This window comes from Dipteris shenzhenensis, chromosome 24 (genome assembly GCF_047967505.1).
Source record: "Dipteris shenzhenensis isolate YYH24624 ecotype China chromosome 24, Dip_SZ_1.0, whole genome shotgun sequence".
Classification (NCBI taxonomy): domain Eukaryota; kingdom Viridiplantae; phylum Streptophyta; class Polypodiopsida; order Gleicheniales; family Dipteridaceae; genus Dipteris; species Dipteris shenzhenensis.
In genome coordinates, this window is record NC_141619.1 from 45,683,768 (window position 1) to 45,755,856 (window position 72,089).

The window sequence follows — 72,089 nt, forward strand, 5'->3', positions numbered from 1 at the left end:
AAGAAAGTGAATGTTTCATATGCAGATTGGACCCCTAAGAGTGAAGACCTAGAACACCACTTGATACATGAGAATTTCATGAGCCTCTAAATCTCCAAGAATGATGGATCCTATTGGTTTAGGTAAATTCTCCTCTGCGATAATCAACGAGGATCTTCACAATGACTCTATTGATGGTTATATTCACATGCACTGGTTGGGTTTCTACCTGGCATGCCCCGTGCTACATTCCTGGAATCTTGGGTTTGAAATAATTGGGTGAGAAAAGAGCTCTTGGTTACCAATGTTAGATCTCTAAGGAAGGGCTATTTCGTTTTGCTTTTTGAAAGGTAGATATGGTTGCCAAGGTCCTGCATTAGGGTCTATGGAGTATCCGAAATTAACCCTTATACCTTGGGAGGTGGATAGTCCAGATAACCAATGATCTGCTAAGCTGTCAGTCTAGATGGAGCTACCAAATCTACCCTTGTTGTCTCTCTACAAAACCAAGCTACCTCTCTCTATACTGGTCTAAGATAGGTGGTAAGTGTAGAGAAGGAACAATTCATAAACCCAAGTCGGAAACCCCACGTGTGCAATTGGATCTCATTGAGGAACTTCCTGTCACTTTTCCTTGGAGTTTCTCCTTAAAATACTCCAACATATCCCTCTCAAGAAAAGACTTCAAGAGGAACGAGAAATTTTTCATTGCCTTATTCTATCCCTGCTCCATGAAATTTTAAAGGGTAATAGCTCGAAAGACTTCAAAACTTATCGTATTTCTTATGGTAAGGCTTTGTACAAATGTTTGTGACATTCGTATCTAACACTGCATGTTCCAATTTGATTGATCCTCCATGAATGTGTTCTTTAATCTTATGGCAATGCATTTCAATATGTTAATAAATGGATGAAAATTTGGATGCTTTTAAATAGCACTCCCTATTTATCTAAGTAATTGTGGCTTATTTTTGTTTAATTGTATATTTTCCAAACTACATCGTAGCTGTATTGCATCACAAACTCTCAATATTCATGCCTTACTCTATTTCACAAGATGACAACAAGTTGTCAAAAAGTTTTACCTTGTTTTGCAATTGTTCATGATGCATATCGTGTACCAATGTTTAATACATAGATTTAAATCATTCATATTAAGAATGCTCCTACCTTCCTAAAACCCTCTGCATTCTACTCCCAAATAGCTGACAAGAGAGTGCAGATTGCATCATGGCCGATGTTGAATAGCGTTGAATCCTTAGTACCCCCCATCACTAAGCTGCATCATGTGACTAAGATGTACCACTCTATGATGCTAGCAACTGTCTCATATATTGTCCAATACAACAAAAGCTCTCGATGCCACGGAGTCGAAGGAGAGAATTCTGGGATATCTGGTGGTTGACTTGCTCCCCATCAATCAAATAAGCCACTGAGACTATCTTAATGAAGAAAGCATCTGTGCAACCAAGCCACCATGATGCAACAAATCCTTTGCACCTTGTGGTATCATCTCTAAGTCTCCAATCGCACATGAAAAGTCCCACTCTCGTCATCTGCACTAATAGGGCCCAATGGGTAGGCCACCATGGGCCATCAACCAAAAAAAGTAGGAGACCTTCCTTGGCCAAGGGTTGGTTTGAAGACAAGACCAGAATCTAGTAATGACTTCAAAGGGAACTTGCTGCTCCAAGTAGTGATGCTTTGTGAGGGGCTTTTAGGCGCATCACCCATCTGTTGTTGCTGATATACGGGTGTTTTTCACCTTTGTGATCTTGTCTAAGCTCTTGGTTCTAGGTGGATAGAACTACTCACTAGGGCTCCCCACGATCTCTCAATCCAGTTGGCCCTCCTAGAGCCATAGATGCTATTGAAGGAACTCAGCCGTGAAGGGTCCTGTATCAGGCTTCATCATTCTGTGAATATATGTCCTTGGGCTCTAATTCTGGTATGAAAGGTCTCCCTCAAAACATTGGAGAAGATTGAATACTCAAATCATTATTTTGCATTCCCTTGACACAATTACTGGAAACTTGGGCCATCTTGCAAGGGACATAGTTTTGAGTTGGAGAGGATCTCACTCCAAAATGATCGGATGCACACAAGAACCATGCAAGAAACCTTGACAGATCCAAGCCTGGTTCAAGTAATAAGGTGCAATCTAATCATGACCTATGAGATCATGCATTACAAAATCTTTGGACTCAAAAGAAGGCCTTGTAAGAGAGCTTTTCTTATGGGGACATGGGAGGAATACGTAAATAAATCTTCATATCATACTACCTGGTGGACACTAGGATATAACATGATTTTCCATTCTTTTAGTCTAACGTAAGCTTTTTCTAGTCTCTTCACCTTCCTTGTCACGTTTTTAAACTATAATCAAACTTTCCAACCAGATATTAAAGGGGTGTGATTTTTTGGTGAGCTTTTTGTCATGAGCTTTTTTACAATTTTCATGAATATTGCGAGCTTTTCATTCACCTGAGAGAGAGAGAGAAGGGGGGGGGGTCATGGAGTGGGGTGGGTTGAAAGTTTGGGTTGTGGTTGCAGTTAAGAGGAGAGAGGGGGGGGAGGGGAGATAAAGGAAAGGGGGAGGGACGAGCACATGGGTAAGGTGGCATGGAGAAGGGAGGGGAGGGGAGTTGGAACATATATTCATTATCATAGTGGAGAACGTAGAGGGGGAACTTATAAGGTATGCAAAGAGGAGTGCAAGGAGGAGAGAGAGGATGAGGAATGTGAAAGTTATGTTCATCTACTAAATGTAAAGGGGAAGGGAGAGCATGTGGGAAATTTGTTTATTTTCAAAGTGTATAATTTGACAAATTCAAAACAGGCCCCAAACAGGCCAAAATGACAAAAACACCATTTTTCCAATTTTTATCAGAATATGGTCATGTTGGTACTCCAAACGACCGGAATTCGACGAGGAATCCAAATATGAGGTCAAAAGTTTCAAATTATACACTTTTAAAATGTACATATCTCCCATAGTTCCTCCCTTCTACTTTGAATATGGACATATCTTCCATAATTTTTTGCCTCCTACTGCCACTCATATCCTCCCCCCCCTTGTGTATAGTATACACTCTTCCACCCCTTCCACATGCTATGAAAATGAACATATCCTATATTCTCTCCCCCTCTTTCTAACCTCCCCATCTTTCTTATAACAAAAACATGTATGGATTTCTAAAAAAAGCTCGCAAAAACAAAGGAAATGGTAAAAAAGCTCACATTAAAAAGCTCGCCAAAAGATTTCCCCCATATTAAAGCTCTTTTTAATTTTATATTTAATAAAAAGAGAGTGGGCATTGCCCAACAAATGCTATTAAAATTGAAACCCACACCTTATTCAAAATCCTTTAGCAATCAAAAAGAAGCTTTCAGATGCCACTTCCCCGAATTTCCCTTCCACTACCAACCCTTTTTCTTAAAACCAAATCCTCATTCAATTAGCATCTCGCTCCCATCTCCCACACTTTCCCCTTCCATCTTCTCAAATGAGCCCAAATTTATTCAAATTTGTTTGTCTTAGCTCCAGATATGTATATCATAAAATTAATTCATGGTGTAATATAGCATCTTTTGACAAACTGGCCCATAACCCATGGTTGATACTTTGAATTGGTAACATCCTCAATCGCCTTTTATTTCTCATTCTCCAACTCAACATCCAAACTCACACTGCCAATCACACTAATAATGATTGAATGAGACATGAGTATTTTAGCTAGACCCAATATAATCACACTACAATAGGGACATCAAACCAAACAAAACCAAATATCTAGCACCATCACTATTGGAGTCACACAAGATACCAAGTAAGAAATATGGCAATAAATTGAATTTCATAACACCAAGCACCTCAATGCCATCAACCTATCACATCCAATGCAATCTCAAAGTGCCTTGCTCCAAGTCTCCTACAAATAAGACATTAAATACAATACTTAAAACAAGTACCATCATAGCAAATGCTTTTTTGTCGTATGAGCTACCCAAGGAGAAGTACAACCTTGTTGCATCTTCTTCCTAATATTACAATGCAATGAAGGGAAATTCTCTTACACTAGAATGGGTGGAAGGGCAACAACAGTATCAATATGCACAAAGCAAAGGAAAGGAATTTTCAAATAGAAGCAAGGATCAATTCTTGTTTTTGAACTCCTTACTTTTGAAATTCTACCATTGATCTTGGCACCTCTCATTAGAGTAATCAACACTTGGGATCTAATGTTGATGTGTGCATACATTAGCGTGTGGTAGAGTGGTATACAAACATAAACGCTATAAATTTTTTGAATAGTAGATGTACATAAGGCCCGTCCTTCTGGCGTGCTCATCCTCCCTCATGCTCTCTATCACATGATATTAGTGCCCTTATTCACTTGTAACCTTGTGAGATCAAAGAAGTAAGGTGATTATAAGGAAGAGAGGAGTGGAGATTTATTAACCATTATTAGCCGCAAAAGTTTATAGAAAGCTGAAATTGTAGGATTAAATTGACCTTATCCTCCCTAGTGGCTGCATGAGTGATGTCAATAGTCGTCGTAACGAGGTGTCTAGGAGCTCCTTCAAGATACTACACACTCCCAACATCAACCTAGACTTAAAGAAAACATATCGTGATTGTACACACAAAAGCATAGCTTCTTCAAGGTTTCTTCCAATATAAATTATCATTTCTCTTTCCAAGAAACTTCCTCAAATCCAAATACATCGACAAAACATTCTATAAGCCTTTGTGTAATAATACATTCAGATGGCAAGTCTAAACAGCTCTCCCTTTTGAGAGAAGTGACCAATTTATCAGGAATCCCACATGGAATGATGTGAGAAAAATAATCAAGATCAGGATCGATATTCAAGGCCAAGCCATGTGATGAAATGCCTCCACTCGATATCTTTACCCCAATAGCTCCCAACTTTCTGTTTTCCACCCACACTCCAGTCTCTTTTGCCATCCGGCCCTTTGCCTCAATACCATAAAGTGCTGCTAGCTTAATCATGGTGTCTTCTAAGCCCTCAACATATTTCCTTGCTCCTAGCTTGGATTCTCGAAGTGATATAATGGGATAGAGAACAGCTTGATGTGGACCATGGAAAGTAACGTCACCTCCTCTATCAGTATAATGAACTTCAGCTCCAATGCTCTGAAGTGTTGAAGGAGAAGAAATTATATTTTGTGAAGTTCGGCGCTTTCCGAGGGTGAAAGTGGGTGGATGCTGCAGGGAGATTATAGTGTCAGAGATGATGCCCAGACGACGCTGCTCAACAAGCTCATTCTGGAGTTGAAGGGCATCCGCATATCTTACCAAGCCCATTTTCCATACCTCTAGTTTTCTTCTTAGTGCCATATTAATAGGCTCCAATTATAGAGTTTCCCCGTCTCAAGATTCATTGGAAGAGCAGCCTGCCCAGCAGAAACAGACGTAACTCCACTATCAGATTTGACTCATTGAAATTGCAAATTATCAAGAAAGCTAACCTCAGAACAGAGATATCCGTGGATTGAAGAATGCACATGCTGAAAACATAAAAACGATCAACCATTTTTCCATTTCATGATAGGGTAAGGCTACTTGTAAGGAAGCATGTGGCTCAGAACTAAGGAAGCATGCAGCTCAGAACTATATTCTTATCAAGGCTACATATCAGGAAGTATGCAGCTCAGAAGTACATTCTCAATTTCTCTGCCACAGCTGCAGTAGGGTATTTCTATGGCGCAGACTTGCATCAAGGGGGTCGTTCAAAGAATGTAAACCAAAGAAAACAAGTTTCATACATCTTGCATAAATAACGTCACGTGGTTACTAAGAATGTGGAACCCCAAGAAAAGTTTCATACGTGTTGCATAAATAACATCGCATGGTGCAACACACAGGCCAGGCCGAATGGTCTGCCACCTACAGACCAGTCTACAACTTGTTTGAAATAATGACAAAGTTAAGGGCCTACAGACTCAGGCAGCCTACCAGTCTGCCACGTACAGGCTGCCTTCTGCTGACCTGTTCAGTGTCTGCCAGTGCCCATAAATAGCCCTGGCCATCCTGCAAAACAGGCTGCAGTTCCTGCACTGCTTCAGCATCCTTGCACCCTGTTCCAGCAGATGGACACTGCCAACTGTCTGTACTGCAGGCCGTACAGCAAGCACCTCCCTCAGGTAGACCTCTGTCCTACCCAGGTCTACTGAATTTGCACCATCCTCATATGGGGGGGTGGGCATAGTTTTGGTGGGTTATGCCCCATGGAAAGTTGTGCTGCCAGGTTGGGATCTCTTGAATGTTGGCGGGTTGGATGGATTCTTGATTAATGCAGTGACAATTGGGTGCACCTGCCATTCAATTTTTCCCGCATGTCGAGAGGATGGTGCATGTGTCCACATACTGCCACGTTTTCCATGCCAGCTAGCAGGCTGCCATGCATACATCATCATCTGCAAAGGGGCTGCCACTTTAGCTGCTTCTGATGTGTTGTCAGACTACCACCTCAGCTTGCTGCCACATGTCATGGCTGCCATATCAGTTGGCTAATTGTACTTTCGGTTCTCTGCTAAATCTAGTAAGTGTAATTCTTGCTCATCTTTGCAATCTGGGTATTGTTGAAAAATGTCTAAATGCAGGTTTTCCAAAATAGTCAGTTTTTGTTATGTTTTTAACACAAAGGCTGGAACAAAGCTTCGTCACTTGTTTGACAAACATATACAAAAAAAAGTTAGATGTATTGATCCAATTAGAGAACATCTGCACTATTTTCAAATTTCCTCGCCTTATAGATCCCCTTATGCTCAATTGCCCTTTTTCCTTGCTGTGATCCAGTCCTCTCATGAGTTTGATACTGGGCAGAAAGCACGGGTGTTGTCATTAGTAGGCTGCAAGTTAATAGTCCAGAATGTTGGAGGTGTGCCCCATGAGTAATGAGTCCTTTCACGCCTGGACTTATGACTTGTAAGGGTGTCCTGGCCTTTTGGAGCCTTGCAAGTTGCTACCTAGGATACAGTTGATAGGATACAGAATGTGTTAGAGTTAGATGCCTAAATGCTTGAACCTCTGGAGCCTCACTGTGTAAAGACCCTGAGCATACGTTCAAGAATAGGGTGACAATGAATGTCCAGGAGATAGGATGCTAAGTGTGATGAGGGAAGCTCCCTCTCCCTCTCCAGAGCTATCGCACCCTCAACTTCCCTACCATACACTCAAAAGCATTGGAAAGGGGTATCGATTGAACAAACTCCATACTCAAAGTAACATGTGTGATACAAACGATGAACGCAAGACTAATTCAACATCTGGTGGCTTGGATGCCTCAGCCTACAATGCTGCGTGTTAAATGTCGGCCCACACGGGTTGCACGGAAACCTGTAAAAGAAGGCATTCTAAGACTCAATGGCTCATATCAGGGTACTACGGATGCTTTTGCCAAGTTCTCTTCCATTATCAGGGTCATCTTCATATTCAAGAGTTGACACGTCCCAGCACTCCTGAAACCCCTGATCTGCAAAATAACCACACACAACATCAGAACTGAGCAGGCTGCTCACCACCCAACCGTGACATCTACGGGATGTGATCCCGAATCAGAAGATGTCCCCTCCGAGCCACGAGCTGAGCTACTGGCACGAACTCCCAATCAGATCCAAACGAGCCTGGTGTCCCATACCACCAGGTGGCGCTGTGAAGCCCTGGATCTGCCACTGGGCCTTGGGCTACGCTAAGATGCAGGCGCGCGTCCGCGACACAATCCAGGATCAGACCTAGCACCTGGGAACGAGACTTGCTCCCAACTGCACACTGAGAACTGAACCCCCTGGGCCTCTTTTATAGACTCGGGCCCCGGCGCCAAAAATAGCGAAGACCTATAAATAGTTCGTACCCTTGCCACTCAACCCGAGAATCAAGCCTGCCTAGCTAAAAGCCTCCCCAGGCTAACCTGAGCTAGTTCTGTGTAACTAGTACACGTCAGATACCAATCCGTGCACATGACATACTCCCCCTCCTCTAAGAACTCACTCCTGAGTTTGCTAGGAAATCCGGAAATGTTCTTTGGAGGTTTTGTAATGTCTCCCATGTTGCATCCTCCTCAACACGATCCTTCCACTTAATCTTGTATTCCGTGATAGTACGATTTCGAATCTGTCTTTCACGAAATTCAAGAATAGATTCAGGTTCGTGAGGAATAAAAGTCAAATCTGTAACTTCTATAATCTCATGAGGAGAAACAAGTTGATCATCTGCACCCAATACTTCTTTCAGTCTACTGACATGAAAGACTGGATGTACTTTAACATCAGGAGGCAATTCTAGTCGATATGCAACCGGTCCAATTCTTTTAATGACCTTGAATGGGCCACAGTATGGGGGATAATTTCGGAACCAAACCAGTACTTAGGCTCTTGGATTCCTTAGGAATTCTCAAATATACCATCGTTCCTTCAGAGAACTCTCTGGGTGAACGATGTCTATTAGCATAAAATCTGTCCCGATCTTGGGCACTTCTAATAGACTCCTTGGCAAACTGCAACATTTCCTGCATGTCTTGCAAGAAGTTCTTAGCAGCATCATTTTGAATCCCTTTTAATCCAACCATAACTGGTGACTTAGGTTGAAACCCGTACATAAGCATAAAAGGACTGTAACCTGTACTAGAATGCTTTGCACTGTTGTAAGCAAATTCAATCATGGGTAGATAATCTTCCCATGAAGACTGTCTCTTAGATACATATGCCCGAAGCATGTCTTCAACCAACTGGTTGACCTTCTCTGTACTGCCATCGGATTTTGCATGATCCGAGGAACTCATACTTAGAGTAGTTTCCAACTTCTCAAATACAAGTGTCCAAAAGTTACTTGTAAACTTTGAGTGCCTGTCACTGACTATGTCAGATGGCAAACCATACAGCTTGAACAAGTGGTCCACAAACTCGTGAGCCAACTGAACAGCTGAAATAGTTGTTCTTGTAGGTAAGAATCTAGCCATTTTTGTCAAACGGTCGACTATGACCCAAATAGAGTCATGACCCTTGCGCGTTCGGGGCAAACCAGTAATAAAATCCATGGAAATACTTTCCCATTTATTACCTGGAATCTGTAAAGGCTGTAATAAGCCCGCGCTTCTAAGGCGTTCAGCCTTAGTAACCTGACAAACCCGGCAACCTACTACATAGTTCTCTATAAATGCACGCATCTTAGGCCAATAAAAGGTATGCTTCACAAGAGACAGAGTCCTATGTATACCTGGATGTCCCGCACTAGGAGCATCATGACACTCCCAGAGAATCTTGGATTTAAGGTCCAGAACATCAGGCACACAAATCTTTTCATTCCGGAACAGCAAGCCGTTCCTAATCATCCACTGACCTCCCGCCGCCTGTATCCTAGGTGGCACAATCCCTGAGTCCTGGTCAACCATGGAGCTCCCATCCTGGACTCTCTGCCAATAAGAACTGAAATGACTATCAGTTGCGTATAGCCCTCTCAAGGATTGAAATAGGTCTGAGGATATTTCCGTAAATGACAAAGCATTTACAAACTTAACTCGACTTAAGGCATCCGCCACACTATTCAACGAACCCTTACGATAACGTATTTCGAAATCAAAATCCTGCATTAGCTCTGCCCATCTAGCTTTCCTTCCTCTCAATTCTGATCCATCACACACATACTTAATTGACTGGTGATCAGTCAATACAAGGAACTTTGACCCATACAAGTAGTGTCTCCAAACCTTGAGAGCATACACTACAGCATAAAGTTCCTTCTCAAGTGTGGGCCAACGATACTGGGTGTCGTCTAGCTTCTTACTCTCAAAAGCTACAGGTCTGCCCTCTTGGAATAAAGCTGCCCCAATCGCATAATCACTTGCATCGGCCTCTAAAACATAAGGCCAGGTAGGATCGGGTAATGCAAGAACGGGTGCTTCCTTGATAGAAAACTTCAAGGTTTCAAAAGCCTTGTTCATTGCATCATTCCAAGGGATCGGCTCAGTAGACCTGCGTCCACGACCTTTCAATATGTTGGTCAAGGGTGCCGTGATATGTGAATAATCACGCACTGACTTCCGAAGAAATACCGTAAATCCTAGGAAAGAACGAAGTTGTTTCACAGTCTGAGGGATAGGCCATTCTAAAACCTTCTGGATACGATCCAGATCAATGCTAATACCTTCAGAAGAAATCTTGTGTCCTAAGTAAATGATCTCCTTCATAAAGAAGTCACATTTACTCATCTTGGCATAAAGCTTATGCTGTCTTAGAACAAGTAAGACAACCCGAAGGTGTCCTATATGATCCGCAAGCGTTTTACTATATACCAAGATATCATCTAAGAACACTACAACAAATTTGCCTAGATAATCTCTGAACAAATCGTTCATCATATGCTGAAAAGTAGCAGGAGCATTGGTCAAACCAAAAGGTAATACGAGGAACTCGTAATGACCATACCTAGTCCGGAATGCGGTCCTATCTATGTGTTTAGCATAGATACGGATTTGGTGATAACCCGTACGCAAATCAATCTTAGTGAAATACTTCGCTCCGGCCAAACGGTCTATCAAATCATCAGAACGAGGTAAAGGATAGCGGTTCTTAATTGTAACTTTATTTAGTCGTTTATAATCTATACACATTCTCCAGGAAGAATCTTTCTTCTTTCTTAAGAGGACAGGTGCACCCCAAGGTGATTTACTTGGGCGGATATAGCCCATATTCAGGTAATCCTGAAGCTGGATAGCTAACTCATCCTCCTCTACCTGGCTCATCCTATAAGGTAGTACACTGATAGGTTGAGCCCCTGGGACTAAGTCTATGCGATGATCTACTGCCCGTTCTGGAGGTAAACCTTCCGGCAGTTGAGCTGGGAATACGTCCTTAAAATTATCTAACAACATTCTCAATTCACGGTATTCAAACACACTTAATTCATTCTTGTTAATTACCGAAACAACAAATGAAGAAAGTGGAATCAAAACACACTGATAGACATCATAATGAGAATTGTTTAATATATTCCGAAGCTGCATCGCAGATACAATAGGCCCCTGAGAAGGGGGAATCTTATCACACTGAATACAAAATTGGGTGTCCTTATCTACAAAAGAAAGCGTATGCTCCGTCCATCCGATCTGAATATTGTGGGTTTTAAACCACTCTATCCCGATCAGCAAGTCTACATGCTCTAGATGCATAACATAACATGTGAGAGCTCCTGTGTAGGCTTGAATCCGGATGGGAAGCGCTTCAACCTTGCGATCCCAAAACTGCTTCCCAGCTGGAAGCTGCACCTCGTAGGTGTGGTCGCTAGGTACTGTGGACAGCCCCATCTTCTGCACAAATTTGTAATTAACAAAATTGTGAGAGCTGCCCGGATCAAAGAGAATGTGAACCTGTTGGTCCCTAACTTCTCCATAAACTCAGAAAAGATCATGGGAACCAAACAACGAAGTATTAAAGGTACAATTACAAGAAAGGGGGCAGGTAATGACATTTACTGAAATACCTGTCATCGTGACTTGGTTGGCTCCCTTGGCTGCGGTACGTGGACCCGCCTGGAGCTTCGGTCCTAGCACCAATTTTTGGTTCTTCCGCTTAGGACACTCATTCTTCGTGTGGCCCCGCTCCTCGCAATAAAAACATCGGCCTTCTTTCTTGAGCCTGAGAGTGCGAAGGAAACGGGCCTTACCATTCTTCGCAGGAGTTAAGCTTTTCCTGGAGGCGTTGTCCGTAGACTTCGTCTCCCCAATACCAGTCGCATGCTGAAAGAACTTGCGTTTGTTCTTTCCACTCGTTTCGGTAACTGTGGTTGCCTTGGTACCGGCCATGGTATCATCATATATGCGCGCATATGTCATGGCCTCCTGCAATGTTGTGCACTTGTTATTCTTAATCTGTAACTTATAGGAGTCTGGCAAACCATCCACGAAAAAACCTAACAAGGTTACAGGATCCATTTTAGTGGCCCTGGTTTGCAAATCCCTAAATCTTTGAAGATAAACTTCAAAGGTCAAATTCAATTTTGACATATCGAGGGCCTTGAGCTTGCCGACGATATCGTAGTCATCTTCCTTCTTCAGGAACTCCTTCCTGAAGATGCCCTCAAAATCTGTCCTAGTATCAGGCTTAGGCTGGAGTTCTTTCCACCAAAGCAAGGCTTTACCTGACATAAACCCTGCTGCAAGCTGAATCTTTTTCTCATCTAGATAGGGGTGAAATTGGAAGTGTACTTGCCACTTGTGCAACCAAGTGTCAACCACCTCCTTTGTTCTTGATTTTTGGTCACCTGGAAAGGGATCCGGGGTGATATTCGGGCCTAGCACGGAAGCCATGGCATCCACATGCGTGAGTGCCTGAACCGTGCTAGCCAGAATAGTCAGAGTTGCTTGTATCCCCTGGAGTTGCTGTGTCAACCCCGATTGATTAGCATTGACCTGCTCAAATTTACCATCAAGAGCAGTCGTAAACTCACTGAAGGCTTTCTTAGTTATCAGGTCGTCATAGAGACCCTGATCATCCTCTCCCACTGGAGTGTAATCTAAGTCCTGCTCTCCCATAGTGAACTCGGGATTTGGAGCATCAGACATGGCTGAAAACTGATTTGATTACAAACGGAGAGAAATAACTGATTGAAACGAAGCACAGAGGAAGATGGAGCAGAAGGAAACCGTCCCGAATGAAGCTGACGGAAGGAGATGCTGAAATCTGGCGAATCGAAAGACCCAGAGTCACGGAGCCTCCCCGAACCCGCAAACCGGATGCACAGGCTGCAGTAGAAGCTGTGTGGACTGCTGACGTGGCCTGTACGGCTGCTGACGCAGGCCGTACGGTGGCTGCAGGTGCTGGCGCAGCCTCTGTTCGGAGTAGCAGCCGGTATAGGAGCAAGCGGAACAGTCCGTACAGGCTGTACAGCTGTCGCTGGAGCTGTACGGACTGGTACGGAAGCTGCGGGAGCTGTGCAGGGCTGACGCAGGCAAGGACTGATGCAGGGGAGCTGTTCGAAACAGGGCGCAGGCTGTACGGAAGAGGCTGACTGGGCACGAAACTCGAGGTAGGGGCTCGAAACTCGAGGATGCTTGTGGTAGCCTAGCACCCAGCCCCCCACCTATATAGGGTGCAGGGCTGCCTTATTTGGAAGCTAGGCTTCCAAAAAAGGCTGAGCCCCCCTCCAGCTTTGGAGGGGTGCTTTTTCGAAAAAAGCACCTGAGCCCCTCCAGCTTTGGAGGGGTGCTTTTTTCGGAAAAAGCACCTTCCTCCTGCGCAGGCTGCACGCAGCCCTAGGCGCAGGCTGTTCGCAGCCTGTTGCGCACGCTGTGGACAGCCTATTGCGCTGGCTGTGGACAGCCTTTTACGCAGGCTGTCCCGCCTCTACCGCCTCGCCTACTGCGCCCCTTCCTAAGCTCCGCATCCCTTCGTCCCTTGCAGTCTTTTTCCTGCACATCACTCCTTTTCTGCTCTCTTTCTCCTCCCTCTAAACTTCTCTCCGTAGCCTTCAGGAATTTCGATTCTATCTCACTCCTCTTCTTCTTCCTTTTCCAGATATCTCTTCACCCCTTCTACCCCAGGTAGTCAGCAAAAACGCAGCAGGAAATTTCGAATTTTAGGGCATACCTGGAAGAGAAATCCGTCAAAATTCTCGCACCAGAAGTTCCTACCTCAGGAGTTGGCTCTGATACCAACTGACACGTCCCAGCACTCCTGAAACCCCTGATCTGCAAAATAACCACACACAACATCAAAACTGGGCAGGCTGCTCACCACCCAACCGTGACATCTACGGGATGTGATCCCGAATCAGAAGATGTCCCCTCCGAGCCACGAGATGAGCTACTGGCACGAACTCCCAATCAGATCCAAACCAGCCTGGTGTCCCATACCACCAGGTGGCGCTGTGAAGCCCTGGATCTGCCACTGGGCCTTGGGCTACGCTAAGATGCAGGCGCGCGTCCGCGACACAATCCAGGATCAGACCTAGCACCTGGGAACGAGACTTGCTCCCAACTGCACACTGAGAACTGAACCCCCTGGGCCTCTTTTATAGACTCGGGCCCCGGCGCCAAAAATAGCGAAGACCTATAAATAGTTCGTACCCTTGCCACTCAACCCGAGAATCAAGCCTGCCTAGCTCTAAGCCTCCCCAGGCTAACCTGAGCTAGTTCTGTGTAACTAGTACACGTCAGATACCAATCCGTGCACATGACAAGAGTGCTCGTGGTTTGTGGAAGCCATCTCTGCAAATTGCAATTGTGGAATCTGTGCAAGCATGTCACATGCACCCCTGCACTTGGGTGCAAAGTGACACATTGGCTACATCGACAAGTGCGTAATAGTTCCCTAATAGGAGATTTTGTTGTATGCTGTGACCCCTTTGTGAGCCCTTGTCCAAAGACAGTCAGGCACAAGCTACGTAAGTCAGTCTCTCAGCCTTAGGTCAAGTCAGAAGATCAGTCCTTGTTCACTAGTACCCACTAGAGAACCGTAGGGTAGTGCTTCCGTCTTAGGTTTAGGGATAGGTTTAGGTCCAGCCTAGGATAGGAGCCCTTATGGGCCCCCTCAAGGCTGGAACAAGTGAAGAGAATGGCAAGGGAAGGGATGCGTTTATAGGCTACCCTGCACCCCTCCCTAGGCTGCCATTTATGGGGCCTAGGGCTGCCTTTATGGGGCCAAGGGACCAGCCAACCAGCCCCAAAAGCCCTATAAATAGGGGGCCTCCATGCCCTCTTTCCTCATTCAGTTCTCCCAGTGCTTCAGCCTCCTATAGCTCCTCCTCAGCCCCCTCTAAACAGCCTAACACTCACCCCTAGTGGCCCTCTAACCAGCCTCAGCCTTTGGCATCAGTTCAGCCCTCTGGGAAGGTGTTCACACAGCGCATCAGACGGGGAGTCGGGACAGCGAACGGAGTAAGGTTTGGGGTCTGTTTTAGCAGCTCTTTTCAGTTATCTCTTACAGTTTTACACAGCTCATTCTCAGCTCTTTATTTTAGTCATCTCTCAGCTCTCTTATACTCCTAACTTTCACTCTCTCACTCACGCAGTAACCCTGCATTCCGATGGGCAGCACAAGCCTCTCCCTTGCCTTGCAGAAGCGTCCTGCATCATCAGTGTGGACAGCATCAAGCCTCGGTATTGGTCAGTGTTGCCTCTTAGGTCTTTGGGTCTGCTCTACGTGTGCACAGTGAGCTCTTCAAAAGCGCTTTCCGTGCTCTCTGGAACTACCTAGTACCTCCAAGATCCATAATGTTTTCCATGTATCCTTGCTGAAACCACATGTCGGACAGCATGTCCAGGTTCTTCCTGAGTTGCCTCCTATGGATGAAGAGGGCCACATAATCTATGTGCCGGAGCAAATCAAGGGCTTCAGAGATCATGTACTCAAGAACAAAGCCTACACAGAATACCTCATCAAATGGAAAGGTTTAACGAAAGATGAGAATTCTTGGCAACCTGAGAGCATTGTGCAGGACTACCCCTATCTCCTACAGAGCTGATCAGTTTCTGTTGTATCCTTCTCATCCAGGGCAGCCTCTTGGAAATTTTGAGAGCAAAATTCTTTGGGAAGGGATGGTTGTAATGAAGGTGGGAAAAAGATGGATTTTAAGGGGAAAATAGATGGGAGAATAGTAGGGGAAATGTGGGAACTGTGGGGGACTATATAAGTCAACCCAAAAGGATTGTAAGGGGCTATTGATTTGACGTCTAATCCACTTCTCCTTGCTTCCTTCATCACTTGTGTACTTCCAGTCTTGTTCTCTCTACTTCCCTCCCCTATTCCTTCTCTATCTCCCCCTGCCTTCCGTGGCTCTCTCACTTCCCCATTCACCTTCACTGCATCCATAGTACTACATTTTCAATTTGGTGTACACCTTATCCTTGCCTTTCATACGCTTAAGTCTTTCTTTCTGAAAATGCAGCGGCACCCAATCACCTTCTTTCAAAACCAACTCACAACGGTGACGATTGGCTGCTCGCTTCTGTTTTTCCCAGATCTTCTAGAGGGCCTCCTTCACCTTCTTATAGGTTGCATCCAAACTTTCCACATACCAATCTGATACAAAGATCTTTTCGTTCATGTGCAAAATGGAAGGTACCTTTCTTCCACCCTCTATTATTTCAAAGGGTGCTCTCCCTGTGAAAGAATGCACTGTATTGTTGTAGGCAAACTCAACCAATGGCAAAAACTGTTTGCTGGTCTGAAACATAGCATTTCAGAAGATCCAAGGCAGTAGAATTTGTCTCTTTTGAGTGTGAGTGGAAAGAGGATGAAAAATTCAGCACTGAAGCGCATTGCCTTTGAGAAAGGTGGCTGCCTTTTTTATGACTCTGTGAAGTTGCCACCAGCATATACTGCATCAAACTGCTGTACAAAGTTCAAGGCCTTCAGCTTGTCCTGCATTCCATTGAAAGTTTCAAACTTTACTGCAGCCCCACCTTCTTTGAAGTCCTTTAATTTGCTCTTGGGTGCAACATTGTCATACGCATGTGGCTGCAAAAATGGAAGTGCCATTGTCTGTTCCATGCTCTGTGCAGTCCCCCCACTTCCCATGGCTAGGTCTACCATTCCAGGTCCCATTCCCTGTTCCGTTGAAAGTTTCGAACTTTACTGCAGCCCCACCTTCTTTGAAGTCCTTTAACTTGCTCTTGGGTGCAACATTGTCATACGCATGTGGCTGCAAAAATGGAAGTGCCATTATCTGTTCCATGCTCTGTGCAGTCCCCCCACTTCCCATGGCTAGGTCTACCATTCCAGGTCCCATTCCCTGCATTTGAGGCATGTTAATTGAACCACTCATCATTCTAGGCATTCCCATTTGCATTCCGGGCTGCATCCCAATGTTGGCATACATCATGTTTCCGTTACCTGCCTGCATACCTCCCATCATAGGTCGCTGAAAATTCTGCATGCCGGGCTGCAGACTTACCAAGTAAGTTCCAGCCATACCCATCCACTCTATAGGCTGTCCAACCATGCCTGAAAGATAGAACCTCCTCCAAAATACCTTGGATGCATTATTGTGGGGAGAAAAGTTTGCTGTCCTTGATTAACGGACTTAAAATTGCTGGCCTGTTGGGGGTTTCTCCATCCCAAAACCAACTGAGGGTATCATGGGTGGCTGTCCACCAAGGGGTGAATGTTGAGGAGTGCGCCTTTGCTTCTTCTGCTTCTTTTTGGCTGCCTTTTTCCTTCTAGGAGGAGCATTCAAAATCTCAGCCAAGTTTTGAGTTAATTGCATGAGGGTGCCCACTGCACCTTAAAGAGAGCTTATGCATCCAATTCTTCAGCCCCATCTTGCGAAGCCTCAGTGGCATGCTCTAAGGGAATATACTTATTACTGTTCCTCATTATCCTGCACCCCACCCCAACATTCGGCTCTTCTTCTTTGCTTTCTTCATCCCATGGCCCAGATTCAGAGGGCTATGAGTCGTCCGCCCGATCACTAGGTGTGTTCACCATTGTGGCTAAACTTTGTGGCTGTATGAAAAAATTGCAGCAAATGCTTCCTTATACCAGCACTACTAGGGCTCACCTCTGTGAGAAGATGGTGATTATCCCAACAAGGGAACCACTGAAATCGACTTTCAGTAAACTAAAGGACAATAAACCATAACTAGTTGGACTTCCACACTGTTCACAGCCACAATGCATCATTTCCAGCCACTTCCATAGTTAAATATCAATGGGAAAACAAATTTATACACACGAAAAGGGAGGCTAGAGTGCCCAACTCAGAAATCAAGTGCAAGAGACACAAATTGGCCCCAAATGCTTTGGTACCCCTTTCGGTATTTATTTAGTTCTTCTGACAATGAAAAAAAGCTTTTACAACAAGGGCTCACTCCCTTGCACTCTGATTCATTGGCAAATCCACTATCCAAGCCAATTCGTGGCTTTGAATTACATCCAATCCCAACACACACTAGAACCCATCTGCTAAGGCAAGGCTAAGGCATTTCCCATTGTTTGTGCCCACAGCAAAGCTGTCCATGCATTCCACAAGGCATCCAGCTTGCTTCAAATTGCTTGGCAGTCCCACAAGCCAATGTCTAGCCTCTAAGGGCAACATTGCAACAACATAGATATCAAACTGCGCACATGACCTCAAAATAGGAAGAAATCCACGCACTGCCCCTCTGGCACCAATCTAGGCACACCCTTTGTGACTGGGTGTTTGTCCACAGCCTGAATGGCTAAGGGGGAAACTTCCAACAACAAAAAGCAACAACAAGCTTCAAAAATAGCAAATGGAAACCAAAATGAGGGTCGGAACAGCCGTACCCGTTGTCCTTGGAAGAGGGGTAAGCTCTGCAAAGGCTAGCAGGAGAAATGGGCAGCTAGGAGGGAGGCAGGGGGGGGGTTCCCCAGCCGCAGGACCCAAATCAACTGGACGCAAATAGATTGATTCAGCATGAACCAAGTCCACAGCCAGGTGGTGGTTTCACAGGCATCCAAATGCAGCACCCGGGAGGGTTCGACCACATAGGAACCCCAGCCAGTTAGACAAAGCCACGCACATTGACAGCCCTAGTTGAATCTCCTACAAATGGTGTGGCAAGCTTCCAGAGCATGGCTCAGGTAGTAGAACAGACCATCAGTTGTGAGCAGAATCTACCTACAGTAGCCTTCTGAGCAAGTTGACTCTTTTCTATAGCAGCCTGGAGCGGTCCGCTGACTGCAGGAGCAACCTACAACAGGGCGGGCAGAGACAAGACGTCAGCCTGCTACAGACCAGGTTGACCTCCAGTCTAGGCTCTGGGGCCTGTCAGCCTATAAAGGGAGGCCCTCGGCTCGTTTCATGCATCAGCCTTCAGTGGCAGTTCAGCAGCAGTTCAGTTTATCCTCTGCAGACTTTGAGGCAGGCCACAAAAGATTCAGCAGATCTACAGCAGCCTAGTCTTCCCTGTGGGAAACAGTTCATGCTCACAGGGTGGGACACCATCTCAGTTTGCCACAGTAGCAATCCATAGCCACAAGACAAAAGGTCATTTTCAGTCAGTTGCACACTTTGCATGGGCACGTTGAGCTTCCTTGCTCTTCCAAAATTTTCTCTGAAAAAAAAGGTCATTAGGTGAAATTTCCATGAGGTTTGAACAGTATACATGAGGTTGCCTAAGCGCTTTGCGCTAATCATTGTACCAGCTATTCAGGGGAAGGACTCCTCTTGTGGCTTTCCCAGTTGCGCTTAAAAATGAAAATTTTGCCTACGCGTTACCGGGTTCACTCCTATCTGTATACCTCAACACTCACGACCTGGTTCACCTCTATCGGTATACCTTGAGAGTCAAGATAAACGATATCTTGAAGAAGCAGCCATATTCCGTGTCTATCGCACACATAGCTCCCCATGGGCCGTGTCGGGTCACGCGCCGGAGCGTACAGAATAGATACTAAAGATGAAGAATCTATGTGGGCCGTTCCGTTTGCTAGCCACCTGATCAAGGACAAAACGAGTAGGCGTGGAACGTGAAAGATCATGAACCACGCAAAGTGGACACGGCCATTCCCACGGAAGAAGCTGCCGTCGGACCATCAATACAACAATGCAGTACCAAATTGAAACGAGGAAACAGGAACGAGCAGAAACGATGCGTCAATTGCAGAAGCAAGATACCCAAAAAAAACAATTCATTTCATGAAAGAAGGAAGACAAGTACCCAAAAACTGCATCGTTGGTGATGAGGATAAGCAATCGATAAAGGTCCCTTCTTATCATCGGCACACGTATGTCCTGCCATTTCCCAATGTGCATATATGTCAGGTTTAAATTCGAAAGGGAACTCGGCCTCCACTCCCCCAATCCAACACCTGCCAATCCATTGCCCGGAGGTCCATCTGAGTCCCAGAGCACTCCCTCTAGATCAATCAGGATGTTGTCCGACGTACCTACAGCGCAAACTACAAACCGAGGAGGAGATCAATACTCAGCAAACGTCTCAAGAGCCAATCGCAGCGTTGCCACCTCGCCTTCTCGATCATCCAAGAAGCGTACACCAGCTTTAGCACAAGGGGAATACAAGGTCGTAAGGACCCTGGCACACTCTCCGCTCAGCGAAGCCTGGCTCCAACAACTCAACGGCTGCGCCATTCACTCCAAATACGTTTATGAGGGCCAGGATTATACCCTCTATTACCACAACGCGGCCACATACCAAGCGTTGAAGGATCCGGAGGTGCAAGAATCCTTGGTAATGACAAGTATAAATTGTGCCCTCTATTGGAGGGTCATTATTTGCTTGGTTGTAGACATTTTTGGTGAGGTTCAAGGAAATTTTGTATATAGGTATCTTGCGTAACCCATAGTTATTTATGCATTGCTCAATAGAATTCAGCAAACTTTCTCTTCAAGTTGTAGTACACATCACAAACTTAAACATGAGACCAAAAAATTATGGAATAAGGATTTGGAACAAGAACGTCAAAGAATTACAAGTGCTATGTTGCAAGGGTCAAACGTACGGACCACCACCAGCCTATAGTGCCGAACATCAATTCCTTTGTCTATGCAGGATGGAAAAAAGAAATACCTGTCTGATGTATTTCATGTCCCGAATATCACCAAGAACCTGGTTTCTGTTGGTCAAATGGTTGAGCAGGGCTTGCAGGTCAGTTTTGATCCTCATGGATGCTTTGTTGAGGATATGAAAAATAAAGGTCGCTTGATAGCAAAAGGAAAGAAGAAGGGCAAGATATTTACGTTGGATGCAGACATGCCTGAATTGAGTGCAGGAATGTTTGCACATGGGACCGGTGTAGTTGCAGATATTGATATCTGGCATAAACACATTGGTCATGTTAATGTACAGCGACTTAAATTAATGCAGGCCCAAAATATTGTTGCAGGATTGCCTAAGTTCAAGGTTGCAGAAATGCATAAGGTATGTGAAGCATGTCAATTTGGAAAACAGGCAAGGAAACCCTTTCCTAGACATGTTTAAGAGAGTAAGAGGCCATTGGAATTGATGTGTGGACTATTAAAGCTGCATCTATTGGAGGCTGTCATTATTTTGTCACTTTTATTGATGACTACAGCATAAAAGTTTGGGTGTATTTTATGAAAAAGAAAAGTGAAGTGTTTGGGCATTTCAAAAACTTTTAAAGCTATGGTTGAAAAAGAAACAGGCCTGCAAATAAAATGCCTAAGGTTAGATGGAGGGGGAGAGTACCTCTCAAATGAGTTTGCAAGTTTCCTGCAAAGCATGGCATAAAGCAGCAATATTCATGCAGTCATACCCCACAACAAAATGGACTTACAGAAAGGAAAAACAGGCATATTGGAGAGGTATCTCATGCCATGCTCAACGAAAGAGAACTGCCAGATTATTATCGGGTTGAAGCAATTGCTACAACAGTCTACATAATGAAGAGGACTCCCACTACAGTAATACATGGCATGACGCCAGAGGAGAGGTATACTGGTAGGAAACTAGATATTTCTCATTTGAAAGTTTTTGGTTGCATTGCCTATGTTCATGTGCCAGATGAGTTGAGATCCAAGTTGGATCCAAAAGCTGAGAAGTGCATCTTTATTGGTTATTCTCTGCAACAGAAAGGGTATAGATGCTATAACCCTTCTACTCGTAAGTTTATAGTGAGCAGAGATGTTTTTGATGAGATGAGCAGCTGGTATAAACCAGTAAATGTGATTGATGATGTAGATGCACAAAATGGTAATGTTGCACAGAATTTACAGTAGCAATCACAAAATATTAGTGGACGTGTAGTGTCCTCTAGCAGTGGTTCACATACTTCGCCATGGACAGGCAGATTGAGATCAGGAGGATCTCCTCAAAGCAATGCAGATAGTGGTACGCAAGTATCACGAAAAGGAAAAGAGAAAGTAGATCATCCCATGGTTGATGTGAATGCAAGTCATTTTTATGTGGATGGTGAATCCAGTGGCTCAGAACAGAGCCTTGATGATGAGTTGGGTATTCCTTCTATTGTTACACTTGGAGTAAGGAAGACAAGGGATGTTTTGAGAGCACCTAGTAGTGAGCCTATTTTGTGTAGGTCTACTAGAGCTAGGTATCCTATGGATAGGCTGAAATATATTGGATTTATAGCCATTCACTATGCCTATATGGTCAAAGTGATACATGAACCAGAACCCACTTCTTTTGAGCAAGCCATGGGAAAAGAAAAATGGAAGAAAGCCATGGATCAAGAAATGGATGCCTTGGAAGCAAATACTACATGGGAATCGGTGCCTTTGCCTAAAGACAAGAATGCAATTGGCTGCAAGTGGGTTTATAAGGTGAAGCACAATGCACATGGTTCTGTGAATCGATACAAGGCAAGATTAGTTGTCAAGGGGTATGCATAGACATATGGCATTGATTATGAAGAAACATTCAGTCCGGTTGCGAGGATGGCAACCATAAGAGCAGTCATTGATATGGCTGCATCAAAGGGATGGTCTTTACATCAAATGAATGTAAAGAATGCTTTCTTGCATGGTGATTTGCAAGAAGAGGTCTATATGGAGCAGCCACTAGGTTATGTTCATGCTGTTCATCCTGAGTTTGTTTGCACGTTGAAGAAAGCCTTGTATGGCTTGAAGCAAGCACCCAGAGCATGGTCTGACAAGATAGGACAGTATCTTGTCACTATTGGCTTTCAGATTTCCAAGGTAGATTTCTCACTTTATGTGAGAAAAACAGAGAAAGGCATTATGTTGCTTGTCATTCATGTTGATGATTTGATCATCATAGGTGATAGTGATGAAGATATCCTTCATGTGAAAATGCTATTGACGCAGAAGTTTGAGATGAAGGATTTGGGAGAGCTGCGTTACTTCTTGGGCATTGAGGTGATTAGATCCACAAGTGGGATATGGCTCTTGCAAAGGCAGTATGGATTGGACATGCTATCCAAATATGGGATGACAGGCTGTAAGCCATTTCAGTTCCTTTGGAGCAAAATGTGAAGTTGAGCGCAGATGCAGGTGAGCTTCTGGAAGATCCTACTATGTACAGATGCATAGTAGGAAGTTTGATTTATATGACTATTACCAGGCCAGATTTGAGCTATACTGTTGGGTTGGTAAGTCAGTTTATGCAGGCTCCAAGGAAACCACATTTGGATGTGGCTAGACGCATACTGAGGTATGTGAAGTCCACATTGCAGTATGGACTATTTTATGAGACTAGGGTTTAGATACAGTTGCATGGATACACTGATGCTGATTGGGCTGATAGTATTTCTGATAGACTTTCGACAAGTGGATATATGTTCTCTTTTGGGAGTGCTGCAATCACTTGGAGCAGCAAGAAATAGCTTACAGTTGCCTTGTCGAGCACAGAGGCTAAGTACAGGGGTGCAGCAATGGCTGCATGTGAGGTAGCTTGGTTGCATAAGCTACTTTATGATATGCATCAGTCTACAGATGGGCCAGTTGTCATTTATTGAGACAACATGAGGAGTATACACTTGGCAAATAACCCAGTCTATTATGCTAGAACAAAGCACATTGAGGTGCATTATCACTATGTGCGGGAGAAGGTTCTAGTAGGTTTTATTGATCTAGTTTATGTCAGCACAGAGGATCAAGTAGCTAACATATTCACGAAGGCATTAGTTCAGAGACCTGCTTGGTGTGCAGGAATTGGGATTATCCACCCTTCAACATGACACATCTCAAATGCCCTCAAGTTGACAAATGGAACTCTTTTCTTTTTTAGTGCTAGAGATTTAGTGGCCCTAAGTTCAATGGCCAAGATTTAGTGGTAGTAAGTGTAATAGACAAGGTTCAAGGGGGTATATGTTTTTATAGAAAATAAATTTCGGGATGAACCAAAAAGGAATGTTGTACAATTGTTTATTAAATTCAAGTCAAAGGTAGAAAGATCTAGAGCCAAGAATGATTCAAGGGAGTTTAGCTCAACATAAGTTGCCTCTTTGGCATCATTCTATGGGAGCATTTTGAACTTTAAAAAATGAAGAGCTTTTGATAAGAGCTACAAAAACCAAACCTATCAAAAAGAAAAATATATAACTCTTTGAGATATTCAACTCCATGGTGGAGTATCCTAGAATTTGTCAGATTTACAAAAGTTGATAGATTTTTAGTTGTAAAGTTAGACATTGGTGTAGTCAAAGAAGAGTGTTCAATTTCTCAAGACCTTTGACTCTATGGAGTTGGGACTATTTTTTTCAAAAGCATCCATGAGTGGTACTTTATGGGAGCCATACCCATCTTAGAAATTTATAAGTCATTGTGGGGAATTCAGATTTGAGAGCTATAGAAAGGAAAAGTGGTTTGTTTTATGATCCAATTTACTTTAGATGCTGTTGTAGTCAAAGGAGAGTGTTCAATTTCTCAAGACCTCTGACTCTATGGAATATTGACTATTTTTTCAAAAGCATCATTGAGTGGTACTTTATGGGAATCATATCCAACTTAGAAATTTATAAGTCCTTGTGGGGATGTCAGATTTTGAGACCTATAAAAAGGAAAAGTGGGTTTTTTGAAAGATCTAGTTTACTTAGGTGAAGTCACTTGATTATTTCAAGATATTTACGTACATGATGCAATTTCATGTGACAATTGGCAGTTAAGGTGGAGCATGTTATTTGGTGTTTGCCAAATAAGTTTAGTATTTCTTGACATCATGCTACATCTTTCTTTCCAAACTTTAGAAGGAGACAATGACATTTGTGTTTTATGAAAAGATAAGTGAAAATCCATAAGATTACATTGTAATGTTAAGCGTTGTTGCAATGCACTTAATTTTTTAACAAACGATAAATGGACCATGGTGATGCTTTCTTTCTTAAAGGGTCTTTGTTTGAGAATCAAACCAAAGATATTAGACAGAAATTTTCATTGGCTACTCTGATAATATCGTTTGTAGAGCATTTTGGCTAGAGAGAAAACCCCATTTGTGTTTTATGACAAGATAAGTGAAAATCCATAAGATTACATTGTAAAAAGCTATGGGTCTCTTCACCCTGTGCACCCAAATGCATCTTGGAATTGGAAGGACTTAATGATTTTATTTTTGGGCAAGGAAATATGGTTGTTATATTTTATTCTCAAAAACCTTTTTACAAGATAAAAATCCTTTGACAAATGTGAGACAAAGGTAAATACTTATCCAATACATCCAAACCAATGGACATCCTCAGAAGATGAACAAAAACTAGTAGTAAGGGGCCTACTAATCAAAGCAACACAAGTAGGATTCTTGATGAACACAACCTTTCAAACTAGTTCTTCTTTAATAGACTTAGCAATAGAAGCATGTGGTACAAATCCACTAGTAATGTCAGGATCATGTGAAGAAGGAATACTAGCACCAGCAGGAAACTATGAGGCAGAAGGTCCATGTGAAATAGAAACTTTGGGATGTCCTCCAATCTGGCAAAAGTAGGCATGAGCATCTAGCTCTCTTTGAAGTTGGCCACGTGCCTTATTCTAGTTTACTATGGCCTTGTCAAGGTGCTTCCTTTCCTATCCCACCAAGACATAAAGAGCAGTTCAACATTGATACCAATTTGATTGAATCGATAGTTAATCCTATCGGTTCAACATTGATTGAACTGATAGCTAATCCTAGCTATCCATAAAAATTAAATGGCACGAGCTCTAATCTGCACCCAAATATCTTGATTTGATTTGGGTGCATGAGCTTTGATCTGCACCAACTATCCTATTTGACTATTTGGGCATCTAGGAACCATTCCCACCTCTGCTTTGTAGTGATGTCGAATGCCATTGGAATTCCAAGAAGTCTGAATATAGTTCCATTTAGTATTTTCTTGCATCCTATATTGTTTAATGGCCACTTATTCTCTCCACTCCATGTAGAATATGTTAGATATCAATGCTCCACTCTTGTGTAAACTACGCGGGAACCAGCTAACTCTACTTGTAAGCCCCCCATATGAGGAGAAGGCATTTGAGTAGCTCGGTTATTCGGTAGGTCCTGGTTTGGACACCAGATGGGGGCCATGTGTGGCTTGATGGTTGGATGGCTTCAAATAGAGTTGGCACACCGCCAACTAGGCTACATGCAAGTGAGGGAAGGCATCCCTTGACTAACCCCACTGAGGGTAGATGGAGCATTTCCTGGGGCAACCCACTCTCGAGTTGCGGGGCCCATTTGGAGCCTCAGATGATCCCGGATGGCTGTGGGCCGAACGGTAATCGTAGGTCAGTTGCTCTGTTTTGCGCACCGGTTCTATCGTATGGTCGGTGGCCTATTTCGGGACCGACCCCCAGTCGACCGTTTTGGGCTGACTGGGTCGGCCACCCAATTGAGCCTAACCGACTACGACTGGTGGCTATATAAGAGCAAGCCCGTGAAGCCCATTTCATCACTGGCTACAGCAACCTTGATTCCTTAGCATTTAGCCTCCGTCTTCTACTGTTTCCAGCACGCCATCGAAGATTCTTTCACAAGAGCGCACGGCTGGGAGGCAGCGCCATCTATTGTATCAGTTCTACAGTAATCAAATTTTTGATTCTCCATACTATCTTGTTTTCTCTCTTGCGTACGAGATCCTGTTATCTGTTGAGCACAGACGTATTATTTTCTTACATGGTATCAAAGCCTGGACTCTAGCAAGAAGATTTGGTAGTGTGTTTTTGTTTGTGAGCAGATTGTGAGACATGGCCCAGCCTGCAAGACTGCGAATCCCACCATTCGGCGAAAGCGGAAAGTTGGACGGCTCTAACTATCCTCTCTGGAAGTTCAAGATGAAGACCATCCTAAGCGCATATGAGCTTTGGGACACTGCTACTCGGGTGGACATGAGGCCATTTCCGAGACCGGATCCAGCCAATGCAGGACAACAGATAGTACCAACTGCAGATGAGATTCTCGTGTGGACAAGAAGAAATGTAGATGCGCTGTGTTTTATTGTCTGCAGTGTTAGTGATTCCGTCATGGCGTTAATTCAACATGTCACCACAGCGGAGGAAGCATGCACGGTCTTGAAAAATCAGTATGAGACCACGAATCAGACGTGGATTCAGAATCTGGAGACTCAACTCGCGAATGAGAAGTTGTCTGTGTCTGAAGCGGCAGAGAAGTTCATCACCAAGGTGAAGAATCTGCGCGATTAGATGACTGCGATTGGCATCACCATCACCAGTGAGAATCTAGCACGAAGGTGCATACGGATTCTCCCACCAAAGTACGACGGTCTTGTTATGATGTTGAATACGCAAAACAAAAATCCGCCCCTCAACTTTGAGGATTTCAGCGTGATGCTTCTGGAGGAGGAGATGCGTCAAAAGACGAGGACTGGAGAAGATTCGGCTTTCTGGATCGGATCAAAGAAAGGTGAGGGTAAGGACTCTAGTAACCCATCTTCTTCTGATGATAAAAAGAGAAAGAAGAAGATCAAGTGCTTCTATTGCAACAAGGCAGGGCACAAGCAGAATGAGTGCCGCAAGAAGATTGCAGATGAGAAGAACAGAGTGAAGAAAGAGTCCAGCAACAACGCGCAGACAGTACCAATAGAGCTGTTCATCACAATTGAGGAGATTTTCACAGAGGCAGTTCATGTACCTGTGGATGAACCTTTGATCATTGACAGTGGTGCATCGCGCCACATGACCGGTCGGAAGGATTGGTATGCCTCTCTACAACCGGTAGGGAATGACATCATGGTAGCAGTCGGCAATGATGCAAAATGTCCAGCAAAAGGAAAAGGTACAATTGCTCTCAAGTCAGATGGAGTTGTAAAACAGTTGTCCGATGTTCTTTATGTGCCAGATATCAAGAGGAACTTGTTGTCCATTTCTGCGATCATGGATCGTGACCTCAAAGTTCAATTTGATAAGAATGGTGCACAGATCCTGGATCTTCAAGGGAAGGTCGTTGGTAAAGGTACACGGCACAACAACATTTACGAACTCTCAGATTTCAGTGCTCGAGCGGATGTGAAGAACACTAAGCTGTGGCATGAGAGGTTTGGTCATCTAAACCTTAGTTCTTTGAAGGAGATGCATAAAAGTGGAATGATTGTAGACCTACCAGAAATTTCAAATCTACCCGATGTATGTGAAGCTTGCATGATGGGCAAGCAGCATTGGCAGCCCTTTCCTAAAGAGACCAGTAGAGCAAAGGCTCCTCTAGAGCTCGTTCACACGGACCTCTGCAGAAAGATGGAGATGGAAGCTTTGGATGGTTCCTTCTACTTCATGATGCTGATCGATGACTACAGTAGAAGGATATGGATATACTTCCTGAAGACAAAAGACGAGGCTTTCAGTAGGTTCAAGGAATGGCATGTAATGGTCGAGAAAGAATCGAGGAGGAAGGTGAAGAAGCTGAGATCAGACAGAGGTGGAGAGTTCACATCGACTAAATTCGAAAGTTACTGCAAAAGTCACGGAATCAAGAGGCAGAAACCCCCGCCACATACATCACAGCAAAATGGAGTAGCAGAATGCAAGATGCGTGTCATTTGCGAAATGGGCCGGAGTATGATGAAAGGGAAAGATTTGCCAAAGACTTTATGGGTTGAAGCATGTAACACTGCAGTTTACATCCTCAATCGTAGCTACACGAAGGTTGTGAACGGGATGACTCCACTGCAAGCCTTTTCTGGTAAGAAAACTTCAGCTGCACATTTCAGAGTTTTTGGATGTGACTGTTTTGTGCATGTCCCTGATGCTACCAGGACCAAATGGGAACCGAAGAGCCGGAAGTGTATTTTCTTGGGCTACAATGAAGAGGCAAAGGGTTACTGTCTCTACAACCCTGTTACCAAGAAGGTAATTGTAAGTCGCGATGTGGTCTTCTCAGAACAGCCGCATCAATTGGAGGAGGATGCTTCCTTCCCAGACAACCAGGACCAGGATATCCATCCAGTACCGCCACCAACAGCAGACCGAACTCCCCCAACGGTGCTTGGGAGGATTCAAGACAAAGAAGATGAAGAAGAGCCTGCAGAACCACAATGGCAATGGCCATTCCCGAAGTGGGTAAAGCAGCTTTTGGACGGCAGAGAACCTCTAGCCATTGAGGAGGAACCATCCGAACACCGCCGGTCCAAGAGATTAGAGGAGCAAAGAAGGCCGCAGGAACACTTGGTCAACTATGCTTTGATGTCAGACGTGATTCGTGCTGATGAACCCAAGTGTCTTGAAGAGGCACAAGGCGATGATAGGTGGATGGAGGCTATGCAGTCAGAGTATGGCTCCATAATGAAGAACAACACTTGGGACCTTGTGGATCGACCACCAAAACGCAAGGTAATAGGAACCAAGTGGGTGTACAAGATCAAGTACAAGTCTGACGGCACGTTGGATAAGTACAAGGCTCGGCTCATGGCAAAAGGATTTGCATAGGTACATGGTTTTGATTATCAAGATACTTTTGCTCCCACAGCTCGACTAACCACAATTCGCAGTGTTTTGGCTTTAGCTACCCAGGGAAGTTGGCTTGTGTTTCAGATGGATGTGAAATCCACCTTTCTGAATGGAGATCTCAAGGAGGAGGTATACGTGGAACAACCACCAGGTTTTGAGATCCTTGGTTCAGAAGGTAAAGTCTGCAAACTGAAGAAGGCACTTTACGGGCTGAAACAGGCCCCACGAGCATGGTACCAGCGAATTGATGCCTACTTTCTGCAAAACGGGTTGAGGAGGAGCCCATCTGATGCAAATTTGTATATCTTCAGAGAAGGAGGCAGGTGTATGATCGTGGTCCTTTATGTGGACGACCTTGTCATAACAGGGAGGCATGAAGAGAAGATCTCGCAGAAGAAGCATTTGCTAGGAAGAGAGTTTGAAATGACAGACCTCGGACTGATGCATTTTTGTTTGGGGATTGAAGTTTGGCAGGAGCCGAAACAGATCTTCATTTCACAGCTGAAATATGCTAGAGAGATACTGAAGTCATTTGGCATGGCTGAGTACAAGATAGTTGGTACCCCTATGGAGGTTGTAGTGAAGCTCTCAAACGAGGATTCATCACCACTGGTGGACGAAGCGAAGTACAGAAGGCTTGTGGGAAGCTTGATCTACCTGTGCAGGCCGGACATAAGCTTTGCGACTGGTGTACTTAGCAGGTTTTCCAATAAGCCCTAGGAGAACCATTGGAGGGCAGGGATGTGGGTGCTAAAATACATCAAAGGCGCACTTGATTATGGCATCACCTATACCAAGGGCAACATCTTGACCGGATTTTGTGACTCGGATTGGGCAGGAGATGTGGATAGCAGGAGATAAGTGATAGGGTACTATTTCTCACTTGGATCTGGAGTTGTGTCATGGGTCAGCAAGAAGCAACCCATAGTTGCTCTTTCTTCTACCGAGGCCGAGTACAAATCTGCATGCTTTGCTTCTTGCGAGGCAGTGTGGTTGAGGAGGATTTTGGGGGACATGGGTGCAGTGCAGAACAAGCCTACGCAGTTATCATGTGACAATCAGAGTTGCATGGCGATTGCAAAGAGCCCGGTGTTCCACACTCGCACAAAACACATTGAGATTCAATATCACTTTGTATGCGAGCTCATCATGGATGGAGAGGTCGACTTGGTGTACTATTCGACCACAAAGAATGTTGCGGACATCTTCACGAAGGCTCTTGGAAGAGACTTGCTGGAGAGGCATCTTCATCGACTTGGCATTGGGCCGAAAAAGTAAGTTCACTTGCGGGTGGACATTGAGGGGGGGTGTTAGATATCAATGCTCCACTCTCATGTAAACTATGCGAGAACCAACTAACTCTACTTGTAAGCCCCCCATATGAGGAGAAGGCATTTGAGTAGCTCGGTTATCCGGTAGGTCCTGGTTTGGACACCAGATGGGGGCCATGTGTGGCTTGATGGCTGGACGGCTTCAGATAGAGTTGGCACACTGCCAACTAGGCTACATGCAAGTGCGGGAAGGCATCCCTTGACTGACCGCACTGAGGGTAGATGGAGCATTTCTCAGGGCAGCCCACTCTCGGGTTGCGGGGCCCATTTGGAGCCTCAGATGATCCCGGATGGCTATGGGCCGAACGGCAACCGTAGGTCAGTTGCTCTGTTTTGTGCACTGGTTCTATCGTATGGTCGGTGGCCTATGACCCCTAATCGACTGTTTTGGGCAGACTGGGTCGGCCACCCAATTGAGCCTAACCGACTACGACTGGTGGCTATATAAGAGCAAGCCCGTGAAGCCCATTTCATCACTGGCTATAGCAACCTTGATTCCTTAGCATTCAGCCTCCGTCTTCTACTGTTTCCAGCATGCCATCAAAGCTTCTTTCACAGGAGCGCACGACTGGGAGGCAGTGCCATCTATTGTATTAGTTCTATAGTAATCAAATTTTTGATTCTCCATACTATCTTGTTTTCTCTCTTGTGTACGAGATCCTGTTATCTGTTGAGCACAGACATTGTATTATTTTCTTACAGAATAAACTATATTTGAGTGGTTTATGATGGAGCTAGAGGCTCTACAAAAAGTGTCAAGATAATCCACAACCCCTTGGATACCTTGAGAAGTGTTTTTGGGGGGTGAGATTTGTGTCATCTACAAACCGTTAGCATAGTGTTTCTTTCCTAAGGTTAGTTCAATTCCCTTGATTGAACCCTCTTGTACTTGCTTGTGTAGCCCAAGGAGTTAGCAAGGGGCAGCCCTATTGCATAGATGTTTTGAGATATCTCAACATTCACACACACTTTTCCAGTGGTGGCATTGGTGAGTGAGAGCTTCACATAAGGGGTGCTATGAGTCATATAGCTCCTACAAGATGACCTCCTTAGTGGGGGAGAATTCCAATTACATAGCCTCTCCTTCCTCCCTCATGTTTAGTATGTGTCCAGATCCTCCTTCTATGAGTTGCATTTAGTTTGGTTTCTAGCAAGTGTCCAGTAACTTAATTTCTTATAAAGTAAGAAAAGTATGGAGATCGCTTTGGCTCTTAGCCAAAACCTACCTCCTTGTCTTTCCAAGGTTCTATTAATCCCATAATATTAGAAAAAAAAAGAAATGGGCTTACCATTCTTTTTTGATCCTGTTAGCTCTAAGGTCGGGGCTACTAATCTAGGAAGCAACTCCCTTGAGACTAGACTATCTTTCTAGATTATAGCCATTGTGTTATCATGCATAGAGAAGTCTCTCTCCTTGGGGGATAAATGAGGAAGATCCTCTTTAGAGGTCACCCTCATGAAGGAGTTCAATGATCATGGAATCCCCTCCATTGACCTCATTCTCAAATCCTTTAGGCCATCTTGATTCCACAACCACAGTCTCCATACTGTCTTGATTTTCTTAAATCCACTGATTAGTCTCCTCATCAACTAGAGCCTCAAATGAATTTTTGGAGATGTTCATAGGAAGTTTTTTTTTGACTTGAGGGTTTGATTGGGTTAATTACTTCCTTGAGTTGAGATTTTGCAAGGTCCTTGACTTCCTTTGGGACCCCTTTTTCCATAGCCAAAGAAGGCTTGGGGAATATAGCAATTTCTATCATGGCAAAGAAGGGTATGAGACAATGCTTGACAGGCTCCTATTTTGCAGCTAATATTAATGTCCAACACGAGGATTCACATCTTGCCTTATGGATATAGCATGCATTGAATAGATATCTAGTTCAAAAAGTTGAATGAGCAAAGTTGTTGTAACTACACTCATCAAGAAAGTAGACTGTGGACAATAGATTAAAATCCATAATTTACATTAACGCAAGTATTCCCATATTCTCTCTTTTGCCCCTAGCCTTGGCATCCATTATCTCAGATCACAAAGGTGCACTCCGTGGTGTTATCTACTAAAAAAAGGTTGAATGCTCCCACATAATCAACTAATTTTATGACTCTAGGCCCGAGTGGTGACCTGGTGAGGCCCTTGATAATATTGACATTTGCTCCATGGCTGTTGCTCAAGGTACCTCACATTGTTGGCTGCCTTCTCCTTGATTTGTGCCTCTAGGGTCCTTGCAGCCTCAAAAAGCCCTTCTTCCTAAAGCCTGTTTTGTAGTTTTGGGTTGGGCTTGCCCATTTTCTATAAAAAGTTTTTCACAATCTAGTCAAATAGCCCATAGAGGAAGAAGGAATCGGGAAGATTCTTGTACATCAATTGCCGCTCCTTAAAAATTCCTTAAAAATTTTGTGAAATAGCCCATAGAGGAAGAAGGAATTAGGAAGATTATTGTACATCAATTGTAGCTCCTTAAAAATTACTCCCATTTCTAGAATGAGTAGGGAGTTAGGAAGCTCCTCTACTAAGTCCATTTGAATACATATCTGGGTCTTAACCCTGGGATTGATAAATTTATATTTTCCACCCCTAGGACATTTCCCGACCCACTACAGAGGGAAGCCAACTAATTGTTATTGAAGTTTTGGTTCACTCACAGGTGAATAATTTAAAAAAGAGGGGTGTGGTGTTAACCCAACCTTGCAAAGTGATGATCTCTCTTGAAATCCTAAGTACAACATACTCGGGTGATAGAACAAATGACAACGTTAACACTCAGAGTTTGGGTTTAGTTGTTCATAGGAGAACCGTATGGTGACAGTAGAATATGGAGTTACACTCACTTAAAAGAAATATTATTGAGTGCTATTCATAAGAGACAAGAATATCAACAAATGAATCAACTTGTATTGATTCACTTCTCTCTTGTTCTCTTCTCTACCTCATGTTACAACCGCATCTCTTTTATCTAAGAAAAACCGCATTCTAAGAGTAGTAGTGCTCAATGCATCATGCCGCTACTTGTGATTGGTAGATTTGTCGCAATGTCTTGCACCTTAACCACAAAATAGTACTTGGTCCCAAACATTCCACCACTTCCAAAAGTAAGTCAGCACTCGGTGACACCTGCTGTGTTAGCTTGAGCTGAGAGCTAATGATTGCTAGTAGATTAAGAATGGTAGGAGGGAATTTGAGCCCCATTAAAACCTCCATGATATGGAAAACCTCAATATTAGCCTGCCCTCAAATGGAAAACCTCAATGTTAGCCTGCCTCAAGGGCTAACATCTCACCTTGTCTATCCTTAGTCATGTCCTGAAGGATTGGGAGGAACTATATGCTACTCAAACGTTGAGACTCTTGGGTTAAAACCATGTGTCCGCTACCATGAATGATGGCATCTTTGTCAGAGTGGTCGATTGGGTCGATTGGGCCAGCCTCATCTATTGGTGAGGCTCGGGGAGGAGGAGTTGGAGGCTTGGATTTAAAATTATGCTACCCCAAGGAAGGCCATGGATACATTGAGCTAATATTGAATGGGGGCTGCTTGGGGTTGATGAGCCAATCAACAGTCGATGCTTTGACCTCTGGATCTTCATGTGGCCTGGTGATGTCTAGTGCCATCTCAAAATTTGTTTTATAGCATTGGATTGGATCACTTTCTCTTGCCACTTAGTAAGAGGATCTTGACCAAAATTTGGTACATTATTCTTAAGCTCCTGCAAATAATTTGAATAGTAAGAAGGGAGCTCGAGCATTGTCGGTTTGGGTGATTGGTGATTCGAGCATCGATAGTCAATCAGTGCTGCTTAGCCTTGAATGTATTGTGCTAGCATAAGGCACGCTCTTTGACAAAATGGTTGAAGGCTTTTATAGTCCAATCATAAATGGATATAATAGGCTGCAGTGGCTTGAGTACACCCTAATGCATAGATTGTGAGGGAGCAATGAACTCAACTTCTTCCATCTACTGCCATACACAACATCTAACAGGTATCTCCTCCTGACCCAGAACTCTATGCAAGACTTGGGGAATTGGGAGAGACTGAGGGAGATCTTGCCTCAGAAAACTTGGTTTGGCATCTAAAGATGGCTCAGTCTAACTCCTACATCGCATGTGTTTGACAAAATTTGGACTTGTATTGTGGCATCTGCAAAATCACAACAAGTCTACATAGCCATACTTCTGCACCGTACTCGGCCCACTGGATCAAGCAATAAGAGTGCTTGGGCTATTACTTGATACTACATTAGACTCTGATGTACCTACATCTTTGGCTCGCTTTGATTTTGAGGTGGTTGCCTGGATGTTTGCTTGTAAAAGCTCACACACACCAGCCTGACCATCTGAACCATCCTAATCTGGTGGCTGATATCTTTAGGGCAGTTTGTTGAGATGTTTGTCTGGAGCTTGGAGGAGATGAATGAGTGATTGAAGTTGGGCATACCACTCTAACTTCACCTGTACAGAGTATTATCCTTCCTCAGGTCCTCATTATCGGTAGCAGCTTGACGTAGTCGGCGTTTTCCTTCTCAAGATGCTTGACATAGCCGGGCGTTCTCCTTCTTGAGCATTTTTATTTTGGACTAGGCTACTTGGTAGAGATTTGGGTCGAGACCCTTTATTGCACATTCTTCACTGCATGCTATACTTTAATGTTTTTCCCCACCACGATAGCCATGAGCTCACTCTAAGACTTGGAAATGACCGTCTTAATCCGGTTTACTTTGCATCAGAGACCGTCAAATCTGTTTGTAGCTTGCTATGTTTTTGGATCAGTTGGGAGTAGTTCTCGAGTAGCCTGTCATGCATTACTCTACTACTGTCTAGTTGCTGTTGTTGGACACTCCTACCTTTTGCTATTAAATCTACCTCGGCCCATCTCAAGTTAGCTTTTTGCTCCTTGAAAAACTGACTCATCTCCTCCCGGTACTGTTTCTATAGAAAGAGGTTGTGTTTCAATACTTGGGGAGGGAGCTAGTGATTGGATAAGTAATCAAGGGCCTATGCCATGTGAACCAAATTCTCCCTTAGAACCTGCCCCACTAGGACTTGGATCTTGAAGATTGTTTTGAATCAGCACATTGGATCAAGGGGGAAGGGCTCCACAAGGGCCAGGCTTCATAGTGCAGAGGGAGGCAAAGCAAGGCAATGGTGGTGGCCCGAGTTGCTATACCACCATTTTGTTGCATGGGTTGAGGGCTGCTTGGTGTCATCTTTCTCTACTCCCTCGACAGCTTCCTCCCTTTGCTACTTGGGTGTTATGCTACCCTCTGCCCCTTTGGTAAATTCTTGTGCTAAGTTTCCCTTGGAGGTGCCCTTCTCCCTATTTTCCTTTGGGTTTTGTTCTTGCCCTAATGCCTCAAAGGCTATCATTGTTCCCCTTTGTGTTTTATTCTTGTGTCTTTTTCTAAGAGGTGCCCCCACTGTTGTTCCCATTCGACATATGTTCCTTCTCTTTAGCACCCTTGTTACTTGGCTCTTGCTCTAATTCGATGTCATCCTATCTCGATTGATTTCCTTCTAGGTGCTCATCATTCTAGGATCCCAATGAGTTTGCTCCCCCTGTGCTAGAAGAGTGTCGGGCCATGGAACTTGTCTCATCGTAAGATGGTGATGCATCATCTAGAGGTGTGGCTTGAGCTTGCAATGCATATGTCCCCTGCGCACTACCTTCAGCTGGGCCTAGAAGGCCTTTTTGAAGGTAGTGAACCAATCCCCCCTGCCAAGTCATCCTCCAATGTTGCTATCATTGAGCCACATACTGCCATGGGGTATAGCTCATGCTCTTCTTAATCCCAATGAACTCGAATAAGAAGATGCATGTCATCCTTAGGCTCTCATCAAATGCCTTAGTGATCATATAGCCCTGTGAGGTGAAGCAGCTATTCTCATTGAAGTAAACATCACATTTGGTGGAAGAGTTGAGAATTATATTGTCTTCACCCTGGCATTTCACACATGAATCAGGTCCAAGTTTGATAGTGCCATGTGCTAAGAGTGCATGTTTCTTTTGTGAGTGGCTGATGCATTTTACTCTTTTTGTGATGAGGGTGCCATGTGTGTGGACCAAAGTAAGTATCTCTTGAGGATTTTATTCGTCCAATTTATTCATGGTTCTCAAAACATGTGGGTGCACTATGCATGATTAGTGAGGTGAGTATTCGTCCTATATGCTTAATTTGCTAAGGGAATCATAGGGTAGCTAGGACTCAGTCATCACCTTTAAGAAAAGGTTGAAATTAGTTGAAACTACCTATATGTATGAAGTTATACATATGCTAGTGAGTGCTCATGATACAATCTAGTCCTAAATATGGAAGACTTGGGCCCCCCAAATCTTTATTATTATCAGGGATGGCTTGCATGTTGATGTAGTAGCACTTCAGTCGGCTCCCATTTATTGGTGTTGTAAACTGGACTCCATCTAGTGTTTCTAGTAGCATAGCTCTGATGGGGTTCATTTTTTTAACTCTATAAGGTCCTTGACCTAGAAATTTGAGTTTGTCCTTGTGGACTTTGGTATTGTACAGCAAAACTAGGTCACCTTCCTTGATGTCTTTGTCTTTAAGGTTTCTTTGAATCCATGCCTTCCTTGTTCATTTTTATGTTATCATGGCATGGTAGGAAACTAATCTAGTCTCTATATGCTTCTCTAATTGGAAGAGTCTTTCTTTTAGGGATGCATGATCTCCCATACATTCTTGTACTGCTATGTGTAGGTTGGGTATTACAAATTCCAGTGGGGCTATAGCTTCAAGGCCATATAGCAATTGAAAAGGTGTATTCCCTGTACTGACCTTGTGTGTGGTTTGGTATGCCCATAAGGCTGCATTTAGTTTCTCTGCCCAATCAAAACGCTTTGGTTCTACTACCTTGGTGAGGGCAATACATGATATTTTGTTAGTGGATTCAGCTTGTCCATTCCCTTGGGGGTAGTAGGGTGTGCTCTTTCTATGGATCACCATAAAGCCAGACAAGAGTTCTTGTATAACCTCATTGACAAAATGTGTGCCTCTATCTGACACAATTTCAATGGGACATCCAAATCGGGTGATCACATTCTCATACAAGAACCTTGATGTGCTTCTGGCATCTGCCTTTTTGGCTACTTTAGCTTCAGCCCATTTGGTAAAGTAATCAGTGGTCAAATGATGTATCATGCCTATCTTCCCTTTGCTGTTGGATGTATGGGACCCACAAAATCAATCCCCCAATTTTCAAATGGTTTTTGTGCCGTAACCGTTGTGAGGGGATTGAAGTCCTTGTGTTGTGGTTTAGTAGTTTGTTGGCATACATCATAGCTTTTGACATATTCATAGGCATCTTTCCAAAGTCTTGGCCACTAGTATCCTCCAAGGAGGACCTTTCTTGATGTTGCTTTCCCTTTGAAATGTCCACCTGCATTGCCTTCATGGGCTTCACTGAGGATTGGAATGATCTCATGTGGCATTACACATCTCCTTAAAACGTGGTCTTTGCCCATCTTGTATAGTTTCCTTGCAATGAGTTGATAAGGTGTATCTTTTAGAATTAGTTTTTTGGCATCCACTGTTTTCATTTCAGGATGTGATCTTCTTGCCATTAAGTACCCAATAATGTATGCACACCAGTCAGGCATAGCGTCTATTTGAAATAATGTGGCATCTGGTAGATCATCCTCAATCGTGACATGTGATCGGCAATGAAATGTTGATCTCCTTTTTTCACCATGATTTGGAAATTGAATTCTTGTAGTACTAGAAGCCATCGAGTGATCCGACCTGTGGTACATGGCCGATTCACAAGATATAATAAGGCTTGATGATCTATGTAGAAGATAAAGTCAGTGGGGGTCAATAGATAGTGTCGAAATTTCTTTATGCTATAGATCATTGCCAAAGCTTCTCTTTTTGTTGTGGTGTAATTCACATCCGCATCATTTAGCTTCGTGCTTGCAAAGTATACTAGGTTTTTATTGTGTTTGCCAGGTTGACATAACACACACTCCCTATTGCATAGTTGGAACCATCAGTATGTACATGAAATCCTATGTACATAACACAAACTCCCTATTGCATAGTTGGAACCATCAATATGTACATGAAATCCTATGTCCCAATTTGGTGCCATTAGAACAAAGGCTATGATCAATCTCCACTCAAGGGTTTTGAATGCTTGTTTGCATTACTCTATCCAGATGAAGTTGACTAGGAGTTTATATAAGGGTCTTACAAGCATTGCATACCTAAGTATGAACATTCTATAGTATCCAACATGGCCCATGAAGACTTGGACACCCTTTTGTTGTCTCTGTGCAAACATGGACTTAGGTAGTATAGAATGTGTGTGTAGAGTAGCAGCAAAGCTCTACTTATACTTGCATAAGGCTAGGAATAATCTCTCTTAGGAATCCTCAACATGCAGGTTCTACTTGTGATTCCTACATGAGAGTTTTACATGCAACTCCTACATGCAATTCCTACATGCATGTTCTACTTGCAACTCCTACATGTGAGTTCTACATGCAATGCCTACATGCAATTCCTACATGCATGTTCTACTTGCAATTCCTACATGCATGTTCGACTTGCAACTCCTACATGCAAGTCCTACGTGCAAGTCCCACATGCGATTCCTACATGCGAGTTCTACATGCAACTCCTACATGCAACATGCAACATTCGAGTTCTACATGCAACTTGCAACTCCTACATGTAGAGAGAGAATGTCTTACACTTCCTACATGCAGAGAGAGAAGCTCTCCAACTTGTATAAATACCCCATAATGGAATGAAGCCCACACTCTTTGAAGCATTGTGTTGAGTTCTACTTTGGTATTCCAAGAAATTGTCTCAAGTGTCCATGCTTCCTTGCACTCCACGTCCAAAAGCATGTCCTAACCTTGCAACTCCTCCTCCCCTCTCCTCCAACCTTGCAACCTATCCTCTCCCTCTCCTCCTCCCTCCTCCTTCTCCCTTCTCCCTCCTCCTCCCTCCTCCTCCCTCCTCCTCCTCCTCCTCCCTCCTCCTCCTCTTCTTTCCCCCATGCTCTTACACCTTCTTTCTCTCCCACTCCTATGCTCCCCCTAAACCCTTAGTTCCTCAACCCTTAACCTCCATGATCTACAAGGGAGACGAGTTCTCCACCATGTACTTTACCCTGAACCTTGGATCCTCCTAACCTTGGAACCTCTTCTAAACTTTGGAACCTCCTTCTAAACTCTGGAACCTCTTCTAAACTCTGAAACCTCCTTCTAAACCTTGGAACCTCCTTTTAAACCCTGAAGCTCCCTCTAACCCTTGAACTCCTCCTAAATCCTACAACCTCCAATGAAGGCAAAAGCCTTCATTACCTCAACCATGATGATACACGTTCCTTTTACACATGCATGCAATATGTTTGCTTACCACACTTAAGCCTACGTCTCTCACCAGAATACAACTCAAGGTCCTAAGCTACACATATACTACAAACGACAACCCTGATATATCTGTAGGTGACAAAAAGCCTTGGAACCCTGCATACTGATAATACCCTACTCTTCCTGTGGAAGCTATGGGAAAGAGCCAACATTTGGTGCCGCAGTCGGGGAGACTAGCATCTTAAGTAACGAGTAAACATACGCAGGTATGTGTAAAAAAAATAAACTACTATGAAATTTCATGAACATAACACTCAAGGCCAAGGAGAGTAAAATTTTTCCCAACTCTTGCCAAACATATCAACCCCAAGCATCAACCTTGGGTTACTATTTTAAGAAATTTTCTTTATTTCTTAAAAAGAAGCCACTTGATAAACAATCAGACTAGGTAGTGGACACGAATGCATAGAGCTTGCAATTTTGATCATTTTAGCTTTTTACAAAAGAGCAATCCGAGCTAACCATAAAAAGTTACAGCTCGGGAAGAGTTTAGGGTTTAGCCCTAAACCTACACCCATTTCCTATAAAAACCCACTCCACCCCCTCATTCTTCTTCTTTCACATTTTGTTTCCATCCTCTTCCCCATTCCAAGCCCTATGCAAGACACTCCTCCCTCTCCATCGACCACCACCCTACTCCCATCCTCACACAGTGAGTTACTTCGAGCCTATCTCGCAGTGATAACATAGCCATCCACCCACCGTCCATTTGCCCTCAACAACCCCATTACATCGAGAAAGACTTGAAGAGCATTAAGGTAACCATCTCTTCCTTTGAATTTCCATCAAAGTTTTCTGTATGTCAAGTTTCCTCCAGGCCCCCCCTCCCCCTCCACCCCCCCCCCCCCCGAGGCAGTCGATAGAGCGAGCGAGGAAAAGCGAGCAGGCCCAAAAAAGCGAGTGAGCTTTTCCACAATTTCCTTATCGAGGTATTCAACATAGCTTTGTGGAAACCACTATTTGGGAAGATTGTCGAAAATAAAACTTATGTTACTATGTGTAACTATACCAATATTGCGAATTATAGTCTACCTTAACTTCCAATTGGAGCCATACTCACATTATGCAACAATAGTATGTGGTTTGAAAGAAACCGAATTTCCACTCCAAAGCGGATTCCATTACTGATACAACAATTCTTTTGCATTTGAAATGGGTCTTATTATCAATCTCCTTCAATAATCAAAACAAATGCATTGCTTGATATGTTGAACTTAGTAACGTAAACATCACTTCACCCATATGTGGGGAAAAAAAACTGTCTATAGACTTCATAGCATGGGATTGCATCAACACTTATGACATTCAAAATGGTTCTTCTTATTAAAAGTGTTATCAACCATGAAAGAAAATGTTTAAAAATAGTTCACCCGTATGTTGAAAAACCCGTGTCATTTATGACATTCAAAATTGTTCTTGCAACCATCCTGTAGTTCCTAGAGATTTCGCCCATACTTCCAACCCCTTCCCTTCAACCACTAAGAGGTATCTAATAGTTTTATAGAACACTTGAGATATCATCACCTCCTAATACAAAACCATTATTACTATTTGTAGAACACTTGAGATATCATCACCTCTTAATACAAGACCATTCTTACTATTTGTAGAACACTTGAGATATCATCACTCCTTCCCTTCAGCCACTAAGAGGTACCTAATACTTTTGTAGAACACTTGAACCATTCTTACTATTTGTAGAACACTTGAGATATCATCACCTTTTAATACAAAACCATTCTTACGGTTTGTATAACACTTGAGATATCATCACCTCTTAATATAAGACCATTCTTAGTATTTGTAGATCACTTTAGATATCATCGTCTCTTAATACAAGACCATTCTTACTATTTGAGAGATTAATGGATTAAAGGTTTGAAGCTCATGGGAGATGAAGGAAGAGAAAGTCAGTTTCGACATGAGGACAATAAAACTAATTGGAATATTTTGACTTATGTATTATACCTTTTTGAAGACTATGAATTTAAGTCAGTTTCAACATTAGGATGATAAAACTAATTACAATATTTTGACTTATGTATTATATATTTTTGAAGACTATGAATTTTAATGAGGAGAGGCATGCACACTACTTAGTAAATACACTAGTACTACTACTAGCCTATGACTATTAAGCCTAGTAGCACCAGTGTGATTTTGAGCCTTGTATCAGCCTTTTGATCATTTTCTTTCATCTTTAGTGCAATAGAAATTATTCCTTCTATCAGAAGAATCTTGCCAAATTTATTCAAAGTGATGATTTTGTAGTCTACAGCCACTATCCTCTGACTCTCAAAAATATATTAAATGTGAGCACCCATTTATCTTGTTTGATCAACCCTAGACTATGCTACGATAGGACATTACTAGAAAAAAAAAAAAAAAGAATTGATATGGCGATGTTCGGTGTGAAATAACCAAATTAAGGATTTAATAAGAAAGAAAACAATGGAAATCAATAGGCTATTCAATGGCTCAAATCTGCACAGAAATTATAATGTGCCTCCCAACTCTTATGCATTCCAGCTCCTCATGTTTGACAAGAATGCAAACAATAATGAAATCACATTATCTTTAGTTTCAAAGTAAGCAAAGCACCAAAAATAAATGCAAACGTATTGGATGACGAATAAATAGGTATAAATATAGATAGACCTATATATATGCATTCATAGATATAATGATGATTAAAGTTGGACGGTCGTAATAATATAATGTGTACTATCATTGGGATTAGGACTACTATTGGTAATATTGTATGTAGTAGTAGGAGAACTACCATTAAGGAACACTCAAATAAAATTACTAATGGTGGTGATAAAACTACCACTAGTAGTTTGGTAACTCCCCCTAACATCTACAACTAATATTTGATGGGTAGCTAGTATTAGGTCAAAAGGTCCCAATTGTGCTATAATAATGGACCAAAAAAGGGAGTGCTATAGCATCACCTAAGGGTCACTTTTTATCCATGAAAGAAACAAGTCGGTGCAACCTAGGTCATACAGATCTAGGTCATGTGGAGTGGTTCGCGTCTCTTTCCTTGACAAAAAAGTTACACTACCTTTGATAGTAACTACAAAGATTGCTACCATAGTGCCGTAGAGTAGCCCCTAGGTTGCACCATCATCCCTTTTTGCTTTTGAGCCATTAAGTTTGATCCACTGATTTTATGTAGAATTATTCTACTATATGTTCACATGTCCTTAATAGGATCTTGATATAATCCCTTCCATTGTAAGTACTTTTACTTCAAGTTTCACATATCCTTAACAAACCACTAGGCTTCAACACAAATTCATTCTTATGTTTCAAGCCTTAAACTCAAACACCCTTGTAAAAGGGATAATGTATTAAAGCTACATTCAATCCATCAAATCTTTTGAATAATAGTTCTATTGAAAATTCATGTATCATCAATAGGATTTCATCCATTATATGTTCATTTGTCTTTAATAGTATGTCTAAAAATTCACGTATCTTCAATATTATTTCTCTCATGTGTTCCAATATCTTCAAAAGGATACCTTTATTTAATAATGTCCAAACTTGAGCATTGATTTGTATTTATCAAACACAATTTCACTCCACCTATTCTTTAGAATGAAATTTTTTCGCCAAAAGTGGGCCAAATGTAAGGTCTTTCCACATATTCTTAAGAATGAAAATTTTGGCCTTACATTGGCAAGTCTATGGAATGAGGGTAAGGCCAAAGTCTCTGGTAGGGTGCATTAGGTCTTGATTAATTCTTCTTTAGGCTTGAATATTTAATGCATTAACTTCACAACTATTATTTATGCTTGAACTTGTAATGTATTAATTTCATGACTTAGGATTTTATGAAGTTATATCTAACATGTCCCAACTTTAATGGAAATTAATATCCTACATAACACAACAAAGTATCATCATATCCCTTCCCAAAATCAATGCTACCTAGCAACTCTCCAGGCATTTTCACTGCCTTGCATTTGAGTTAGCTATGATGAAGAATGTTGCCTGCCTTTGGAACCTCTTAGAGTTACCGTTAGCATGATCTAATTTCATGTACCCCAAAACTTGAGACTTGGAGATTCCCATATCACACCAGTGGTAGCTATCTTGTCCACTCTCAATGCTAGTAAGAGCTAGGCCCCATAGACCGGTAAAAGAAGTCTTTTTGGAGGTTCAATTTTTTCCCTCCGTCTTCTGCAGGCCCCCTGATGAAATAGGATATATTCATCACCCTACATTTAATGCAAGAATTGACACAACTTTTTTGGACCTGACTATGTAGTTTACATCCCAAAATTGGTGCTAATTGCAGATTGGGAGATTTGCATATCACACCAACGGTAGCTGTCTTGTCCACTCTCAACACTAGTAAGAGCCGTGGTCCCCATAGACTGGTAAAAGAAGTCTTTTTGGAGGTTCAATTTTTTGCCTCCGTCTTCTCCAGCCCCATGACAGAATAGGATATATTCACCACCCTACATTTAATGCAAGAATTGACAACTTTTTTTGGACATGACTATGCAGCTTACATCCCAAAATTGGTGCTAAAATTGCATACCAGGCATCTCCATTTGCCGGGAGGTGTCCCCAGTGACCCCTTGGACTTTCTCTATTTGTCTAGTTGTGTCTCTCCACAAAAATCAGAGTAGGGCCTATTTTCCCCATCTAGTAAAACTATATGCATCAATATGTATGTATGTATGCATGCATGCATGCATCCATGTATGTATGTACACACACACACACATATGTATGTATGTATGTATGTATGTGTACTAAAACTACTAAAACTATATGCATCAAATAATGTTGTTGATCAATTTTTGGCATACCCCACCAAAATCAAGACCCCCATTGCAAAGAAAGGTAAGGAACACAAGTGCTTGTTCTTATGCTCATGAGACAACAAAATGCATGACATAGGCAACCAATGGGGTCTTACTTTTAATGTTTGTATGTATGTATAAATGTATGTATGTATGTATGTATGTGTGTGTGTGTGTGTGTGTGTATGTATGTATGTATGTATGTATGTATATATATATGTATATGTATATGTTGATGCATATATGTATATATTGATGTATATATTGATGCATACAATTTTGATATAGATCCCTATGAGAATGTAGTTCTCAAAATTTTTGATCGAGTGTGGAGGCCACACACAAGATGGTGCCCTTCTCATCTTCTCATGATCAAAAAATTGGTTCTTGTCGTTTGATTTGATATATGACATGATCCTATTTGGATTTGTAAGTCCAAAGATATGGGGTCCTACTTTTAGGGCCTGAATGCCTAAAATAGGTAGCGCATTAACGCGCTACCTATTTCATGCATTTAGGCCTCAAAAGTAGGACCCCATTGGCAACACAATGGGGTCCTAGTTTTGAGGCCTAAATGCATGAAATAGACAGCGCGTTAACGCGCTGCCTATTTTAGGCATTCAGGCCCTAAAAGTAGTACCCCGTATCTTTGGACTTGCATATCCAAATGGGGTCATGTCATATATCAAATCGAACGGCAAGATCCACTTTAGATGGTTTTCATGTCCATTTTCTCCATCAACTAAACCTATATTCATCAAATAATGTTGTTGATCAACTTTTGGCATACCCCCCCAAAATCAAGACCCCCATTGCAAAGAAAGGTAAAGAACACAAGTGCTTGTTCTTATGCTCATGAGACAACAAAATGCATGACATGGGAAACAAATGGGGTCTTACTTTTGACGTTTGTATGTATGTATGTATGTATATATATGCATGTACATACATACATACATACATATATATATATATATATATATATATAGATATATATATATGTATGTATGTATATGTTGATGCATATATGTATATATTGATGTATATGTTGATGCATACAATTTTGATATATGGAGAAAATGGACATGAAAATCATCTAAATTGGCTCTTGCCGTTTGATTTGATATATGACATGACCCCATTTGGATTTGTAAGTCCAAAGATACGGGGTCCTACTTTTAGGGCCTGAATGCCTAAAATAGGGAGCGCGTTAACGCGCTGCCTATTTCATGCATTTAGGCCTCAAAAGTAGGACCCCATTGGCAACACAATGGGGTCCTACTTTTGAGGCCTAAATGCATGAAATAGGCAGCGCATTAACGCGCTGCCTATTTTAGGCATTCAGACCCTAAAAGTAGCACCCCGTATCTTTGGACTTGCATATCCAAATGGGGTCATGTCATATATCAAATCGAACGGCAAGATCCAATTTAGATGGTTTTCATGTCCATTTTCTCCATCAACTAAAACTATATTCATCAAATAATGTTGTTGATCAATTTTTGGCATACCCCCCCAAAATCAAGACCCCCATTGCAAAGAAAGGTAAAGAACACAAGTGCTTGTTCTTATGCTCATGAGACAACAAAATGCATGACATGGGAAACCAATGGGGTCTTACTTTTGATGTTTGTATGTATGTATGTATGTATATATATGCATGTACATACATACATACATACATATATATATATATATGTATGTATGTATATGTTGATGCATATATGTATATATTGATGTATATGTTGATGCATACAATTTTGATATATGGAGAAAATGGACATGAAAATAATCTAAATTGGCTCTTGCCGTTTGATTTGGTATATGACATGACCCCATTTGGATTTGTAAGTCCAAAGATATGGGGTCCTACTTTTAGGGCCTGAATGCCTAAAATAGGGAGCGCGTTAACGCGTTGCCTATTTTAGGCATTCACGCCCTGAAAGTAGCACCCCGTATCTTTGGACTTGCATATCCGAATGGGGTCATGTCATATATCAAATCGAATGGTAAGATCCAATTTAGATGGTTATCATGTCCATTTTCTCCATCAACTAAAACTATATTCATCAAATAATGTTGTTTATCAATTTTTGGCATACCCCCCCCAAAATCAAGACCCCCATTGCAAAGAAAGGTAAGGAACACAAGTGCTTGTTCTTATGCTCATGAGACAACAAAATGCATGAAATAGGTAACCAACGGGGTCCTAATTTTGCTGTATGTATGTAAGTATGTATATATGTATGTATATATATGTATATACATATATATCTATATGTGTATATGTGTGTGTGTGTGTGTGTGTGTGTGTGTGTGTGTGTGTGTATGTATATGTATATGTTGATGCATATATGTATATATTGATGCATACAATTTTGATATATGGAGAAAATGGACATGAAAACCATCTAAATTGGTTCTTGTCATTCTATGGAGAAAATGGACATGAAAACCATCTAAATTGGATCTTGCCGTTTGATTTGATATATGACATGATCCCATTTGGATATGCAAGTCCAAAGATATGGGGTCCTACTTTTAGGGCCTGAATGCCTAAAATAGGCAGCGCGTTAAGCCGTTTGATTTGATATATGACATGACCCCATTTGGATATGCAAGTCCAAAGATACGGGGTCCTACTTTTAGGGCCTGAATGCCTAAAATAGGCAGCGCGTTAACCCCATTTGGATATGCAAGTCCAAAGATACGGGGTCCTACTTTTAGGGCCTGAATGCCTAAAATAGGCAGCGCGTTAACGCGCTGCCTATTTTAGGCATTCAGGCCCTAAAAGTAGGACCCCGTATCTTTGGACTTGCATATCCAAATGGGGTCATGTCATATATCAAATCAAACGGCAAGATCCAATTTAGATGGTTTTCATGTCCATTTTCTCCATCAACTAAAACTATATTCATCAAATAATGTTGTTGATCAATTTTTGGCATACCCCCCCAAAATCAAGACCCCCATTGCAAAGAAAGGTAAAGAACACAAGTGCTTGTTGTTATGCTCAAGAGACAACAAAATGCATGACATGGGAAACCAATGGGGTCTTACTTTTGATGTTTGTATGTATGTATGTATGTATATATATGCATGTACATACATACATACATACATACATACATACATACATATATATATATATATACATATATATATATATATATATATATATATATATGTATGTATGTATGTATATATGTATATGTTGATGCATATTTGTATATATTGATGCATACAATTTTGATATATGGAGAAAATGGACATGAAAATCATCTAAATTGGCTCTTGCCGTTTGATTTGATATATGACATGACCCCAATTGGATTTGTAAGTCCAAGGACCCCATTGTGTTGCCAATGGGGTCCTACTTTTGAGGCCTAAATGCATGAAATAGGCAATGCGTTAACGCGTTGCCTATTTTAGGCATTCAGACCCTAAAAGTAGCACCCCGTATCTTTTGACTTGCATATCCGAATGGGGTCATGTCATATATCAAATTGAACGGCAAGATCCAATTTAGATGGTTTTCATGTCCATTTTCTTCATCAACTAAAACTATATTCATCAAATAATGTTGTTTATCAATTTTTGGCATACCCCCCCCAAAATCAAGACCCCCATTTTGCTGTATGTATGTATATACATACATATATATCTATATGTGTATATATATGTGTGTGTGTGTGTGTGTATACACACACACATGTATGTATGTATGTATGTATATATATATATATATATATATATATATATGCATACATACATATGTATATATTGATGCATATATTGATGCATATCTTGATGTATATATTTATGCATACAGTTTTGATTGATGGAGAAATCAGGCATGAAAACCATCTAAATTGGCTCTTGCCGTTCGATTTGATATAGGACATGATCCCACTGGGATTTGTAAGTCCAAAGATACGGGGTCCTACTTTTAGGACCTGAATTCTTGAAATAGGTAGCTTGTCAATGTGCTGCCTATTTCATGCATTTAGGCCTCAAAAGTAGGACCTCATTTGGTCCTACATGGAGTCCTATTTTTGAGGCCTAAATGTATGAAATAGGCAGCGCATTGACGCGCTGCCTATTTTAGGCATTCAAGCCCTAAAAGTAAGACCCCATATCTTTGGAATTACAAATCCAAATGGGGTCATGTCATACATCAAATCAAATGGCAAGAGACAATTTAGATGTTTTCATGCTTATTTTATCGATTTAATAAAACTATATGCATCAAATAATGTTGTTTATTAATTTTTGGCATACACCCCCAAAATCAAGACCCCCATTGGAAAGAAAGGTAAGGAACATAAGTGCTTGTTCTTATGTTCAGGAAACATTAAAAAAGAGGCCTAGTAGCCCAAAAATGGCAGCGCATCAATGCACTATCATTTTTGGGTTGCCAGGTCTCTTTTTTGTTGTCTCACGAGCATACATATGGAGGTTATTATACAATAGAACTAAGAAGTAGTATTGAAGTAGTTCTACAATTTGGATGCATTAAGAGCATTCATATAGCAAGGAAGAATATAATAATTGAATACATTTTTTTTTCAATACATATTGCTAGTGAGACTACCGAAAAGAGGCTCTACCCCTCATGATGTCTCTGGATACAGAATATGAGATTGCTTGATGCTTGGATTGCAGCTGGAAACGTTGCGTGGGCAAAGCCACTATATGCCTCAAGTGTTGGAAATTGATATATGGCTCAAGTGCTAGAATGTGCAAATCATGGCCAAAATCAAGACCCCTTAGAGATTCCATGAGGGCTATCCTTTTACTACTACACACGTCACCTTTAATCGAGGGTAGAATCATTCATCGTCATAGGCAGCAGGTTCATGGGACCCCATCCCATGATCCAAGGCATTATTCAAAGACAAAGTATTTCTGACCATTCCCAAATTGAGTTTGCCAATTCCTAATCTGATTGATTTCATTTACTGGACTTGCAATGCTTGCAAAGCCCTTGCTTAAGCTTGAATGAGCCTCTTGATTTTGGGGGTATAATGGTAAAAAATGGCTTAACACGCCCAAAATCAAAAGGCTCATTCAAGCTTAAGCAAGGGCTTTGCAGGTCTTGTTTTTGGGTGGCAAAAGCACGAAAAATGACAGCGCATTAAGGTGTTGCCATTCTTATGCTTCCCCCCTCCAAAAACAAGACCCCCAAGCTATTCATTAGAGACTCCAAAATGAGGAGTAGAGGAGCTGACCAATGAGGGGAGGGATAGCCTTGGAATTGCCAGCAACAAGCATGATGCAAGGAGGTGAGAAGGCAAAGAAGCAAGGAGGTGAGGAGGTGAGGAAGCAAGGAGGCGAGGAGGCAAGAGGCAGTCTTGAAGGGCAACAAGAGGGTGGAGGTGGCCGAAAGAGTAAGCAGGAAAGGGAGGGATGGAGATTGCTTGTAGGAAATGCTTGGATTAATGCTACAAATGCCATTTTTTTGTGTGTGTTTTGTAGCATGAATTGTTTATGGCATTTTTCTTTAAAAAAATACAAAATTGTTGTGATTAATTGTGCTACAAACAACTCAAGCTGTAAAGCACCATGGATTAGTACAACAATATACATCACAAATGGATGCATACACTCATATACATCACCAATGGATGCATACACTTATACTCACATCAATTTCCAATATTGTATTAGATGGACCCTTAGCATATATGTGTGCATAGAAGACCATTTCCTACATTGATCCCTGATTTCATAGTTAAATTATTCCCTTTCTCACATTCTAACATGTGAAGATTTAATGTACATGCATTATGGGCACATTATATTGCAGTTTATGACTAACTTTTTTTATGAATGCATGATACTTGTATATGGTCAAGGAAGGTATATTATCATTTTTGAATGACAACATTACTCAATGCTCCATTTTATACTATATTAGAAACTATGATCACTAGATATTACATAAATGTATTGCTCCATTATATCCTATACTAAAAACTATTTTGACCCAAATACATAATGCCAATTGAGGTTAGTACTGATGACAAGTGATGAAAACAATCTAATGGTATGAATGAGATCTTGTAAATTTTGGATATATAATATGGGTACTATGTTGATTGAGCTATTTTTCTAAGGGAATATTTTCAACTTAATTACTAAATACATACTTACAATGTTGACCTGATTCCCATCTATATGTATAATCAAGTTTTACTTTGTGTTAAAAAAAAAGCTTTTGCATAAGGTTAAAATTTGAATAGTATTTATATTTGTTTAAGACTACCCATTGAGCTAGCTCCTATCCTTATATTGAACATGATAATGTTCATAAAGATTTTATGAATACAAATAGATAGCATTGGCTCTCTTTTTAGTGGTTGGGAATGAACCCTAAAAGTACCCTAAAATGACTATGTATTCCCTTATTTGTAGCATGGAAGTGATAATGGTAGAGAGGCATAATCCCTATTTTGCTTTTTTCATAGGTTCTTTTGCTACTCATGGTTGGTGGATACACCACGGCATTGATCCGAATAGATATTTGGTTTTTTGCTTCAACTTGCTTGACTAGACTTTCCTTGATGATTGTTTGATTGTGCATGATGAGTAGTCACTGGCTTAACTGATGCATTAAGTGCAATGTTTTCCTTAAAGTTTTTCATACTACAAGATACGAGTTTGCTTATACGGGTGGAAATAAAAGCTTGTTAACGCCTGGTGCATATTTTTCGTTAGATGCAGTAGGATACTAGTTACCGAGTGTCTTTGCCAATTATTTCACTTGAATCATGCTCCTCTTATGCTTGAGTTTGTGGTCACGTATTGAGGCTAACATAATAGTCTACAGGATACTGGATGAGCACTCAACATAGTGGTTAGATGCATTCATTTCTAGTTCCGATAGAACTATCATTCAGACATTGGTCATAATAGAAATATGGAGGGCTAAAATCCTTTTTTGGCTCCCTAAGTTTTTTACAGCATGGTATTGTCCAGATTACATAGGTATTTTCACTAAGCAAAATTAATCCTTATGATGAAAATGTGTTTTTTTTCTTTTGACATAGTTAGTTCTGTTTCCATGTTTTTGGATTGAATGTATGGATGATCTTCTGCAAGCATAAAAGACATTATATGTATATGTAGCACATGATCATGTTTACATATTTTCAGTCATATATTCTACATTGTGATCTATCATTATCTTGCTGTGTGGATGTTCAATCTGAGTAGTGTTTGCTTTTTTTATCGCAAATTTTATGTATTGTTGTGTCTCTACCTCTCCACAATGACTCAAATTGATAGTATGGGATGAAAGAGAAGTTAATTGTGAGTTTCAGGCATGCCTTCATTGTTGGAATATGTTTAATTTGCTTATGATCACATCAATTGTTCCAATGATATTGAGAGGAATAAGATGCTGGATGAGGTTCTCGCTCGCTTGAAACCTATTTAATCTTGCTCGCTTATTTGGGGCTGCTCGCTTTTCTTCGCTCACTTTTTGGTAATCCTCCCCCCTCCACCCCCGCCACCCCCCTCTCACTGTGATGACCTAGCCATCCATTGTCTTCGTCGACAATCCACCATCCATTGTCTTCGTCCACCATCCATTTTCTTCGTCGACAATCCCGAAACATCAAGAGAGTATTGCAAGAAGCGATTGAAAGTGATCATCTCCCCTTCTCTCTTTATTTTCTATCATTTTTTATTTCCGTCATTTAAGCTTTCCATCAAGTTATCATTTCTCTCTACCCCCTTCTTCCCCTCTCATCTCTCTTCTCCCCATTTCCCTTCAATCCTCCCTCTTCGTGTTTCCATACTCTCTCACTCCTCACACACTCTCCCCTTCCCCCCACTTATGTCCCCCCTCTTTGTCTTTCTACCTATCTATCTTCCACTCTTCTCTCAAGAACTGCCTCTTGACTTCCTCTATTCTTATGTTTTCCACTATCCCTCCCTTTCTTTTGCTTTCCCTTACCCCTTCCAAGAAACCTGTCCCTCACCCCCTTGACTGAAATCTTAGATTTCCCTCACCCCTCACATCACTCGGCCTCTTCTCTTGGCTGTTCATCTATCCTTCACCCTCTCCTATCTCTTCTTGATCGACAATAGTTGAGTCTCCCTCCCCCATTCCCTTGCTCTACCACCTCTCCCTCCCTCATGCCCTTCACTTCGCCTCTCATCTCTTTCACAAATCCCTCCCTCACACTACTCATGCTCCTCTTCCCTCCCTGTGCCTTTACTTTCCCTCTACTGTCCTCAATCTCGGCCCCCTCGAAGCTCCATATCTTGGACTATGAACATAACACTCAATTCAAAACAATATCGTAAACTAATTAACGACAATCCATGGTGGGGATTCCTTCCATCCCTTGGGAGACAATCAATTCAAGCTATTCTACCTTCCTCTTTGAATTTATTTCTCGGTTCAATTCATTTTTCAAGCAGCTTCTCTATGTTATGACATAGTTAAGTTTGCTTTGGGCAATCTTCAATCAACAACTCTAATAGTCGCTCACCGATTCAATGAAATGATGTTATGGATTATGCCAGCAACTGCTTGATTTTCGGTTTGCCTTTTTACTTCGAAAAGATTTTGAGGCATTCTTCTGTAAGCCATGAAGATTTGATGCAAACCCACTTGAGATTACGGTTTTGCTACTAGACATGCTTCCACTATTCTCAAATTTCAGTTGGTTTGGATTCTATATAGCTTTGGTTCTTTCGAGGTAGCATTTCAACTCTTACAAGCCTTGCATTGGCTCCATTTCCACCCTACTCAAAAGGTTGTTCCTGAGTACCACCATCCGTCAAACCATCTCTTGCCCGTTGGTTATCTTTAATGATTCCTTCTAAATCACATCTATGTTGCTTCGGTGAAACTTTGTAGTGTGACGACCAAAATAATATCAACCATGTATTTGGATAAGAAGATGTTAGAAAAATGCTTTTTATGGTAATAATTGGCAATGACATCCGCCTATAATTTTATGCACGAATAAAGCATTGCAAACAAGCCAATCAAGGTAGATTGGTGAATTTGAAATCTATTTTCTACGACCCTATGGATTTGAATTGACCATTGAGCACAGAGCTTAGAGTTAGAGAAGCCATACAGTTGTGATTTGAGTAGTTATAAGGAAAATGGTGGATGGTGAGCACTAATGTAGCCCCAGAAGGGTCGTTTCTTCTCCCCTTTCATCTCCACACCAACTTCGTCATTCTCCTTAGTCATACACAACTACATCTACTCAAAGGGCCACCGGGCTAGCTGCTCTCTTTTTTCAGATCATTGTAGCCTATAGAGGGAGCGAGGGAGATGGGGACGAAAGAGTTCCCAAGTCTGAAAGTGTGGCCAATGAAAGAATTCATTATTACTGAAGAGTTGGGAAAGAAATGACTAGTAGGATGCTGCACTTCATGCAAATCTAGACCAAAGGAAATTTGTGCCTCTCCTCTTGCTGCTCAACGTTGCAAAATCTCTCCATCTTTGATCATGGGCAAAAGGAGGGCTTTATTCCAACACTGACCAAAGGCATTGTGTTGCCTATTATCTCCTGTGAGGGGATTTCCTATGCAACCAACAAAAAATATTCTTCACATTGCTTCTCTTACTTGACCATTGGGATAAACTCATGGATCTCGGTAGCACTCTTAATCCAATCAAATGCCAAGCCAAAGCTGAATGAAAGTAGAGAAATGATAAACAGAGAGATGAAGATGGACTAACGACACACATAGAGAGAACCGATGACGGAGACAGAGAGGCAAAGAGAGAGAGAGAGAGAGAGAGAGAGAGAGAGAGAGAGACCGAGAGAGAGAGAGAGAGAGAGACAGAGACAGAGAGAGAGATTTTGACACATGGTAGGATAAAACCAAACCTACATTCAAACTAACTAGCTAGAGTTAGTTAAACTAAATGGAGTTAACCTCAGGTAAGGTTAGAACTAACTTACTTAACAGAACTAACCTTAGCTAAGGTTACTTAACTAAAGTTAACCTAACCTAGATAAACTAACGTTGGTTATGATGTTGAGGTTTAGTTCCCTTAAGGATTAAGAATATTCACATCTAATCTTTAAAGCTAAGGCTCATGTACACACACTGAAAGTCCAAATTTCACATAACTTTAACTCGCTTAATTGACACCCGAACTGGACCCCGTTTGAACCAAAGTTTTGCACATGGAAACACCACCCTACGAGGCATTTTTCCAGCCCATTGCACACCATTTTGGCATCCCTATCACTCACTCATTTGCGCCCCCATGTGGGCCTCGTTTCGCACTAATTCACTCATATCTTTATGTCATGACCTCCGATTGACGATCCGTCTGCACTGGCACATTTCCCTACACACATGGGACAATCTTAGGCACTTTATTAACATGATGGTCCCTACAACACTAACACAACTATAACCCTCCAAACATAACTACATTAACACCCACACTTGCAGCAGAGACACCCTTTGCAACTCTCGCCCAATCTGCATGTAGCTACGCTCCGGCCAACGCCTCTGACTCCAACGCTCACCAAATTTGCATACAACTCTACTACAACCACTGCCTTTGACAATCCTCTACCCCGATTCCCCCCCTAAAACTCAAGAAATCCCTTTGACTCCTCTGCACCACAACATTGCTGGGACGCTGCGACGATGATAGGATTCCCACTGTAGCAATACATGGCATGATGCCAGAGGAGAGGTATACTGGTAGGAAACCAGATATTTCTCATTTGAAAGTTTTTGGTTGCATGACTATGTTCATGTGCCAGATGAGTTGAGATCCAAGTTGGATCCAAAAGCTGAGAAGTGCAGCTTTACTAGTTATTCTCTGTAGCAAAAAGGGTATAGATGCTATAACCCTTCTACTCGTAAGTTTACAGTGAGCATAGATGTTGTTTTTGATGAGATGAGTAGCTGGTATAAACCAGTAAATGTGATTGATGATGTAGATGCACAAAATGGTAATGTTGCACAAAATTCATAGCAACAATCAAAAAATATTAGTGGACCTGTAGTGTCCTCTAGCCATGGTTCACATACGTTGCCACGGACAGGCAGATTGAGATCAGGAGGATCTCCTCAAAGCAATGCAGATAGTGGTATGCAAGCATCACGAAAAGGAAAAGAGAAAGTAGATTAGCCCATGGTTGATGTGAATGCAGGTCACTCTTATGTGGATGGTGAATCCAGTGGCTCAGAATAGAGCCTTGATGATGAGTTGGGTATTCCTTCTGATGTTACACCTGGACTAAGGAAGACAAGGGATGTTTTGAGAGCACCTGGTAGTGAGCCTATTTTGCACAGGTCTAGCAGAGCTAGGTATCCTATGGATAGGCTGAAATATGATGGATTTATAGCCATTCACTATGCCTATATGGTCAAAGTAATACATGAACCAGAACCCGCTTCTTTTGAGCAAGCCATGGGAAAAGAAAAATGGGAGAAAGCCATGGATGAAGAAATGGATGCCTTGGAAGCAAATGCTACATGGGAATTGGTGCCTTTGCCTAAAGACAAGAATGCAATTGGCTGCAAGTGGGTTTATAAGGTGAAGCACAATGCAGATGGTTCTGTGAACAGATACAAGGCAAGATTAGTTGTCAAGGGGTATGCACAGGCATATGGCATTGATTATGAAGAAACATTCAGTCCGGTTGCAAGGATGGCAACTGTAAGAGCAGTCCTTGCTATGGCTCCATCAAAGGGATGGGCTTTACATCAAATGGATGTAAAGAATGCTTTCTTGCATGGTGATTTGCAAGAAGAGGTCTATATGGAGCAGCCACTAGGTTATGTTCATGCTGTTCATCTTGAGTTTGTTTGCAGGTTGAAGAAAGCCTTGTATGGCTTGAAGCAAGCACCCAGAGCATGGTCTAACAAGATAGGATAGTATCTTGTCACTTTTGGCTTTAAGATTTTCAAGGCAGATTTCTCACTTTATGTGAGAAAAATAGAGAAAGGTATTATGCTGCTTGTCATTTACGTTGATGATTTGATCATCACAGGTGATAGTGATGAAGATATCCTTCATGTGAAAATGCTATTGAAGAAAAAGTTTGAGATGAAGGATTTGGGAGAGCTGCGTTACTTCTTGGGCATTGAGGTGATTAGATCCACAAGTGGGATATGGCTCTTGCAGAGGAAGTATGGATTGGACATGCTGTCCAAATATGGGATGATAGGCTGTAAGCCTATTTCAGTTCCTTTGGAGCAAAACGTGAAGTTGAGCATAGATGCAGGTGAGCTTCTGGAAGACCCTTCTATGTACAGATGCATAGTAGGAAGTTTGATTTATATGACTATTACCAGGCCAGATTTGAGCTATGCTGTTGGGTTGGTAAGTCAATTTATGCAGGCTCCAAGGAAACCACATTTGGATGCGGCTAGATGCATACTGAGGTATGTGAAGTCCACATTGCCACCGCCTCTTGAATGGTCCCCGGAGGGACAGGAAGGAGCATGCACAGCAAATGAACCCTTACTTCTTGGGAACACCTTACCAGTGGAAAAGTTACCCCACAGTTTTGAACATAAGAAGTTTAAAAAATATAAGCCACATGTGCAAATGAAGCTCGATCAAGAGACTTCAGAAAAAGGAAGTAAAAATGAGCCTAACAAATTAGTAAATGAAACTATGCCACCTAGTACACATGGCACATGTCAGGCTAGTTCAACACCATCAGAGGCCGCGATCTTCGAGAAGTGCTGGAGTACTTCAAGAATTACACAAGTGGTAGTGTCCCAATAGCAATGCCAAGACCACTAAGAGAATCTAAAGTTCAAGAAACCAATAGCATTGGAGAAACTCCAATCTATGAGGGACCGACAAAAACTTGCACAATGAAACTCGCCCTTAAAGGGGAGGAAGAAAAACTAGTTTTCATTGGGAAACAGCTTCGACAAGAAGATGAAACCAAACTCAAATCACTCCTAATGGAATACCATGTTTGCCTAGCATGGTCATACAAAGAGATGAAAGGAATTTCACCAGACGTGGTAGTACACACGATACCTATAAGGGAAGGTTCCCACCCTAAGGTATGTGGACCTTATTGCACAAATCCTAAGTATTCCACCATGGTTTATGATGAGCTGGAAAAACTCCTAGATGCTGGATTCATCTACGAGATAGAGCACACTAATTGGGTTTCACCCATTGTCATTGTACCTAAGCGCAATAAGAAGCTAAGAATATGCGTAAACTTAAAGAATGTGAATGCCACCACAATTAGGGATCACTATCCCCTACCCTTAACAGAAACAGTGTTGGAAAAGGTGGCAGTTTCTGAAATATATAGCTTCTTGGATGGCTTCAGTGGCCAAGTGCAAATTGCTCCTAAAGACTAATCAAAAGCAGCATTTGCTATAAAATGGGGTATTTTTGCATGCATATAGAGTCATGCCATTCAACCGTTGAAATGCCCCGGTCACATTCCAATGAGTCATGTTCACAGCTTTCAAGTCATTTTTGAATAAGTTTTTACAGGTATTCTTGGTTTATGAGACGAGCTGGAAAAACTCCTGGATGCCAGATTCATCTACGAGATAGAGCACACTGATTGGGTTTCACCCATTGTCATTATGCCTAAGTGCAACAAGAAGCTAAGAATATGCGTAAACTTAAAGAATGTGAATGCCGCCACAATTAGGGATCACTATCTCCTACCCTTAACAGAAACAGTGTTGGAAAAGGTGAGTCAGGTTCCAAAATATATAGCTTCTTGGATGGCTTCAGTGGCTATAACCAAGTGCAAATTGCTCCTAAAGACTAGTCAAAAATAGCATTTGCTATAGAATGGGGTATTTTTGCATATAGAGTCATGCCATTTGGCCTTTGTAATGCCCTAGCACATTACAGCGAGTCATGTTCACAGCTTTCAAGTAATTTCTAAATAAGTTTTTACAGGTGTTCTTGGATGATTTGTGCATCCATTCAAACAAAAAAGACCACTTCAAATGTCTTGAAGCAGTACTAATCAAATGCAGGGAGTACGGCATCTCCCTAAATCCAACAAAATGCCAATTCATGGTCACCCATGGAGTTGTTTTGGGACACATTGTTTCTCAACATGGGATTGCAACTGGCATGGACAAAATCAAAATTATCATGGAATTGCCTCCTCCTACAAATTCCAAAGGTGTACAGGTCTTTATGAGACATGCCGACTATTATAGAAGATTTATATTGCGGTATGCCATGATAGCTAGACCACTTTACAAATTATTAGTGGAATTCTTATGGACAAAAGAGCGCGACCAAGCCTTTGAGCTTTTAAAGTGGTGCCTAATCACAGCACCCATCCTTATATCTCCCAATTGGGATATTGATTTTCATGTTCATATTGATGGATCCAAGTATGCAATTGGGAGTGTGCTTTGTCAACCCGGTGAACATAAGAAAGACTACCCATTCTACTTCGCTAGTCGACAACTCAATGATGTAGAGATCAACTATACCCCCACGGAAAGATAAGCCCTAGCAATGGTGTATAGTGCTAAGAAATTTTGGCACTATCAACTAGCAAATGATTTTGTCTTCTACACTGACCGTCAAGCATTGCTTTATCTTGTGAACCGTCCGTGTACAACAGGACAAATAACCAGATGGCTCCTCTTGCTTCAAGAATTTAACTTCAAAATAGTGGTCCACAAAGGTGCCCAACACTACATTGCCGATCACATGTCTTGTGTCAAGTCAGAAGAAGAAGCCACTGGAGTAGAAGACGACTTGCCAGATGCCACACTATTTCAGATAGATGATGTTCCAGACTGGTGTGGAGATATCATCGCGTACTTAATGGAGGAAGACCACCCCCTGAAATGAAAGCAGTAGATGCCAAAAAACTAATTTTAAAGGCTGCAACCTATCAACTCATTGCACGACAACTATACAAGATGGGCAACGACCAGGTATTAAGAAGATATGTAATGCCATGAGATCATGTCAATCCTAAGTGAAGTCCATGAAGGCATTGTAGGAGGACACTTCCAAGGGGAAGCCATAGCAAGAAAAGTCCTCCTCACAGGCTACTGGTGGCCAACACTATGGGTAGATGCCTATGAATATGTAAAAGGTTGTGATGTATGCCAACGGACTACTAAACCACAACACAAAGACTTCAATCCCCTAACAACAGTTTTTGCACAAAAATCATTTGAAAAATGGGGGATTGACTATGTGGGTCCCATCCATCCAGTAGCAGTAGCAAAGGGAACATAGGCACGCGACATCATTATGGCCATTGATTACTTTACAAAATGGGCTGAAGCTAAAGCAGTTAGAAAGGCAAATGCCAAAAGCACAGTAAGATTCTTATACAAGAATGTGATCACTTGATTCGGATGCCCCATTGAAATTGTGTCGGATAGAGGCACACATTTTGTCAATGATGTAATCCAAGAACTCTTGTCTGGCTTTATGGTAATCCATAAAAAAAGCACACCCTACTACCCCCAAGGGAATGGACATGCCGAATCCACCAACAAAATATTATGCATTATCCTCACCAAGGTAGTAGAACCACAGTATTCTGATTGGGTAGAGAAATTGAATGCAGCCTCATGGGCATACAAAACCACACTCAAGGTCAATATAGGGAACACACCTTTCCAATTGGTGTACAGCCTTGAAGCTATGGTCCCACTAGAATTTGTAATACCAAGCCTACGCATAGTAGTACAAGAATGCATGGGAGACCATGAATCCTTGAAAGAAAGACTCTATCAATTGGAGAAGCATACAAAGACAAGACTAGTCACCTACCATTCCATGACAACAGAAAAACACAGAAGAAAGGCATGGTTTCACAGAGATCTTAAAGCTAAAGACATCAAAGAAGGTGACTTGGTCTTGTTATACAATGCCAAAGGACACAAGGGAAAACTGAAGTATTTAGGTCAAGGACCCTACTGAGTAAGAAGGATGAATCCCATCGGAGCTATGCTGCTAGAAACATTGGATGGAGTCCAATTCAACACAACAATAAACAGGAGCCGACTAAAGCGCTACTACTTCAACACACAAGCCATCACTGACAAAAATGAAGATTTGGGAAACCCAAGTCTTCCTTAGTTAGGATTAGGCTGTATCACGAGCACTCACTTGCATATGTACATCTTCGCACATATAGGTAGCATCAATCGATTTTAACCTAGGGCTCAGAAGTGATGCTTGAGTTCTAGCTGCCCTATGAAATCCCAGCAAATCAAAAAAAAGCATATAGTTAGTCCCTACCTAGCTACTAGGTCACATGCACTCACACGTTTTTGCTTAGACACATAGATGATTGCATGAATAATTGTGCCACATACTTTCATTCCACACTTTCAAAGCATGTATAAAAATAAGATCTCTCACAAGCACATACAAAGGTCATACTTGCATGCCAACTAATCTAATGATCAATGGTACACCACATGCACATGGATGCAGGTTTAGAAAAAATGCCACCACTAAAGAGGATGCGCTGAAAGAGCCCACCGCCTCTCAACCACGAGACCCCCTCTAGAGTTCGCAGCCATCTACATCCTCTCAACCACGATGACCACAAGCATTTATGGTCAAGATCGATAGCTCCAAGAAGGATTCAGTGCATGACCAAGAAGAACAAATGCCACCCCAGTCACCACCAGCCTACACAACCATTGACTGGGGGCCCAGTCACTGGAACTTGTTTGGCCACCTACATCGACTTATGTTCTTTCCCAGGAAGCAACATCTTACTTAGAGCAAAGGGGCCATCCTCCACTCAGTTTCAATCCCAATGGACGAGTCGATGCTCAGATTACAAGCAGACTCTATGAAAGAGTGATCTACTTAGAAGCATGCCACATATCTCTATTCGAATAAATGGCGGATACAAGCTACTTGGAAATTGAGAAAAAATTGTATGGTGCCAAGGCTTTATAGCAGGATCAACTGGCACGACACAAGTTCCATAGCCAGTGGACTAAAGACATGGCAACCCAGCTACGTGCTCGCAATAAGCCATAACCTAAGGACTTCAATTGGCTCCCATTTATTGGTGTTGTAAACTGGACTCCATCCAATGTTTCTAGTAGCATAGCTCTGATGGGGTTCATTTTTTTAACTCTATAAGGTCCTTGACCTAGAAATTTGAGTTTGTCCTTGTGGACTTTGGTGTTGTACAGCAAAACCAGGTCACCCTCCCTGATATCTTTGTCTTTAAGGTTTCTATGAAACCATGCCTTCCTTGTTTGTTTTTCTATTATCATGGCATGGTAGGAAACTAATCTGGTCTCTATATGCTTCTCTAATTAAAAGAGTCTTTCTTTTAGGGATGCATGATCTCTCATACATTCTTGTACTGCTATGTGTAGGTTGGGTATTCCAATTTCTAATGGGACTATAGCTTCAAGGCCGTACATCAATTGAAAAGGTGTATTCCTTGCACTAGCCTTGTGTGTGGTTTGGTATGCCCATAAGGCTACATTTAGTTTCTCTGCCCAATCAGAACGCTTTGGTTCTACTACCTTGGTGAGGGCAATGCATAATATTTTGTTGGTGGATTCAGCTTGTCCATTCCCTTGGGGGTAGTAGGGTGTGCTCTTTCTATGGATCACCATAAAGCCAGACAAGAGTTCTTGTATAACCTCATTGATTAAATGTGTGCCTCTATCTGACACAATTTCAATGGGACAACCAAATCGAGTGATCACATACTCATACAAGAACCTTGATGTGCTTCTAGCATCTGCCTTTTTGGCTGCTTTAGCTTCAGACCATTTGGTAAAGTAATCAGTGGCCAAATGATGTATCATGCCGGTCTTCCCTTTGCTGTTGGATGTATGGGACCCATAAAATCAATCCCCCAATTTTCAAATGGTTTTTGTGCCACAACTGCTGTGAGGGGATTGAAGTCCTTTTGTTGTGGTTTAGAAGTTTGTTGGCATACATCATAGCTTTTGACATATTCATAGGCATCTTCCCAAAGTCTTGGCCACTAGTATCCTCCGAGGAGGACTTTTCTTGCTGTTGCTTTCCCTTTGAAATGTCCACCTGCATTGCCTTCATGGGCTTCACTGAGGATTGGAATGATCTCATGTGGTATTACACATCTCCTTAAAACCTGGTCCTTGCCCATCTTGTATAGTTGCCTTGCAATGAGTTGATAAGGTGCATCTTTTAGAATTAGTTTTTTGGCATCCACTCTTTTCATTTCAGGATGTGATCTTCTTGCCATTAAGTACCCAATAATGTATGCAGACTACTCAGGCATAGCGTCTATTTGAAATAATGTGGCATCTGGTAGGTCATCCTCAATTGTGACATGTGATCAGCAATGAAATGTTTATATCCTTTTTTCACCACGATTTTGAAATTGAATTCTTGTAGCAGTAGAAGCCATCAAGTGATCTGGCCTGTGGTACATGGCCGATTCACAAGATATAAGGCTTAATGAGCTGTGTACAAGATAAGTTAGTGGGAGTCAATAGATAGTGTCAAAATTTCTTTATGCTATAGATAATTGCCAAAACTTCTCTTTCTGTTCTAGTGTAATTCACATTCGCGTCAGTTAGCTACTTGCAAGTATACTAGGTTTTTGATGTGTTTGCCACGTTGACATAACACACACTCCCTATTGCATAGTTGGAACCATTAGTATGTACATGAAATCCTATGTACATAACACACACTCCCTATTGCATAGTTGGAACCATCAGTATGTACATGAAATCCTATGTCCCAATTTGGTGCCATTAGAACAAGGGCTGTGATCAATCTCCACTCGAGGGTTTTGAATGCTTGTTTGCATTACTCTATCCAGATGAAGTTGACTAGGAGTTTATATAGGGGTCCCTTCTCCTCCTCCTCCCTCCTCCTCCGTTCCCCTTCTCCTCCTCCCTCCTCCTCCCTCCTCTCTCTTCTTTCCCCCATGCTCTTACACCTTCTTTCTCTCCCACACCTATGCTCCCCCTAAACCCTTAGTTCCTCAACACAACCTCCATGATCTACGAGGGAGACGAGTTCTCCACCATGTACTCTACCCTAAACCTTGGATCCTCCTTCTAACCTTGGAACCTCTTCTAAACTCTGGAACCTCCTTCTAAACTCTGGAACCTTTTCTAAACTCTAGAACCTCCTCCTAAACCTTGGAACCTCCTTCTAAACCCTAAACCTCCCTCTAACCCTTGAACTCCTCCTAAACCCTGTAACTATGAAGGCAAAAGCCTTTATTACCTCAACCATGATGATACATGTTCCTTTTACACATGCATGCAATATGTTTACTTACCACACTTAAGCCTATGTCTCTCACTGGAATACGACTCGAGGTCCTAAGCTACACGTATACTACAAATGACAAGCCCGATATATCTATAGGTGACAAAAAGCCTCAGAACCCTGCATACTGAGAATACCCTGCTCTTTCCTGTGAAAGCCGTGGGAAAGAGCCAACGCCTTTGCATTTAGTGGGGGGGGAAGTTCCATGATGATCTTTATTTTGTCCATGTCAGTTTCAATCCCATGGCGAGAGATTATGTGTCCCAAGACTACTCTGTGTGTGACCAGGAATTGGCATTTTAGATGATTCAAAGAGATTTCATACTCCCTCCATTTTTGTATTATTCCTTCAAGGCATTTCAAGTTATCCTTTTGTTTGAGTGTATGCACAAATCGTCGAGGAAGACTTGTAGAAACTTGTTGAGAAATTCCTTGACGGCAGTGTACACGACCCTTTGAAAAGTAGATGGGGCATTGCATAAGCCAAATGGCATGACTCTGTATGCAAAAATGCCCCCATTTTGTGGCAAAGGCTGTCTTTGTTTGATCTTGAGGTGCAACTTGTACTTGGTTGTACCCATTGAACCCATCCAAGAAGCTATACACTTCAAACCCTGTTACCCTTTCCAAAACTATTTGAGGCAATGGTAGGGGTTAGTGATCTCTGATTGTTGCTGCATTGACATTCTTGAGATTCACACATATTTAGATCTTCTTGTTTTTCTTAGGAACAATCCCAATTGGTGACACCCAATCAGTTTGCTCGATTCCATAAATGAAATCGACATCTAGTAATTTTTCTAGTTCTTCATAGACATGCGTGCCATATTTGGGATTTGTTATGTAGGGTCCACATACCTTCAGTTTGGATCCTTCCCTTATTGGTAGTATATGTACTACAACTTCAAGGAAAATCCCTTTCATTTCTTTATAGGACCAAGACATGTAATCTCCATATTCCATCAGCAATGCTTTTAATTCTTTTTCTTCTTCTAGAGTGAGCTGTTCACCGATGTATACATGCTTTTCTTCTTCTCCATCCATGGCAAGATTTAGTTTCCTTGTCTTGGCTGGTCCTTCATACATTCGAGTATCCTCAATATTCTCTGTTTCTATGAGCTCTAATTCCCTGACTGCTGGCTTGGGCATTTCTATTGTTTCCTCTCCCTTGGTATAGTTTTTGAAATAATTGGGAAATTCCCTTAGGCCTTCATGGCACTTTGAGGTGCGTGCTTGGCTGCTAGCTCCACTTGATGCGGTGAAAGATGTTTGGTCCAATTCAGTTGTATTTCTCTTACTCTTCCTTTTTGTTGGTATTCACAATGTCACTATTCAGTCTCACATTGGGATTGAATTTGCGAAGTTTTTTGCTTTGTGAGACTAGTGATGGATTTTCAATAGGAGTTTCACTCCCAAGGAGAGGGTCTTCGGCCATACATGCACCTTCAAGCCTTTTAGGATCCCATTCAAAATATGGGAACTTAGGTGCTCTTGTGGGTTTAGTCAAATACAGTTTCATCACTCTAGTCTACATTCTTTCAAATCCATGAAAGTGTTCTATCTTGGCTTTTTGGCATTGCACACCCTCCTTTTTTCTTGACCCATTGATTTCTATTGGCTAGTGCTAGAGGGTCTATCTTGGGGTATTCTATGGCCATGAGTGCCTGCAGGATTGCCAAGTCATTGTCAAATACTTGGCCTTTTAAGGTGGCATTATCACATTTTGTTTCTAGATCCCAATTAAAGTCTGCACCGTAACCTTTAATTATGGCCTCTTCAAGGTCACTACCCCACTCAACACTTGCCATGAAGATTGGCACTTCCACCTCTTCTGATTCATCATGCTAGATTGGTGCTTCTATCTAAGGTTGTATTGTCAAGATAGTTGTATCTTCTAGGTTGGCTACATGTTAACTACATTAGTTGGCAAAGTCATTTGATGGATAGGATTGCGCGTTGTCATTAGTTGGCAATGCATTTGAAGGATAGTTGAAAATGTCATTTGATGGATAGTGGCAAGTCCATAGAGCTAGGATTGTGCCTTAGAGGCAAATGGGCCCAAGTTGATTGTAAAGAATGAGGAAAGAGAGTGGTCTAAAGGGAATGGGGTTGGCCTCGCTTCAAAAGATGGCATGTTTGACTTTGGTCTTCACTTGTTGGTTGCATATATTGGAATACAAGCTCTCTTTCTACTCTATGGAGTTGCAGTGTTGTTCCCTCATAGTTCCTTTTGTGAATTACGTATTCTCTTCTCCTCTCCCTTTCTTCTTCTCTCCTCTCCCTTTCTTCTTCTCTCCTCTCCCCTCTCCTTATGGATTCATAGTCGCAACAAGCTGAGAGTCACTAAAGTGACAAAAGTGGAAGATGAGAGTCACTAGAGTGACTCATAGTGGATGGAATTCGCATGCATTACTGTCAACCCAAATTAACTTGGAGGAATACTCCATCGGCATTCCTGCAAGATTTCCAAGACACATGAGTCACTGCAAGACTACAAATTTTTGGTGCCATTGCAGGGGAGTTTTAGGTGTGATTTTGCATTGCATTTGCTTCTCTCATTATCTACCCATTGTCCAATGCTAAGAATTGTAGAGAAAAGCTGTTGGTTTTCTGTGTATAGGAAAGTGTGATTGAAAGAGAGGTGTGGAAAGTCATTTGGAGTGATTTTGAAGTGGTTTTGGTTTTTTTTCAGTGTTCAAAGTTTGTAGAAAGAGATTTTAGGTTATTTGTAAGGTGTGTGTGATAGCAAATCCCAATAAAAACACTAAGACATGATGATAGGATTGATTTTCAAAGTGGCTTGAAAGGAGAAAATTGTCACTTTTTGTAAAACACTCCATTTTTCCTTCAAAATTTGATCTTTCTTGTTTTTTTAAACATTGAGTAGGTAGAATAGGTAGATTAGCACCCCAACCACACACACAAAAATCTCTAAACAAAACTCTAGAAATCAAGAAAATGCCCAAAAACTAGTCGACAAAACTGTGTGTTCTTGAGTTGCTACTATAAATTCAGTGCAGCTAGATAGTCAGTCATGTTGGATTATTAATGGAGTGAGACAACCAATTGTTTTGTTATTAATCTAGCAGTGCAATGCATTACATGTCTAACATCACCTACAACTGATAGCTCACCACTACCTACCATGTGTCATTAAATGCACTGATAGTTTTTGTTAGATCAAAAAGTCAAGCTGCAGCGTTAGTGCTAAAGCAACGATTCCTAGCCTCTTGCATTAATCAAGTCATTTCGTTATCAAGTCACTACATTATCAAGTCGCTACACTATCAAGTCACCATGCTATCAAGTCATCTAATTATCAAGTCGCTACATTATCAAGTCACCACACTATCAAGCCACTGCATTATCAACTCGTCACATTATCAACTCGTCACATTATCAAGTCACTGCATTATCGAGTCATTGCATTATTAAGTCACTACATTGGTCACTCGGCATTAGCATTACATAGGGACCCCTTGGAGATAAGTGAATTATAGCTCCAAAATCAGCATATCCAAAGCCACAAGTGGCTACTGCATCTTGACTCCACCTCAAAGTGGAATAAACTTAGAAACAGGGCCTCAAAGCATTGACCAACACATGCACTTGAGATCAAGAAGAATCCCAGGAGCTAACCTTGAGCCTAAGGATAGTGCCTCAAATACCCTCTTATCGACCCCCACACCCAGCTTTACATCCTTAGGGTCAACAAGCTCAAAAGTTGGCATGAACCACCACAAGGTGACCTAGCTAGCGTAGAAGAGTCCATGAGACTAGATAGTAGAGATATATGAGATCCCTCAGATAATAGATCCTCAATGGCTCCAAGCATAATGTTTAGTGATCCCCAGTCTCCTACCCCTTCTATAGCAGCTAGATTAATGGAAACCTTCTCCAACATGATGGGAATACTTAGACTAATTGAACCAATAGACATGCTAAAGCCATTTGCTAGGTAGAATAGAGTGCCGATAGAATCTTGTTGTAAGCCCAGCCATCGGTATTGGAAGCAATATGTAGGGAATCAAGTCCCATAATGTCTACTAGAAATCAGCAACCATTATATCCATTCTTTGATAAAAGCCAATCATATATGGGTTGATTTGTCTCCAGTCTCCCTCAAGAGTTTCAAATGCCAATTTGACCTCCCATTGTTGCAAGCCTCATGAGATGATGAGCGATGCACAATTACTACTATGCTTCCTCACTGACTAGGGGATTCAAAGCTTCATGATCATCTTTTTTCCATGAATACCACATCATTTGAGTCATGTAGCAAGATTGTTTTGCACTTAGATGACAACATGAAAGAAAAGGTTAATGGAGGAAAGATCGCATGTGCCTTCTCAAAAGTATGCCAGATGATCTTAAAGACCACTACTGCAAGTGAACTCAAGGAGACAACCCCACTCACCAAGGGCATGAAAATGGAGGAGATAGCTACTAATTTATTAAATAAATTAAGCCAGCAATAGAAGCAAGGAATGGCCAAGGAATCCCCTAGTAATCCCACCTATTCCCAAGGTTTGACAATGTAAGGTGTGGAATTTGTATTGGGAAACCATCCCACCAATGAATGCCCTTTCCTTTAGGCAAGGCATGCACTCTATTGCATGCATTGTTCATGATGGGGGAACCATGATACATCCCAGTGTCATTATCCCAAGGTCATTCCCCATTTTACCAAAAAAGGCCACCACTAAATGCCCTTTCCTTTAGGCAAGGCATGCACTCTACTGCATGCATTGTTCATGATGGGGGAACCATGAAATATCCCAGTGTCATTATCCCAAGGTCATTCCCAGTGTCATTATCCCATTTTACCAAAAAGGCCACCACTGACATTGTGAGTGCCTCCATATCCATCTAATCAGGAACAATTGGAAATGCAAGGAGTGACTCCTTCCATACAAGGTCAATTTAGGGCTCAAAATCTCTCGTTAGCCTCACCTATATTGGGACCTCAATGCCCACCACTAGGAATCACTCCCATGAATCAAGTATTGGTGGGGGATTCATTGCAAAGAACTAGATCATGCCCTTAGTGGGAGTACTCATTCTCAATTTGATAATACTATGAGTAAGTCCAACTATATAATTCATTATGTTATGCAGAATGAACAACATATCCCCATTTACCAATTGGCTTTCATCTCTCAAAATGTGAGAGATATGAACACCTTGATAAGGAGACCACTTATTTGATGCTATACGTGTTAAGCTCCTCATAAGGCTAATGAGTGTCCATACAGAGTAAGTAATCCACTAGTCTCATGCTTTAAATGTCAATGACCTCTCGTTGAAAGGCTATCCCTACAGTCACACTCCATCTGCACCGGCCATGGCCCATTCAAACACACAAGCTCCATTATGCTCTAGGTGTAGAGTTGACCACTTTTAAAAGGATTTCTCAATGTGGATACCAGCATCAGTCACCACTAAGATTGGAAAGGGCCAAGATAAGGTCATCAATCTAGGGTCTTATGAAGGTGCCACCCTAGCCATATCGTCTTCTTCTCAAATGGGCTTGATCAATCCTCCTCCCAAATAAGTCAAGGAATCACTAAGAACCCCTATCTAAGGTAGAGCCACAATGTGCAAGGGTCATGATGAATACCCAAGCCCCTTGGTAGAGAAACAACACCTTATCAAGGTGCAAAACTTGGCATGCGAGTTCCAAGAAAAGTTTGAGCAAAGACTTAAGTCAAGCAAGGGAGTTGATATGATCTATTTGAGACATTGGGAAGTCAATCACACATCTAAGTCCTTGAAAGTTCCTAAAAGAGTGGAAGAGGAAATTACCTCACGCTCTTCAACGGAGGGGTTCACTCTAAGGAAATAGATGTTTGAAGAAGACCCCACCTTGCAACAATTAAAGGAGGATGGAAATATATTCTACTATGGATTTGAAGAGCCAAAATCTATCAACTTGGAACCAATCACCAAGCCCCAAGACATTGCTAGATTGGACTCATTCCTATTCATCGAGGTAAAGATTCCCATCATGACACTGTTGTGGGGTAATCCCACTCTATTGAGAGACCTCTTGAATTAAATGAATGGGAAAATAGTAGCACCTGTGCCCACTTATCCTAAGATGGTCGAAGCCCCACATGACCCCCAACACTTTCCCAATGTACCCATCAACACATTGGGCTAGTACTTTGAAAATGATGACTCCAACATAGTACTTCCCATCTCCTACCAAGACAAGAATGCTATGGCAATTTCGATGGATGAGAAGGTGAAAGTATAGTCACAAAGTAATATTGGGCCAAGTGGTGATGATCTAAGATGGATAGCACAAACCTCATAGTCAAATTGGCTGATGGTGTAACTGCCCACCAACCGGTAGGAGTTCTAAAAGACATCGAGGTTAAGACCTTCGGTCTTACCTATCAAGTGCAGCTTGTTGTAATGGACTTCCCCAACAAACCGAATGACTATGATGTCATATTGGGTAGACCTTTCATGCAAACTGCATGATTGGTCCATGATTAGAGCTCAAATAGAATATATTTGAATAAAGATGAAAAAGTCATGAGGGTGGATCTCCAAACTTGGATCGCTATGTTTGGGAATCTATTCACAGAGCTGAATCTGATACCACCAATAGGTCAACATTAGTAAATGTGTTCAATGCTTATAAGGATGGGGAAAATGGGAAGAGTCCTAAAGACTCTTGGTGTGCTCCCTTACCTTAGTTAGAAGACTCACCAAATTGGATACATACACTAGCCACAATAGATCTACCAATTGCTAAAGAAACTCAATTTATGCACCTTGACAATGATAAACCTACTACCATTACACCTTTTTTTACACCATAAGAGTGGTACTTCAAGTTTAACCTCTGGAATTGATAATGCCATTGATACTAAGGAGATACATATTACTCCATCTCAACTTTGGGTAGAGCTGACATTACCAAGTGCAACATGCCAAATAGAGGCCTTGGTATGGTTGAGCATGCAACAACCTCATCTCCTAGGAAACATGCAATTGGATGAAGTTTTCCTCCTTCACATTTTTTGGAGTGCGTATGAAGTGAGGTAGCATGGTTTTTTTTAAATCCATACCATCAATGACCAAGCCCAAGTACTTTCCTTTCTTCTCCAAACATTTTTTCCTATGCTTTGCCAACTTTTGCCTTTCTGTGCTTTGTTGTTCTCAATGAATCTGTAAAGCTTTTTTAATTTGCTCTGCAATGTATGAGAAAAATGCACAAAAGATGAGAATGATTTTTTAATTTCAATTATGTACCCTTTAAAAATAATAAAAACTTTCAAGAGAAACTAATGTACTCAAGGCTTGTTTTCTTTGGTCTTTGCAGTGTCTCTTTTTGCTTTCAATTCTACACAAATTTTCCAAACACCCATCCTGTTCTTCTTAGGAATTTTCACATGAGAGAAATATTGCCTCTAGACTCTCAAGAATGAGGGAACAGAGAGAACCTCTTGCATACTCTCCTTGAATGTATCTACATAAATATTGTAGACTTCTTTCTTTGTGAAACTATCTGGCAAATGAGTGAATGTAGAATTTGGGAGGACTTCCCCATTGAGCAAGACAAAACTTTGAAGCCATTGTCTCAACAATGAAAGTTGTGGTGTTTCTTGAGAACCATAAGTTGGATGAAAGTCCTCAAGTCCTTTGCTTGAAATTATTTTCCCCATTCTTAAGTTTCCAAGGGAAAACACTTTCATGAAGCTTGATCTACAAACCATCATATCACTAATAAAGTACTTGGTTGTCAAGGAGAAGGAGGCTCTCACTGAAGTTATCAATAAGAAATTTTGTTCTCGTCTTTTCAACCCAAAGAAATGATGCCTTTTTGCTTGATTTTTTTAAATCCTAGTGACCTCAAGCAATTCTTTCTATAACAAAATCCTCTACTTGCATCACGTATGGAAATTCTTGAAAGTATCCTTTCCTTCCTTGCACCTTTTGAAGTTCTTTGCTTAGCATTGCTAGTGTCGATGCTCAATGTGCATGCTGATTGC

The 72,089-nt window shown here is 41.8% G+C and overlaps 1 protein-coding gene across 6 annotated transcripts; it reads right to left on the reverse strand.

The window, feature by feature from the left end:
* Positions 1 to 4,656: 4,656 nt before the first annotated feature.
* Positions 4,657 to 19,759, reverse strand: LIP2 (lipoyltransferase 2). 6 transcript variants are annotated; one of them, XM_087395726.1, is made up of 3 exons: positions 19,627 to 19,759; positions 5,322 to 5,401; positions 4,657 to 5,213 (listed from the first exon to the last, which is right to left on the reverse strand). In XM_087395726.1, exons 2-3 carry the CDS (start codon positions 5,343 to 5,345, stop codon positions 4,668 to 4,670), a joined length of 570 nt encoding a protein of 189 aa, XP_087251852.1. In that variant the 5' UTR covers positions 5,346 to 5,401; positions 19,627 to 19,759; the 3' UTR covers positions 4,657 to 4,667. The 6 variants fall into 6 exon arrangements, with proteins under 6 accessions (XP_087251852.1, XP_087251851.1, XP_087251853.1 ...); XM_087395725.1 differs by having other exon boundaries at positions 5,304 to 5,401; XM_087395727.1 differs by lacking the exon at positions 19,627 to 19,759 and adding an exon at positions 19,404 to 19,591.
* Between the last annotated feature and the right edge of the window lie 52,330 nt (positions 19,760 to 72,089).

What these genes read in the sequence shown, in the direction of transcription:
- LIP2 (XM_087395722.1), bottom strand. Translation starts at nt 5,345, where the DNA reads ATGGCACTAAGAAGAAAACTAGAGGTATGGAAAATGGGCTTGGTAAGA.